Source organism: Gopherus evgoodei, chromosome 4 (assembly GCF_007399415.2).
Source record: "Gopherus evgoodei ecotype Sinaloan lineage chromosome 4, rGopEvg1_v1.p, whole genome shotgun sequence".
Lineage (NCBI taxonomy): Eukaryota > Metazoa > Chordata > Testudines > Testudinidae > Gopherus > Gopherus evgoodei.
Window position 1 is genome coordinate 100,366,456 of NC_044325.1, and position 66,902 is coordinate 100,433,357.

Genomic DNA, 66,902 nt, shown 5'->3' on the forward strand with positions numbered 1-66,902 from the left:
AACTGAAGATTGATGTAATTCTAGATTTTGGGGATGAATTTCTCATCTATGCAAAGCACTGAGCTAAGTAATATGCTATAACTTTTTAAAACTCCTGTGAAGTTATGGGCACCTCCTGGTAGGCTACAGATTTCCCAAAACGCCTCATTCTGTGACTTCACTGAGTAGCATAAAACTTCTGGTATCAGTGATGTCAGAAGGAAAAAAAAACTAGGAAATCCTTGGCAAAGCAGGAAGTGCCAATGGATTTCAAAGGAGAAAAATTAACTTTAAAAATGTTTATTTCTGTGCTGAATGCCTCCCTCGTCCCCCTGCATTCAAAACACAGGCAAGTCTGCATTGAAACCTGGGATTTATTTAATTTTGGTCTTCACTATATATGTAGTTCAACTTCAACAGTAAATACCACTGAGTCCACCTTAAACAAGAGAGACAATTTAAGAAGATGACTCACAAAGATCAGAATTACAAGCATATAACAGATAAAAAGATGCTAGAGGATAGATTCTGAATATACACAAGGATTCTGCTATGCCTCTCCCACTGATTAATGGAAGCAATGCAATTAAATCCCTGTGTATCATGTTAGAAATGTATTCCTATGGGTAATATCTGAAGATATTGTTTATGTCTTACTTTATATTTTGTTCCTATTGTATACCTTAATGATATAATCCTCTGCTCTACCATGCATGGCTTAACCAGCATGTTGTTATTGTAGATCTCATAACTGCCATCCAAAGCACAGAGAGAATTCACCAAACTATGTAAAATATTATTAGACATTAGTATTTCCTGTAAACAGATACATATACAAATAAATATAAATAGATAAATACTGTAGAACAATAGTATTCTTATCTCACCCCCTACAGAGGTACAATATATTGATAATCCATGGATGATAAAATCTGGATTTTATCTTTAAAAATATGTATTATAAGAAATTTCAGTGTAACAAAAACTAAGGTAGATTATAAATTATTTTAACAAAATCCAGTGTGTAGTAGGCTTTTATTAGCCTAAAGCTTTTACAATTACATTTAGAAGAGTTTCCTTTGCCTCTGCTGAACTGTAGGCAGAAACAGCATTTAAGCACCTTTCATTTAGTAATGAGAATAGTAAACCCTTCCAGTCAGAAAATGAGGTAAAACAATATTCAAAAACAGTCCTCCAGTTTCTCCATGTCTCTTATACTGAATTTTCAGACTATCATACATACAACTGGGAGAAACAATCAACTGTAAATTACAAAATCATCTCAGATTTAGAAGACTGCGCACAGTAAATTGAAAACATAGCCTAAAGAAATATTTTGCACAAAATCTGTTATGTCTGTGCGTGTGCGAGAAAAGCTAGAAAGCACTTTTCTATGTTTTTTAAAGTAAAAAATGCATTCAACAGATATAGCTTTGACAGTCTTATTTATGCATTCATCTTAGCAGCAACCAAATATCAGCATAAAAATGCAGAAAATAATTTTGCCACAGTTTTTGTTGTTATTCTGTGCCAAGTCTCTAACTAGTGATAACTTTGAGATATAATACATGCTTTTGTGAAGAATGCATATTGAAAAACCTACCATGTTAATCAATTTTTTAAAATGTTCTTCAAGCATATTTCAGTGATTACTTTGGTCAGCTATAGACAAAAGGTCTTCTGACTCTACAACATTTTGTTAAGAATAGTAATCCCTTTGGTATTAAGTTACAGTTTTACATAATGTAAGGTTTTAATATTGTATTAAGTCCTCATTTAATACATACAGTGCACTCAAGCTTGCAAATACACCTGATAATTAAATTTGCCTGACTTTGCATTTACACTTGTTATTTACAACATGTGCAGTCAGTATTCTAAAGACTCTTCCCATCCACCTTTAGAAATACATTTTAAACACTAACCTGATTTTTACATTGGTGATGCTTATTTTTGACACTTGGATACAGTTCATTGTGGCTCAGCCATGCCAAAATAGAAACAAAAATACACACAGATTCAGACAAACGAATGGAAAATTTTGCTGTTTCAAAAGTACTAGATCATGTAGTTACGTCTCTAGAAACTCTGTTCTCAGAATTAAAATAAAATTACAGGGAAAAGGAAAACAGTAGACGGCTCCTGTGTAATTTTCACACACTGTCCATCACACAGGTGAATTCAGTTCTTTTACATCTCACAGGATGACTAGCCCTTTTTGCTGACAATGAGATTGCGATGTTTCTTCCTGTAATCATCTATGTGGAACTAGAGACACTGTTGTGCAAACAAAGAGCCTGTTTAAAAGTGTTTAATACTAAAATGATATGATTCCTTCAATTTCAGCCAGATCTTTGCCAAAAGACTGTCTCCATGTTGGTTAATGTAGTTGAAGTTCCAGATATTTGCATGTGGCTAAGTCCTGGTGAGTTGATAACCCTTAGATAATATAAAGCTTTCAAGGTGCTGATCTTCTGCCTTTTCCTTCAGTCTCTGCTCTTCTAAGGAAGACACAAGTTTGTCCCTTTCTTCAATCACTTTCATCATCTCAGTAAAAATTTCATGTTCCTCGTTCAATTCTCGTTCATCTTTTAGGCTATCTAAGTGATTGCGAAACAAGCAGTTAAAACACTATTGTAAATTGGGACCATTACTGCAGACCAACACATATAATTAACTTCCCAGTTTATTTACCATCAATGGCCATTTTCTCTCTCAGTTTCTGCTCCAATCTTCTTTGGTGGTCCTCCAGTTCTAGTTCTTGGGCTCTAGATACAAAAATAAGAATGGCAAAGAATCAGCTGACAGATTTCCTAAGGATTTTAGAATTCAGAAGGTAACAATCAACCTTCAGCAGACCTGTTAAAAATATTGCTATACTGGATCCCACGTATCTGGCCTTTTTAATAAGATTATAATTATTTTATGCTCATTTCATTGTCAATACTGCTGTCCTTTTATTATGTTGCTGCTTCTTAGATCTCTGGTGGATAAGCTTAGTGGTACATGTACATTAAGAAGGGCATGCTTTCCCTAAAAATAGTGAGATGCAGCAGGAATATGCGATTATTATTATTATTTTATTATTATTTATTATTATTAACCTAAAATAATAAGAGAAAATGGTAAGATTATTTCCTTTTCTTATTACAATCACCATCACTATAATGGACAAATGTTGCTGTTGTGCCTGTTAAAATAACTGTCAAGAAAATGAAGTAACAATGCTAGTGTTCAGCATACGGAGATATTTATGGTAATGTTATTATAGACATGGACTCTAGCCACTGAGTATACTGTGTATATCCTCCATCTCCAGTATCTTCTCTATACAATCAGTGAGTTTGATCCAAAAAAGTTTTGGCTCTTCCTACATTCTCACATTACAAACTAGATAGCATCATTACACAGAATCGTCATTTCCCTCATTCACTTGGGGTATTTGAGTGTAGTGAAATTATATGCAATTATCCTTTGTTAAGATGACTAAGGGCCTGATCTTAGGAGAAAATTCGGCAAGTTGAGGGCAGCTCCTCACAAGAGAGAGACCCTGAGGAAGGGGAAGTAACACATGAATAAAATCAGATAACATGTTGATGTTTGAATTGATTGATACAGTCCTATATTTGTTTTTTTAAATGCTCTTTTCATACAGCAGGAAGCACTGATACCACAAGAACAATGGGCAAATAAGAAATATATATTTATACAGAGTCTTACATTATAAACCTTGTGATCAGGCTCTAGTGGTTGGAGGTTTCCCCAACAAAATGGTATGTGGCCAGCTGCACAATGTTGGCAGTCCATCATTGATGACAATATTGTTGCAATTCTCATCTGTGGCTACCCATATAACTCTGAAGTCTAAACCCTGATGTACAAAGTCAGCTGCACTAAGAGCATGGGAAGACTATCTATGATGTTTGATGATGCCACTATGCAGCACCTTTCACGTGAGACTTGGAGATTATTTTGTCAGTCCTGCTCAAACCTGTTACATCTTGAATCTGTCGGAGACTGTCAGTAAGTCCTGTTCTGAGCCATTTGCTCAAGTTCTTTGAGACTCATGCCAGCCCACCAGAGACTGCTCCTCAGGTTATCTGTGAAGTGCTTATACTTCTTTCTTCTTCCTTTGTGGCTTGGTTGGAGACACAGACAAAGAACAAGCTGAACAGCACTGGAGCAAATATGCAGCCTTGCTTTGCTCCATTCGAGATTTTAAATGCATCGGAAGAGTCACCACTGAAGAGCACTTGCACTGTCATGTAATCATGGAACAGACAGATGATTTGTATGAACCTTCTTGGGCAGCCCTGTTTATGTAGGATAGCCAACAGACCCTCTCTGTTGACTGTATCAAAAGCTTTGGTCAAATCGATGAAGACTGCATATAGGTCCATGTTCTGCTTGAAACATTTTTCCTGGACTTGCCTTATGACACAAATCATGTCCATAGTACTACAACCTGGTCTGAAACCACACTTCAGCTTATGGCAGATTCTCCTCAGATATGTTTGCAATGAGTCTGTTCAGAAGAACGTAAGCTAGTATTTTCCCTGCTGTTCAAAGGAAGGAAATGCTTCTGTAGTTTTCAGTCAGTCAGATTTGCTGCCTTTGTTTTTGAACAGGGATACAATATCTTTCAAGTCTTGTGACATTTCGTCTTCCTCTCAAATGCTACTCAAGATATCGTGAAACATATTGATAGCCTTTGGGCCTGCTACTTTGTACACTTTGGAATACTATCCTTTCCAGAGCCTTGCCAGAGTTCAATTGTTTGATGGCTTTCATGATCTCTTCAACTGTTGGAAGGAGTTTGAGATCCTCTGATGGATTTCTTGGGTAACTGGTCAAGGATACGCTGATCAACGTGGATGGTCTATTCAGTAGACTGTTGAAGTGTTCAGCCCATCTCTGCATGATTCCCTCCTTGTCTTTGATGAGGGTTGTGCTACCTGCCAACTTCAGGAGAGCTGTGCCAGATTTAGATGGTCCATAGACTTTGAGAGAGTCAAAGAACATCTTTGTATTGTTTGAATCTCCGTAATGCTGACCTTGTTCAGGTTTCCTTTCCCACCATTCATCCTCCATACTCCTCACTTCAAACTGGACCTTACTCTGTAGGTCAGGGGCGGGCAAGCTTTTTGGCTCGAGGGCCACATCGGGTTTCAGAAATTGTATGGAGGGCCACTCCATCCAACACTCCCTCTCCTTCCTGACTGCACCGTGGGACCCCTGCCCCCATTCAACCCACCTGTTCCCTGCCCTCTGACCACCCCGACCCCTATCCACACCCACACCTCCTGATCACCACCCCAAACTCCTCTGCCCTCTATCCACCCCCACGCTCCCCACCTCCTTACCGCATTGCCTGGAGCACCGGTGGCTGGCGGCACTAGAGCTGCGCTGCCCAGAGCACCAGGACAGGCAGCCACGCTGCCCGGCTGGAGCCAGCCACGCCACTGCACAGCACAGAGCACCCAGTCAGGCCGAGCTCTGTAGCTGCGGTGCCCAAGGAACTCACAGCCCCGCCTCCCAGAGTATTGCACTGGCGGTGGGGTGAGCTGAGGCTGCGGGGAAGGAGGAACAACAGGGGAGAGGCCAGGGGCGAGCCTCCTGGGGCAGGAGCTCAGAGACTGGGCAGGAGGGTCCTGTAGGCTGGATGTGGACAGCAGGCCGTAGTTTGCCCACCTCTGCTGTAGGTACTTAAATCTATTTTTCTTTGAGATGGAAGTGAGATCGTTCTGCCATTCAGCAAATGCTTTCTGCTGGTCACTTAGGAGTTTACGAATGTCTTTGTGGTTCTCATTAAACTAGTCCTGGTGTTTGTGGCCAGCTGCACAATATGGAACTGATAAATGCCAACCATCTACCTGCTCCCAGAGCAGAACCTAGGGATTAAGAGATGCCATCTAGACCTACTGTGCACCACCCACCTAGCCCAAGCAGTAGGGGTAGGAAGCAGCTGGGAGTCGCTTGACTCTGGTTTGGCAGGTGTATATGGTACAAACATTTATGGGAGTGAAGGTGCACATTTCTAGGACAATGACAAAAGTATTCATGGATCCAAACTCCATTTTAATCCACCCCAGATTTTTACACCACTCACTCTGCCTCTGTATTCTCTGTATTCTAAGTACAGCAGAATGAACTGATTTTTTAGTCTGGTGGCCAAACCAAAATATCCAAGGGAAAAATTCATTTCGGATCAACCCAAAATATAAATGGTTCAGCTTTTTCAGAATTCTTTTTCCCCAACGGAAACTATTTACCATATCTGGCCAAAATTAAGAAATAGTTTCATTTGACCTGAAACTGCATTTTTTGGTGAGTAAACTATTCATGCAAAACACTTCATTCAGCTCTACTCCCAAATCTTTCCCAAATGAGTTTAATCTTTCCGCTCATTTCCTCGTGTTGCCCAGGAAAAGCTGATATATGGTATGTTAGAAATCTCCCTCCACTCCCCACACATTTGGTGCCTTGACCAATTTGTTTTCCAGGGGATTAAATGCCTGGGAGGTCATTAGGCCCATTAGTGCATCCACAAAGAGTGCCATGTAATAGACCTATAGGATCAAAACCACTGTACCACTGGGGAGTTTAAGCGCAAATCTGTGTTTGGAATAGAATGTAGCTTTGGGTGCATTTATTCTAACACACTTCCAACTCCAGGAAACAGTAAGGTAAAAAGGAGAAGCGTGGACTCTCTCTGTGTGCTAATGGCGATATGCTATGCAAGACACAAAGTGGCAATTTAGCTCAATAATGAGAGCCACACGTATCAAGAGGAAAATCCTGTGCCTAGGACCTAAAATGAGTCCACTTCCCCACCCCCCACATTTTTACTACTGATGGCAAACTGTGTTTTCTTACTTACATGATCAAGAGCTCAGACTCATAACGCACTAATTTATTCTTCTCCAGGACCAGCTCAAACCAGTCATGTAACAGTTGAGTTTCATCCTGTGTGCCTGAATCTGATTGAGATATAAAAAATAAATGTGTTATATTGGATTTCCCTCTCCATGGTCAAACTGCTTTGAAGCCACTTTAAACGATCCTTGTTTGTGTGGTGAGATGTGTACCATGTAGAACCTTTGTGATGTGATATTTCTGTCACTAGTTTTCCAAGGTACCAGATATATAGTTTATTGTAGTTAAGGATAAACTGAATTTTAGGCTGGAATAAATACAAGAAAAGAATCCCACTTCCATCTTGAAAATAAGCAAGCTTTTTTTTGTTTTTAAAATATTTGTCTACTCCTTTTTGAAATGGTTGGTATTAATTGCTCCTTATTCTGGCATAAATAATTAATTTTTTATGTTAACACAGCACCTGATTTATCTATTTTAGATGGATACCTCCATCAGAAAGATCAGACTTAAGGGTGGGCAAGGCTGGCATATGTCAACTGGACCTCCCTCCTGGTAGTACCCTCACTCTTAATCAAAGTCCCTACCAAAAGGGCCCCCAGCTCATTTGCCCTCTGACCTTTGTCTTTAAATCTGCATCTGTGAAATAAATGTTTTGACTGATTAGAAAAGCTGCACTATAGAAAGTCTTTTATTATTATTATTTGTACTGTAGTAGTGTCTCAAGTCGAGGATGCCATTGTACTAGGTGCTGTAGAGTCAGATAAAGAGATGGCCCCCGTCCCAAAGAACTCTCAATCTGGGGCCATGTCTACATCTAAAATTTTGCAGCGCTGGTTGTTACAGCTGTATTAGTACAGCTGTATAGGGCCAGCGCTGCAGAGTGGCCACACTTACAGCAACCAGCGCTGCAAGTGGTGTTAGATGTGGCCACACTGCAGCGCTGTTGGGCGGCTTCAAGGGGGGTTCGGGGAACGCGAGAGCAAACCGGGAAAGGAGACCAGCTTCGCCGCGGTTTGCTCTCGCGTTCCCCGAACCACCCTGCAAACCGCAGGGAAGGAGACCTGCTTGCTCGGGGTTCCGGGAACGAGAGAGCAAACCGGGAAAGGAGACCAGCTTCGCCGCGGTTTGCTCTCGCGTTCCCGAACCACCCTGCAAACCGCAGGGAAGGAGACCTGCTTGCTCGGGGTTCCGGGAACGAGAGAGCAAACCGGGAAAGGAGACCAGCTTCGCCACGGTTTGCTCTCTCGTTCCCGGAACCACCCTGCAAACCGCAGGGAAGGAGACCTGCTTGCTCAGGGTTCCGGGAACGCGAGAGCAAGCCAGGGAAGGAGACCAGCTTGATTACCAGAGGCTTCCTCCTTCCACGGAGGTCAAGAAAAGCGCTGGTAAGTGTCTACATTGGATTACCAGCGCTGGATCACCAGCGCTGGATCCTCTACACCTGAGACAAAACGGGAGTACGGCCAGTGCTGCAAACAGGGAGTTGCAGCGCTGGTGATGCCCTGCAGATGTGTACACCTTCAAAGTTGCAGCGCTGTAACTCCCTCACCAGCGCTGCAACTTTCTGATGTAGACAGGTGTAAGACTATAAACAACTAGTGGATACAATTATTTTGTAAAGAACAGATTCCCTAAGATGAAAGCCCCACAAGAAGAGATGGCAATGGAAAACTGGCCTTTTCAAGCTGTCATTCAGGGTATATTGATGGACCTGTGTTTTAAGACCTGGAATAGCCCATCATCACAGAAACGTAGGGCTCAAAGGGACTCGAGAGGCCATCTAGTCCAGCCCCCAGTGCTGAGTTAGGACCAACTAAACTGAGACCATCCCTGATAGGTGTTTGTGTAACCTGTTCTTAAAAACTTCCAATGGCAGGGATTCCACAACCCCTTTGGACACCTGTTCCAGTGCTTAGCTATCCTTATAGTTAAAAAAGTTTTTCATAATATCTAATCTACATCTCTCTTGCTGCAGATTAAACCAATTACTCCTTGCCCTACTTTCAGTGGACTTGGAGAACTATTGATCATGGTCCTCTTTATTATAATTTTAAATACAGTTGAAGCCTGTTTTCAGATTCCTCCCTCCACCCCACCACCCCAGTTGTCTTTTCTCAAAATTCAACATGCCCAGCTTTTTTAACCTTTCCTCATAGGTCAGATTTTCTAAACCTTATATAATTTTTATTGCTCATCTCTGGACTCCAATTTGTCCATACCTTTCTTAAAGTGTGGCACCCAGAACTAGACACAGTACCTGCTGAAGCCTCACACAGTGCTGAGTAGACTGGGACAATTACCTCTTATGTTTTCCATCAAACACATTTGTTAACATACTCTAGAATGATGTTAGTTTTTTTTCTCAACTGCATGACACTGGTGACTCATTCAATTTGTGATCCACTACGCCCCCCTGATCTTTTTTTAGCAGTACAGCTGCCTAGCCAGTTATTCTCCATTTTGTAGTTGAGCATATGATATTTTCTTCTTAAGTGTAGTAATTTGTACTTGTCCTTATTGCATCTTGTTGATTTCAGACAAATTCTCCAATTTATCAAGATAATTTTGAATTCTGATCCTGTCCTCCAAAGTGTTTGCAACCCCTCCAAGCTTGGTGTCATCTGCAAATTTTTCAAGCACCCTTTCTACTCCATTATTCAAGTAATTAATGAAAATATTGAATAGTACCAGCCCCAGGACAGATCCTTGTAGGAGCCAACTAGATACGTCCTGCCAGTTTGACACTGAGCACTACTCTATTCATAATCATCTATCCTTTCAATGTTCTGTTAGAAGTAGGTACTCCTCACATCAGTAGGATCCCACAGGTCATTAATATATATGGTTCAATTTTCAAAAGAGGATGCAGTGCACTGAGGAAGCCTCCTGCATGGATGAATCTAAAATGGATGCTTGTGTACCATACCCAACTACCCCTTGGTGCAGGTTGTTTGTATCTTTGAAAATTAATACACTCGTCCCTTAAACTGATTCTTTGGTATTTTACCAACCATTTCCCAGCCAGACCTGCCAAAAAAATCTCTAGGCCCAAGAGGCTTTCAAAAGATCTGAGCCCACTTGATCTATACACATCTCTTTCCCCTTTTCTAGCTTTCCCTTCTGCCCAATTTTCCAGTTTCTTCTTTGCTAAATGAAAGAAAGAGTTATCCTGCCTAAGATGACTTTTGAGGGGAGGGGGCACTTTTAGATTTTTAAATATTTAGGGACAGTTAAAATACTCTGTAATATGGCTCCCCTGTACTAACTACAGTAGTACTGAGGAAGCTGGAAACGTGTCTCCATAATATCTGTCACGTCCATATTGCAGTGCACTTCCCTCTCAGCTTGTACAGTGAAAAATAAAATAAATAAGAGTAAGTATAAGAATAGGTAGGATGTAGATGTCTTAATTTACTTCAGGATTGTCCCAACTTTGAGGGACAATTCCAATGTCCAGCATTTCAATAGAATCCCAGGACATCTGATCTCTCTGGCTTGACAACATAGTGATATCCTGTGTTGAAATCCTCCGGAGCAGTGCTTTCATCAGTCATGAAGCAGCAAATCCTCCTCTCCTGCAGTACACTATGCATTTCAGCTCTGTGCATCTTGCCCCTGGATGAAGATCTGAGAGACCCACTCACATCATGCTGAACTGCTCGGAGGCACAAAGAGATGAGCTGTCCACAAGTTCAGCAGCTCCCAGCCCAGAGAATGGTAGTTGGCTCTTCAATCTGCTGCTTCCCTGGCAGGGCAGTACGAGAAGAGTAGAACTGGAAAGAAGTATGGGACAGAAAAAGTGGGGGGGGGGGCAGGTCAGAGAGACAGACAGACAGACAGGGGTAAAGGAATACAGCTGTGACTTCCAAAATTTTTTTTAGGGTAAGCCACTACCTCTTTGTTTGCTAATATAACACATGCAAACACAGGGTGGCTTTTTGTCCTTTTCTAGTGGCTGGACTGCTACTGCCTCTAACTAATGGACTTGAGTCTTTAGTTCAAGCAATTAGGGACAAGTGTTTTTAGAGGTCCCTGGATCAGACCTCAGAGAGGCGACCTGTCAAGGGTGTCATTAAACTAGGTTAGAACAACCTGAGAAAGGAATAAGTATAGACAATCTGGAAGGAGAAAGACAGAGGTAACACACCTATTGGGCCAGGAACAGCAGCACAAGAGATAATAGCATTGTCTCCCACTTTTTCCATTTGAAAATATGATGAAGCAAAATTTGTGTACTTATAGAAATCTGTCATCTTGGTTAGGCATCATCATTCCCGAAAGCCAAAGCTGTCTAACTGGAATAGCAAGGTACAAGTATATGATGTCTAGAACTGTGTGGAGAAAGGTAATTCAATTTCCCAGAGGATTTTGGTATTTTGAAATATGGATTCATTCAATTTGGAATGTAACCAAATAATTAAAAATTCTCCACAAAAGGGAATGGAGTCCTGGTTCTGGGGCAGTCTGCCTGGTAGGCTGTTCTGGTGTCATGGACTCTAGCAGCCCTTGGGGTCCCCCGACTCTGAGGCAGTCTGACAGGCAGGATACTGAGATGATGAGCAGATGAGCTGGCACAAAATGAGGCACAATTCCAGTTCAGCCATTCCTGGGTTCCAGCAGAACTTTGTCAAAGTCAATAGATTTGGATGAATCAGTAAATTCAGACAAAAAAAAATGTTTTGTTGGAATTTTTCCAATCAGCTCTAATGGGGACATGTCTAGTTTAAGTGCCTGTATGTAGTAGCATTTTTACACACACACACACACACACACACACACACACACACACACACACACACACACACACACACACACACACACACACACAACCAGAAACGCAGCCAGAATTTAACCCAGACAACACACTTAGCCCATCCAGTTCTTATAAATGAAATTTGAATAGAGCATTTATTTTATTGCTAGCAAGAGAATCTGTTTTCACAGATGTGCATATGTACCGCACTTGTGTAAACACTCTGTCCTTCCTCCATCTCTTTGCCAATTACACTATATTTTTATTTTGGAAAAATATTACTTTTTAAATATTTCCATGCTTATAGTATGAAATATCAGTTTCTCCCTCTAATAAAAGATTTGAGTTGTATTTCAAATGAAGTAAGCAAACAGCAATGTGGTTTGCCAAAATGCCTCTTATTCTAGCAAAAGCACCTACTGTAGCTGTAATAATGGTAGCTTTTTGTTTTTTTCCCCTCTGTCCTACAGAGTGCCCTCTAGTGTCCTGAAGGCTGCATTGCATTTACTCACTGAACTTCTCTATTGCTTTATCATTAATAATAATGCCAATAGTTACTTAACTTGCACGGTTTATATCTTCCAAGAACAATACAACAGACTAAGTAATCCCCACACTACCCAAATGAGACAGGGAAGTTGTTAGGGTCAACTGGATGCCAGTTCCTGTGTTTGTTTATTGAGCCAGGTTGTCTTTTTGCAAAATGTTTTTTTTTTTTGCAAAAAAGGTGGCTTTTTATTTATCCAAATTCCTTTCATTTGAGGCTCCATTAGAAATTAAGATGTCCTTTTCTTTCTATTACAGTAACAACTTTAAGATGGCCTATTTAAAAACAGCATTTACTAAACATGGCTCTCAAACTTTCAATTCCCTGCCACCTTACCATCTTTCTGCAGATAAAAGGTTGGAGAATAAGTAGGCTCTTCCTTCAACTTCTTCCACTTGTTCTTTTGGGAAAAAATGTGTTCCTGTCCACACATGCTTTCAAAGGGTCTAATATTTCTGACTCTATTTACAGTTTTAAATACTTTCCTTTTCCAAAAAGCAGTGCAAACAAATCCTGAGTACACTATCTATAAAAGCACAAGCCTACAGAAAGCTATTCACTGATGTACTGAAATATGGAGCGACTAATGGTGCTTCCTCAGCACGGATTTTTTTTACTAGCAACCTTCACAGCTTGTTTAATTAACATTTGAGTTATACAAATTTCAATTGAAAATGTGGTTCAAACCCTATATTACTGACTTTTGCTGTAGGCAAAAGATCTCTATAAACCCACACAAATGTTACTAGAAAACAAAGCAGCAGTACATTAATGATTTATTCTTTGGTATTTAGCACAGAAAAAAGTAAATGAAGGGGGAAAACCACCAAAAATTATTCATAGTATTGATTATTTCTTATTTTTCTTTAAATGCATGAATTATTGTCACTACAATTACAAGATCATCAAAGCCTCATTTTGTTCATCAGTCTTCATGGCAGTTTGTTTCACACCCACGCATGTTCTCTTCTAATTCAGTTCAGTAGCTAATGAATAACTCCCACTAACAAAAGAGCCTTTCATTCCATGCTCACATAATTATTAGTGGAGAGTTGCATAAATGTCACTGAAGACTAGTGTTTGCAGGCCTGTCTCTAAATGCGGTTATTCACAACCTTTGCAGCTCAATATTATTGCTTAACTGTGATCATTTTCTAATTACCTTAATAATACCTATTAAATCACTTGAGCTACATAAGCACAGGCCTACTTAAATACAACTTAACCTAATAAGCACTGGTCATTCATTAAACAATAATGCACATTTTTAAAAGGATGAATGGAATATTATCTGTCTGAATCCGGCACTGTCACACAAATGTTATTACAAGCAGCAAAGCATTAACATTTTGATTTCTAGTTTGGAGAATTTCAGCCTGAAATTGTACACGATAAGAGGTATTCAAACAAAACAGTCCTCACCCCTTTTCCTATCTGCCTGCATCTGTAGCTGGCCACCCACATGAAAAAAATCAACAGGGAGAAAAAAATAGCACTCTAATCTTAATGAAAGGAATTAAATTACTAAGGATGAAAAGGGAATGAGGAGCATCAATCTCTCAGCAGATGAGCTTTCTTTAGAAAATGTGATTGTAAAAATAATGGGAACAAAAGGTGGCTCTGGGCCATCCATTCTGGTATTCTGCATGTTTCCCTATAGTTAGAAGAGTTTTGATCTTCCATATTTTCAGAGACCTAGAGAGAAGAGCATAGCTTTTTTTCCCTATAACTAAGGGTATGTCTACATTACAGCTGTTACAACGACACAGCGATTGCACTGTTGCTGTACCACTCTAGTGCCATAGGGTAGACACTTCCTACATTAGCAGGAGGGTTTTTCTCCATTGATGTAGATAATCAACCTCTCCGAGAGGAGGTAGTTGACAGAATTATTCCATCGACTTACCCATGTCTACCCAGGGGTGGGGGAAGGGAGAGGTCTACCCAACTAGGCTGCACAGGGACAAAAATCTTCACAACCCTGCATGATATGGCTAAGTAAGATGATCTACTTTTTAAGTGTAGACCAGGCCTAACACTAAAAACCCTTTGGGGATTCTCCTTTCAACAAGACAGTAAGATGGGTGCCATCTTATAAATCTTTATTTTGTAAGTTAACAGATGAATTGACATTAGCCTTTTAAATAACATTTGAAATAGATTAGTACGATCAGTTGTATGACATTTTTGTTTTATAAACCAGTAGGGTAAATACTGAAGACCTTACAGTTTTTACTTGGGCAAACATCTACTAGAGCCAATTCTTTACTTCAGTGTTTGTGCACTACAGCGATGGAGTTTATTCTCCCCCTCAGAGAGTTTTGCTGCTATTATGGTGATTTTGTAATACAGTACTAAAAAAAGTACAGAGACTTTACCATACTATGCAGCTAAGCATAAAAACAACATTTTCCAAGTGTTGGATGTTGCATCAAAAAAAAAGTGTAATTCCCTAGCACAAACTCACACTAATGATTTAGGAGTTTTGGCTTGTAACAAGGAAGAATATAAAAAGCAGATTTACAATATGACTGTTGGCTTTCAGACAACCTTTTACATCTAAAATAGCTTTCAAACCTCCTCAGAAGGTAGATTGCATCAGGGCAGCCATTTATGTTCATGTTTTATTTTAAAAAAAACAACAACAAACCCTTTAAGGTTAGATTGGTCTTGAAATTTCATCCCTTAGAAAAGGGTGGCGTCGAGCTGTCCTGACCACAGGAGGAGCTATGAGAACAGCTGCATCTCCAAGAGGCACAGTCCCTCTTGTTCTCCTTGCTCTGGGGGGAAGTCGTGTCACCCTTTTCTGAGGCGTATCTTGCTTCCCCCCTTGAACCCGGCCAGTTGTGCAGGGTCTTTACACTTGGGAAGGCAGCATTTTGGCTCTACTAACTCTCAACTCTTCCCTTCCACTGTCCACATTCCCGTTCTCCTCCCTGTCCAATAGTGCATGTGGCAGAAGGGAAAGACATCACGTTAGGCACGGTCAGGGAAATCAGACTAAATGATCTAATGGTTCTTTCTGGTCTTAAAAATCTATGAATCTGCACCTCACCCTTCTGTGGCATGAACTGTAATGTGAATAGTCCTTATGTAGACATGTAGGGGAGAACTTATACCCTCTAACTCCCCTCCACAGCTGGGTCAAGATTAATTAAAACCTAACCTTTCACTGGAGCAGGGAAAAATCCCAATTCTCTCCTGTCCATAAGAAAACAGCATTTCATAGTTCAGATCTGTCTCACTACGCACTGCCCTTTTATATAGCTTGTCTGAGCTATTTCCACAGTTCAGTCACTGACTGTAATCATATTATTGACACTCAGAGAGAAGCTGTTAAGGACCTTGTTACTAAGCATAGGCTGCTGGCTTGGTAACTGAGTTACTGGACCTAGAAACATTACTGATTCTGTAGTGTAGATGAAATAAGGCTCAGGATTTTAAACAATTGGAGGGAAGTATTTCAGCTTCAAGTTCCAGTAGTTACAAATTCACAACTAATAACATCTAAAGTTGCTTGGCAAATAGAACAAAAATAGATGAATTTTCTCTCTCATTTCTTGTTTCAGGGCAAATTTTCCAACCACCTGTACTTTTACAAGAGTTGTAAAACCTGCTCTGCTTTTAAAGAGGCACCAAATAATCACAAATTTCTTGCCCCACTTACCTGATTCTCCTCGCAGTTCCCTCTCCAGTTTAACACCATTTATCTCTAGGGCCCTCTGTCTTTCCTCCACTTCTTCCAGTTGGCGCTGTATAGCCTGCAGAATTATAAAGATGATAAAAGATAAAAATACAGCTTTAAAATACAGAAAGGAAGGACGGTCCAGTGGTTTGGGCACTAACCTAGGACTTGGGAGACCCACGTTCAGGTCCCATTACTGTTAAAGTTTTCCAGTGTGATCTTGGGTAAGTTGCTGAGGGCCAGATTTACCATCGATATATAGGCACCGCTTGGGATTTTTGAAAGCACTTTTGAAAAATCCCGCTAACCATCTATCTGCATCTTTAAGCGCTTACATACATTTAAAAATCTGGCCCTTTGTCTTGCTGTGCCTCAGTTCCCCATCTGTAAAATGGGGATAACAGCAGCTCCCTACTTCACAGGGCTGCTATGAAGGTAAATATATTAAAGATTATGAGGCACTCAGACACTATGGTAATGGGAACTATATTGGTACCTAAAATAACTTAAAGGATTTATCTACTATTCTGAATTGAGTAGCATAGTTCAGCTATTTTTTCTTCTCCTATAACCTTTTGATATGGAAAAGAAAAGGGCATATTGCTCCAGAATTCCCATTAATTGGCACTACACAGGTAACCCTCAGATGAACTGACTTAGACATGTTGAGAAGGTACGGCCATATTGTAGGCCAACTATTTTCAAAAGCATCCATTGCCCAATCTGACACACCTTTAAAGGGCCACGGTAGGTGCCTCATATTTCCTTAAATTCAGGTCCTGTCAAGGTGTCCAAAGTTGGGCACTCAAAATCACTGGGCGCTTTCTGAAAATGTTTATTACTGTACCGCCATAAAATAAGGGAAGACACTTACAATGTGTCCCCACTTCCCAGGGATTTTGTTGACTTGTTTAGTTTCATTTTTACTATTTCATTTTTTACAAAAAATACATTAAGTACATGTGGATTTTCTTCTTTTGTAGTTACTTCTATTTCATCATTGATTTCTCAGTAATGATCAGTCTAATATTTTCTAAAATACAAAGAAAATGTAATAGGTTCTATGTAAAATATTGAGAAAAATGTAACAGGTTCAAGTGCAAAATACCTATTCATTTAAAGTACAATAAATCAGCAGAGGAGACACTTTAAAAATTCCAGAGATTTCAATTTCACTTCTCATTATATAGTGTATATATATATTTATATTATTATAATACTTAGTAGTAATAATAATAATATATATTATCTCCTAGAGCTGGAAGGGATCTTGAAAGGTCATTGAGTCCAGCTTCCTGCCTTCACTAGCAGGACCAAGTACTGATTTTTGCCCCAGATCCCTAAGTGGCCTCTCAAGGATTGAACTCACAACCCTGGGTTTAGCAGGTCAATGCTCAAACCACTGAGCTATCCCTCCCCCTCCAAATGCACATGCTAATTATATATACATATTTACTCTTTGTACTACAGTAACACCTAGAGGCCCCAACTGAAACAGAGACTGTACGAACATATAGTGAGAGACAGTCCCTGCCTCAAAGAGAGGTATGTCTGAACAGGCAAAAGTGGCCTTCGATGCTCCACAAATTTGTAGAGTCAGAATTTAGCACCCAGCAGATCCCATTGAAAAGTTCATTTAGGAGCCAAAATGGGAGCTGAGCACTTTTGAAAAACTAGCCTGTAATACCTGAACAATGCAAATTCAGACAGAGAATGCAACTCATATGCAGATGTGTTAAGGGAGTTAACTATGACCTGTGATTTTGGCACATTAGAATCAGATACCATTTGAAATCAACACATTGAGAAGTGTGCTCACAAAACACTGCATGACAGATACTTGTAATAGGAGGGGTCAAGTGCACAATTGTATAAGTCACCATAGACAGAATCTAGAGTTCCTTCTGCTTTGTCTGGAGAAAGAGCCTTTACAGAGGGCCATGATATTGCACAATTAAAGGAAGAATTAATATTCCCATTGGTAGGGGAACTGAGGCACAGAAAAAAATTGTTTTTCCTAGTCCTCTCTAGTGTATAGTAATAGGGTAGTATCCCTTTTTATCCCTTCTAAATTAGCAGTTCACTTGCAGACCCTTGTTGTTTCAATTTCACTGGTCTTTGCAGTCCCTCTCTAGTCCACTGTATTCCTGAGTTAGGGGTTCATACATCTTTTGCTTTTTATATGACATAAAAATAGTTTGAAGAAGCTACAGCTAGGTTCCAAATACATCATCTTTACTAACTATAGCTAAACATGCAGGACTAGCTGTGTACATCTTGCTGCTCTGACTGCTTTCCGAGAGCTTCTGCAACATAAAACACAGTTAGCATCACTAAAGGGCTCACAAAATTATTTAAAAGGACAAATATCCTCACACTACATACTCCACCCCCATCCCTCATCACCCGCTGTTCTCCCCCACCCACAAAATACCCAAAAGTGTGACATGAGCTCAGTTTTACTTTGTCACCTGGGCTTTATGAAGTCTTTTCAGCTCCTCTTGTTTAACCAGTTGCTTTGTTTCCTTTTCTAGTTTTCTCCTTCTTCTAAGGGTCCTTTTTGCCTACAAGATTAAGGGGAGAAAAGAAGGTAATCAATACCCTGTACTTAGTCATCTTAGATTTTCAGAGACTTTTGCCAGCTACAAATGTTAAGTAGTTTTTGATTCACTCAGCTAGGTTTATTCTCAGCCTATAAGACATTATCAGAAAGACCCTCACTGCATCCCTAGTTAAGCATTAGCTATTTCTGTCAATGAAGGGAAAATTGAATCAATAGAGCTACACAACTACACACCTATGACCACACATCTCACAAGAACTTCTGTGAACATCATGGTTACCAGAGAACAGAAAGTACCAGCTTCCTATGAAAAACATGACCTATTTTTTACTGTATCCAAACAGTCACTAAATACTCAGTTCCTTTCTGTAAATAATCATTTGTTTGTTAAAATTTTATATTATATGTAAAAATATGCTTTCCAAAAACCACTGGGCTTTATCCCCAGTTAGTGTGGCTCCACTGAAGTCCATGGAGCTATGCCAATTTATACCAGAAGAGGATCTCGCCCTCTGTTTAATCAATTCTGATGCAATTCTGAAGTCAATCATATTATACAACAACAGTTCACTTTGGGCAGCTTGTAATGTAACAAGATTGATGTAGTTTGAAGCAGTGCAACAATCATGTTAGCATCTGAAACCAGATAATGTTTGTCTTCTCCAAAAGCAGCTTAATTATTGCCATTAAAGAGCACCCTTTTCTTTTCTGTCCCCTCTCTTCCCGGTGATAACCAACACCCTTCATTTTTCAAGTTACAGGTATGTTGCAATGGGAACGTTTTTATGGACACAAATCACTGACCACTGCAATGCCCTCCAAGAAGTACCACAAAGCAATTGTTAAAGGGTTCATAGAGGGAGTGGCATACACTGTTTAATCTTGTTCCTCACTTATATGATCTGAAAATGTTTCAAGACCAGTCATGATTTCCCACTCAAGGAAAAAGAAAGACAGGAAATAAGAGAATAATAGACAAGAAAACAGAAGTCTAAGAGGCCAGTTATCTCAGAATGCTACATTTCAGTTTCTCTTTGGTTTTGTCAGTGGAGAATGGCAACACCTGTAAGATACTAGGCAAAACTGGTATGTAAACTTGCAATGGGCTCCAACTGAGATGAATTGATACATTGAATAGTGGATGTGACTAAAAATAGGGCAAGAAATGCCAGTCACTGCCACTGGTTTGTGCTATAGTTTGTCATTTACACCATATTCAACCTGACATAGGTTAGTGCTAGTCTTTGCTCATTACCGTATGTCCCTTTGTGCCTGCTGCTGTTTGAATTCTTGAAACTCATTCCTGTTCAATTCATGCCTGTATTTGTTTTCTTTGTTCTTTTTCACCTATATGTTTTCTGTATTTCATTTAATCCACTATTTTTTTCTATTTCATTTTCTTTTTCTGGTTCTTTCTCCTCACACTGTGCTTTTTGGTTTTGTTTATTTAAAGGTCTTTATTCTTTGAAGCTTCTGGTGTTTGAGTTTAACAAGATCTGTCTCTCAACCATCACTTACTCATTTTTCTTTTACAAACACATGATGTCTTCAACACAAAATATCCAGGAAAACTTTGAAACACTGCTATAGCCAATAATTGGTAAAAATAATAATAATAAAAAAATTATATAATATAGCTGGCAGCCTCAAACATCAAAGTGAGGGGGAAGCATTTGCTGCATCTCCATTCCACGTAGGTGAGCCAGTACATGTGGATGGACATGTGGGAGAACCTCTGCCTTCCTGGAAATGTCTCCTCAACTCTCTGAGACATGTTTGTTGGGGAATTGTAGGTAGGAGCAGTGGGAGGAGCAGCAGTTAAAAGACAAATGTAACTTGAGAACTGAAGAAAGGGGCCACCCTTTCTACTTTTCAAGTCCTCCCCTCTAAGCCAAGTTTTTGCAAAGATTAAACTGATATTTCTTGCACATCTTTTGATGAGTTTGGGAGGGAAAGATCGGGGTCAAATGGAACAGATCAGTTTACCCTTCGTTGCATTGGTTTGAAGAGTCCTTCAAAATATTAATCTGCGCCTTTGAAAAATACACTAGTGGGTTTGTTGCCTTGCTTCCTCAATACATCTTTGCCCTTTTTGACACAGACATACCCAGGCAGGTATATTACCTGTGTCTGACCAACTTCTCAATATTCCACTGAAGAGGGACGTGGCTGGTTTCTGCCGAAAGCTAAGAACTAGCTGATTGTCACGGTTATTGTGAGATGTTTGCATGGGAAACAGTTTAAAAGACATGCAAAATGTAGCATATTAAGTTGCAAAACTGTTGAAGTGAGACTTGTCACCTGAGGTGAGGCAGGGTCTCATGGCTAACTCAATCAATGCTGAGCAAAATGGGCATCCATGGAGACAACACTTGGTCTACTGCCTGGACTAGGTGCAGACTTGACACAAAGGGACCCCATGAGTGCTCTCTGAAGAGGGGGCCCCCTGGGCTAAGAGACAATAGCCTGTATCTGCATAAGAGCAGAATAAATGGCAACAAGTTGTTATCCATTACAGAGGAGAAATTCTGCCTGTCGGTGGGTTTCATTAAAGGATTCCAGTTTTCTGAATTAGACAAGTGTTGCAAGGACTAACCATTGGGTGAGAAATACCTTATTGAAAAGTTACTTTTCTGTCTAATAAGTATAGGCTATAGATTGCGTTTTAGGGTTTTCTTTTATTTGTAACCTTGTGTCTCCAAACTCTTATACTTGCTGTTTTTTGGATATGTAGCTCCAGCGCTGTTAAATAAACTTCAATTTGGTTTCACTATAAACAAGTCTAAAGTGCCTTGTGTTAAGGAGAGTGTCAAATTGAGGTGAAACCAGTGTATTGGGTTGCATTGCTTCTACAGAGACAGCAGATAGGAGTACACTGCGGGTGTCCGGAAGATAGGGGACTAGGCACTCCAGTGTAACAAAGTGGGGTGTGGAAACTGCTAGCCTGCAGGAGGAAAAAGTAGGTCTCGTGGAGCCTGAAGCAGAGTGCCTTTGTTGCCAGCAGCTAGTGGCTAAAGAGTGTTCCCCTGGTTGGCAGAGACAGGGCTTCTTCCTGCTGTGGGCTAGTGGCTGGGATACACCCTAGACACCTCAGGTAAGCCCGAAAAGTGTCATGCCCTTGTATTTCAAAATGTTGTGATTCCTGTGGAAACAGGTTATTGGATTTTGGGCCCTTCAGGTTTTGGTCATTCCAAGCCTGATTTAACCTCAGTTCATCCTTCTGGGTTGCAGCATGCTACTGTAACGCCAACAGACCCTGGTCGTCCTCGGACAGGATCAAACCGGGGGCCTCTGCAGCTTAGTGCACAAGCCTCTACAGCATGAGCTAAAAGCCAGCAGGCTCTTAGCTAAGGCTTTAGAGCAGACTCCTTTTCTCTCTCTCTCCCCTCTCCTTCCGCACCGCTAGATGGGACAGAACACCACACCCAGGTGTGTGGGTTACACTACCAATATTAACCTGCCTAATTTAGAGAACAAAACAACTCCTCACAATGCCACCTCCTAATCAAGCAACCTCTCTAGTTAGGCCATCTACTGATGCTACTTACTGATGCCCCTCCACTTTCAGGGAAAGGATAAACAAGTCTCTGATGAGCCATTCAGCCTACAGAATCTCTCTCTCCAAGTAAGAGATGAAGAGCAAAACCTCACTGGTATTTTAGCTCTCTTATTTCCTGTGAGATACAGAAACACAGCTAGACCTATCTGAGCCCAGTATTCAGTAGACATTTTGGGGGTATAATTTCGAGATGGGACTGCATGGCTCATTTAATATTTCTGATTAGAATAAATATAACATTATCCATGCAATCTGCCTGTAGTTCTTTTTAAATGAAGTGGTGTTTCCCCAAGGGAAACCTGCATCTGTTTGTTTTAATGTTTTCAACGGTTTGTTTGTTGGGCTACATATTAAAACCACTTAAGAAATGCAGCTTCAAAGTGGTTTATGTAAAGCATGTCTGTTATTCAAATTAAATCCATCTCTGTCAAAGTTCTTATAACCTGGGGTGGGGGGACAGTTCTGACAGGTACAAGAAATTCTGGTACCTGTCTTCCGGAAAGAGACCTGATGCAGTTCAATCCGTTATATATTACAATACTAGGTTTACATGTCAACACCCCCCAAAACTGTTCTATTTTAAAATCAAAATCACACAAATCTTAAGTATAATTCAACAGTGAAAGCTTCCTTTTGTCTCTAAGTAAAGGTTACCTTAAGTGCTATTGAAGGCTTGTGTTCAAATTCACCATCAGACGAAGAAGAACACCACGCAGTCACTTGTTTTTTGACAGATAAGTGTTCAGAGCCTAAAATGCAGGAACAAAGTGAAGCAGGAAGTACTCTCCCTTGAGACATATGGACATTCACCCTAGCCACTTGCATAGTGCACCTGCCCTGAGCTTTATTAGTTTGCACCTAAAGGCAATTTGGAAATTTGGCTGATCATGTTAATTAAATTTTTGGCCACTGTCCAAAGCCTTTGCTGCTTGTCATTTGGAATTCTTTTTTAAACATACCAGTATTATGTATCAATCAATTAATTCCTTAAACGCCATCTATGTAGCATGATGCTCAAAATGCATTCAGAAATGAAATTTGTTATTAAAAAGCATATCTGAAGTTACCCATATTACTTAAATGATTGTATAAGGCTCACCATGTGGTGTAATTGAATGCAAAAAGTCTGAGCCAGCTCTTAAACAAATTACCCTTGTGGCTTCTAGCATCTGGCACCCATTTTTACTACATGACATCTGCTCAGTGTAAAATAGCTGGCGTCAGAATGTCTGGTCATATAAAAAAATCACAAATGTAATCAGAAGCAAATGGACTAAGAGAACAAGGTTTTATCACATAGTCTCATGCAACATAAATATTTCATTAATTATGTCTAAACAAATGTCATTTTTATTTTTCTGTCTTAAGAATATTATCACATCATTGAACTGTTGATTAAAATGCCATAATAAGTCAGGAAAATCCATACATCAAAACAATATACTCTGAGGGAAATTCAAAAGATATCATTGGGAAAAACATGCATTCAGGGATACAAATTAATGTATATTTAACTACAACAATTTTATTAGGCCTATTTCACCGGAGTCTTGTTCTAGCTGGCTGTTTTGTTCTTCTCAATTTGTCTATTTCATATCTTTATTCTCTTTGTTTAAAAATATAAAACTGCTTCAGGAACATCTGTCTCCACACTTCAACCTGCTGCAGGGTTAATGATTAACATCTGCACTAGACTGCATCTCGGGAGTACACACAATTTAAAGTGATCAATGACTTCTTGCTTAGTGTTTGCCAGGTAACTCTTGATTTGCTCTAATCCAGTATATGAATGCAAGTTTTATTTGGAATATGATCACTTCCCATTACTCCTCACTGTAAGTTTCCCTTCCTTTTCTCATTTGTTTCACTGTGAATCCAAACTCTTCAAAAGCAGAATTAATTTCTGTCTCGAAAAATACTTTAAAATTGGAGTCACTGAAACATGTTCATTCCAGAAAAGTAACTAAATGGTAGAAAGCACAACAACAGAGGGCTAAATTCTGCTCTCAGTAAGGCCATGTCTACATTACCACTTAGGTCAGCAAAAAGTATGTTGCTCAGGGTGTGAAAAAAACACCGCCCCGCAGACCAACGTAAGTTACCCTGGCCTAAGTATCAGAGGGGTAGCTGTGTTAGTCTGGATCTGTAAAAGCAGCAAAGAATCCTGTGGCACCTTATAGACTAACAGACATTTTGGAGCATGAGCTTTCGTGGGTGAATACCCACTTTGTCAGATGCACGTAGTGGAAATTTCCAGGGGCTGGTATATATATGCAGGCAAGCTAGAGATAATGAGGTAGTTCAATCAGGGAGGATGAGGCCCTGTTCTAGCAGTTGAGGTGTGAAAACCAAGGGAGGAGAAACTGGTTTTGTAATTGGCAAGCCATTCACAGTCATTGTTTAATCCTGAGCTGATGATGTCAAATTTTTCAGATGAACTGAAGCTCAGCAGTTTCTCTTTGAAGTCTGGTCCTGAAGTTTTTTTGCTGCAGGATGGCCACCTTAAGGTCTGCTATAGTGTGGCCAGGGAGGTTGAAGTGTTCTCCTACAGGTTTTTGTATATTGCCATTCCTAATATCTGATTTGTGTCTGTTTATCCTTTTCCGTAGCGACTGTCCAGTTTGGCCGATGTACATAGCAGAGGGGCATTGCTGACATATATTACATTGGTGGACGTGCAGGTGAATGAACCGGTGATGGTATGGCTGATCTGGTTAGGTCCTGTGATGGTGTCGCTAGTGTAGTTATGTGGGCAGAGTTGGCATCGAGGTTTGTTGCATGGATTGGTTCCGGAGCTAGAGTTCCTATGGTGTGGTGTGCAGTTACTGGTGAGAATATGTTTCAACAGCTTCCACCCCACCATCAACCTCAGCCTGGACCAATCTACACGGGAGGTCCACTTCCTAGACACCACAGTGCAAATAAGTGATGGTCACATTAACATCATCCTATTCGGAAAACCTACCGACCGTTATGCCTACCTTCATGCCTCCAGCTTCCATCCTGGGCACATCAAACGATCCACTGTCTACAGCCAAGCATTGAGGTATAACCGCATCTGCTCTAACCCCTCAGACAGAGATCAACACCTACAAAATCTCCACCAGGCATTCTCAAAACTACAATACCCGCACGAGAAAATAAGGAAACAAAGCAACAGAGCCAGACACGTACCCAGAAGCCTCCTACTGCAAGACAAACCCAAGAAAGAAACCAACAGGACTCCACTGGCCATCACATACAGTCCCCAGCTAAAACCTCTCCAACGCATCATCAGGGATCTACAACCCATGCTAGACAATGATCCCACACTTTCACAGGCCTTAGGTGGCAGGCCAGTCCTTGCCCACAGACAACCTGCCAACCTGAAACATATTCTCACCAGTAACTGCACACCGCACTATAGGAATTCTAGCTCAGGAACCAATCCATGCAACAAACCTCGATGCCAACTCTGCCCGCATATCTACACCAGCGACACCATCACGGGACCTAACCAGATCAGCCACACCATCACCGATTCATTCACCTGCACGTCCACCAATGTAATATATGCCATCATATGCCAGCAATGCCCCTCTGCTATGTACATCGGCCAAGCTGGACAGTCGCTACGGAAAAGGATAAATGGACACAAATCAGATATTAGGAATGGCAATATACAAAAACCTGTAGGAGAACACTTCAACCTCCCTAGCCACACTATAGCAGACCTTAAGGTGGCCATCCTGCAGCAAAAAAACTTCAGGACCAGACTTCAAAGAGAAACTGCTGAGCTTCAGTTCATCTGAAAATTTGACACCATCAGCTCAGGATTAAACAAAGACTGTGAATGGCTTGCCAATTACAGAACCAGTTTCTCCTCCCTTGGTTTTCACACCTCAACTGCTAGAACAGGGCCTCATCCTCCCTGATTGAACTACCTCATTATCTCTAGCTTGCCTGCATATATATACCTGCCCCTGGAAATTTCCACTACATGCATCTGACGAAGTGGGTATTCACCCATGAAAGCTCATGCTCCAAACCGTCTGTTAGTCTATAAGGTGCCACAGGATTCTTTGCTGCCTGGCCTAAGTGGCAGTGTGCAAAATGCTATGTCGGTGGAAGAGTTGCTCCCACAGCTCATTAGGGGTGGTTTAATTATAGCGATGGGAGAGCTCTCAGCTGTGATGCTGTAAGCTCTCTAGTGTAGACATAGCCTCAGTTACATCAACATTAATCACGAAATAACTCTGTTGACTTCACACCAAACCACTGACCTTAATGAAGTTGCAGGCTTAGACAGGTCTAATTGAGAGCAGAATGGGTCCTCATAAGATTTCTAGGAGCTACACAGGTCAAGAAAAACAGTTACTCATAAAAAGAGCAGCTGTCTAGACTCAAGAAGCCATTTTACAGTCAGCATTCTGAAAGACACAGGGCCAAGTGCACCTGAGCTGTACTCTATGTATGGGAACAATGTGGAGCTATCCATTCCCCACCCCATCTTTAAGCAGAGGACAGGGTACAAGTCAGAGTGGCTCTAACTAGCGCCCACTGGAAGAGCCCTTTGGGGCTGATCAGCCGATCATAATTGCCAGTGTACAGAAAGGTCACAACTACCTCTGCGTGTCCAGAATACTGTAGGGCCAGCAGTGGATGGCGTACAGCCAGTTATGCCAGCTTTATGTTATCCAGCGAAATTCTCTAAGACAGTCTTCATGCTGTCAGAATGGGTAAAAGGGAATGAATTAGGGGCTGGGTTCTGGCTCGCAGTCTTGTTTCTTTTGATGGTTTAACTCATTCAAATATCATCTCTCACTTGATTTTGTTTTTCTCTGTTCTTTACCAAATATCTCCAGTATCTGACTTCTGATCACAGGGTCACTGAAATAAAATTCCACAAAATGCAAATTTTTAAGCTTTACAAAATTTTCTGGTGGGGTTGGCAAGGCAATCAATTACATGCTCCCTTTCTTCAGTGGGAATAAATTATTGGCTTCCTCTGTCCTCCTCTCTGAGTTACATCAATAATTAAAAAGTGTTACAAAGTCTAGAGAATAAATAGCCTTCTGTGATATAAAAGCACCTGTCTTCTTCTCAAGGGACTCCAACTTGGGAGTTGTTTGCCTTTTTGGAACAGAGGCAGAGTCATTCACTTCCCTAAGGGTTTAGGACAAGGGCAATCACAAGAGGATGAAGAAGTCAGTGTTCTTACATAAAATGGATTAATAGTATAGTTCCAACAGTGCCTGTCACCTTATGTATTCTGGAATGTCAGGCATCCATCTCTTATTCTGCTTGGGAAACCAATTTAGATGGCCTGTAAAAAGTCCAGTCTTCCAAGGGACATTGTATAAGCATTGTTAGGAGACACCAGGCAACTAATTGATAACTAGCAATGCCCCTTCATGGAAAAGTTCTTGATCAGGGCTTCTGAAGGCAGAAAGGTATTTAGGCCAAATAAAAATACTCAATCACAATTAGTGGCGATAATGTGTTTAATATGTGATCCTGTGCACAATGAATATCCCCATTTTACAAATGGAGGCACATAGAATGACTTGCTCAAATGTGATGGGATATGTAAAGCCCACACGGAGGAGCAAGGGATTAAGGAACAGCTCTGGGCCCAGGTATCTCTGCCCAGCCATACCTGCAAAGCCTGCTCAAAGTGGAAGCACAAAAGGGGAGCAGAGCAGTTCAGAGGCAGGCAGTGGAAGGGAGCAGGTGGCTGCTTGGAGGGAAAAGTACTGCCCAGGAGCTCATTGTCTAAGACCTGACAACACAGACCTGTGCAAACCCACCAAGTAGAGGGAAGTGACTGAATGTGGGGGTCAGAGCTTTGATTGAAATGATTTACTCTACGAAGCTAAAGGAGACTGCAGTAGGAGGTGGTCTAGGGTATGGGGGGGCAGCAGCTTAGCACCCCATGGTGTTGGATGTAGCTGCCCACCATTGGGCCCCAGAACAGACTCTGGTGGAGACAGCAGACCCAGTATCCCCTACCCACTCAAAGAGGATGTTACGACATTAAGAGTCTTCACTTAGGTGAGAAACCAGCAGGCCCGTGTCCCTTCCCCACCCCCCATTAGCCAGTAGGGGGAAGCGACCTGGACAGTGAGGCATCCCAGAAGGGGAACTGAACTACAGAGTTGTAGCCAGGAAGCTCCAAGAGGGCGAAGACATTGTCTCCAGGGAGGGAGCCCTGGGGTGCTGCTTTATCCTCAGAGAGAGAGCGTGTGTGCAGGCATGCACACTTGGCCAAGGGAGCGCTCACAAGAGGTGAATGCGCTCTGTTATATCCATGAATACCCTTTCCTCCTTAGGGACTTATAAATGAGGCCTATGTGAGGTAAACATGTCTTGTTTCAGTGTAATGGGTGCAGTGGGTAGGAAAGAATCTGACAGAAAGCTTTCTTGCATCAGAGGTCTATTAAGTAACTTGACTTATAATAAGGACTGCCCCTGCTGCAAGGAATGTTCCAATAGTCATCCCAATGGCTAGTTTGAATAGGAAGAATTCTAAGGGTTTACACTAAAGGCTTGATTGTGAGAGGGGCAGACAAACAATTCTCATACTGGTTACCTGATGTGTAAAAGCTACACAAGTTCAAAAGCAATTCACTAGCGTAGCACTGGAGATAAGATTTCCAAAGAATATTCAGTGCATTAAGGCAGGGGATAACGTGGACAAGAACCATAATAAAAAGGGAACTGAGAAAAATTGGGGTTGTTTATATTGCAAGTTTCCCTAAACAGGCACTTCAGATCATGGTCTTGGTGCAACAATGTCAGAACTTTCCCATATCCTTCCCTCATGCTATTATTTCTCCCAGTCAAAATGGTGTCTGCTCAGTCATTTTGCTTCTAACTAAGCACAGTGGGAAGAGGATGGAAACTTAACCAAAACTGACAACTTAAGTGAACGTGCTGCAGTAGCCTGAGAGAAATGCAGCTAACCTAGCTTCCAAAATACTAGCATCATCAAGTTCCCAAGCTGCTCAACTTTCCCTGGCCTTAGTGACAACAGCTTCAAACCTACAACTGAACCTTTGTCTCTTTGAACAGCAGTGAAATGCAATGTCACCATCAAGTTTCTGCATCCTAATGAGACCATTATTACAAGCACAATTAAACAAATCAGTGTTTTATTTAAAAATTAATTGTGCTTCCATTTTTCACACCAATTTCTCTGATCCACGCATGTCAGTTCAGAGTCATTTCTCACAACGGATATGTTTAAATCAGTTATAACAGCATGTTTTAATGATGTAACATTTTAGCATTCACAGATTTGTTCCTACTCAAAGGGTCACAGACATTAAAGCATCAATTGCCTTTCATCTCATTAATCCATGCAAGGATGTACCACTTACTGTTCTCTTAAGCAGTGGGTTATAATGTTTGATAACGTAAGGACTCCGTTCTGCAAGGTGCTGAGTGCTCTCTACTCTACTGTCTTCCACAGGAGCAATGGGTGCTCAGCAACTCATGAGATGAGACCCTAAAGCATTCAAACTTTCACAGACTTCGTTCACGTTAATCTCTCTGCCACCAATATGTATTCCAATTTCCTTGTTATTAGCATTTACTTGGATTGTGAGGATTCCTTGCAGCAGCAGAGTAACTAAGATGCTTCCCAAAAAAGAATGGTTGTTCATAATTAAGGCTAAGATTTTGTCATGGATATGTTTAGTAAAAGTCACAGACAGGTCATGGGCAACAAAGAAAAATGCACAGAAGCCTGTGCCTGACTTTTACTAAAAATATCCATGATAAAATGGGAAGGTGCTACGCACCTGTGTGGTGACTGGGGGCCCAGAGCTCCAGGGTCCCTTTGCCCCATGGCGTGGAGCGGCCAGGATCCCCTTGTCCCATGGCAGGGTGCTGCAGGGATCCCCCATCTGCTGCAATGGCCAGGAGCTGCACGGTATTCCCGCTGCCCATGCTGGCTGAGAGCTTGGGTCGGGGGGTGGGTACCTTACAACTCCCTGTCGCTGCGGGAGGCAGTGGGACCCTGGAGCTCCCAGGGCTGAAGTCACAGAGGTCTTTGTAAGTCATAGATTCAGTGACCTTTATGACAAAACCATAGCCTTATTCATAATCAGTGACTAGGGTAGCAAAATAATGAATGGTGTAAAGATGGTTAATCAGGTGCTAGTGTTTACCTTCTCTCATACCACAAGAATAGAGGGACATTAGTAACATTGAAAAACAAAAACTAACACTAATAAGAGCCAATGCTGTTTACACAACATACAATATACCTATGGAACTCGAGCTTTCATTCTCAGGGCAAAAGACAAATGAGGTTGAGGATTAGAAAAAAGCTTCCCCTATAGGTAGATTACTTCATAATTATGCACTGTAAGGTTTTTATATCTTTTCCTGAAGTGTTTGGTGCCAGCCACTGTCATGGACAAGATACTGGACTAAATAGACCATAAGTCTGGTCCAGTATGGAAATTCCTATGTTCTTAACTGGTTAATATCATTCAATAGCAATATCAGTCAGGCCATGAGTTCGCATAAATAACTGGTATTTTCCCTCTTTCCCACAGTGGGGTCTTCTTCCCTCCTCTCCTAAGCTTTTAACGTTGCCTACTTTCTCTCTCTTCCATCAGAACATTTAACATCATGGCAACCATTACTCCTCAAGTAGCCTCTACAGAATTTTCCATCCCATCTGCCTTTCTATCTCAGTATTTACATTGCGCTTATCACAGTCATGTCTGAACTCAAAGGAGCAGAGAACCAGACTTGAGCCTAGACCGCTGATCCTTGGTTAGCAGTACATTTTTCTCCTGTTAAATGCTTCAATAACCTTCCCAGTTTTAATCAATATTCTTAATTAAAATTAACATTTCTTAAATTTTCCTTAAATAGCATAACTTCAAAATAAACATACCAAAAATAAAAGGCAAAGAAATTGTTTACAATAATTAATGCATATGTATATTAAACTTAAAAAATTGTATTATTTAAAATGAACAATCCTATTTACCTGAGTCCTCATCAGTAGAAGGATTATTTAGCACTTTTTCTGGAGAAAGGTTGTTAATGAAGGACATAGATGACATTAAGGAATCTTTCTTTTCCCTTTCATTGACTTCATTCCTCAAGTTACTAAAGAGTGCACAGATATCATTCATTTGTGCAGGATTTCCAAGGATGTCCTCAGAAGTTTTGTTCTTGAGACTTAGAGATGAAAAAAGAAGGTTCTTCTGGTTACAAATACATAAGTCATCAGTGGAAGCCCTCTGTGGAGTTTCTTTAAGAGTAAAGTTTTCTAGGAGTCTGGGTACATCCTCCGTCTTTGCACCAGACGAATTTTCAGGCTTAACAGCAGCTTTGGAAGGACCTGTGTGCAAACTGTAAACCGGAAACAATACCTTTGTGGAATCACATGAAGATTTCTCTTCATGACTACAGGAAAGACTAGGTGGGTTTGTGACTGAGCTTCTAGTTTCCAGTCTATTAGATTCTTGTGGCTGCACATCATGTTTTCTATTACCATTACTGTTCCTTAAATGTACAGAGCAGCCAGACATATTAGGGGAATTGAAAAAGGTGTGTTCTGAAGTAGAGTTGGCTTTACTGTCTTGGCTCTTTTTTATGCTTTCTGGATGAGACACAAGAGGTTCTAGAATGGATCTCTTTATTGCACTGGCAATTAGTCTCAATGGTGATTTCGGTTGGCTAGACAGATGTTCTTCTACAGAACTGTCCAGACTCTTCGGAATATATTTTGTCTCTGCTGATGAAGTTGGCAAAGCATCATTTGCAAATGGAAGAGGAACAGAAAGACTGGATTGCTTGAATATGTTTTTTCCCATATTACCATCAGCATCCTTCCATTCTGAAATTTCCAGCATTCTTTGGCTTTGATGTTCTGGTTTTGTTCCACCTAGATCTGCATTGTCCAAATCAAGTAATTTGGATTGCTGCTCCGCACCAAGCATTAATTTGTTCCTTATCTGTTTTTTTATCTCATTTATTTCTAGGTCAGGCTGTACTTTCAGCTGTCTTGGATTTCTTTCATCTTTTTTTTCTGTGTATACAGAGGACAAATCTATATTTTTTCTGTTGAAGGCCCTTGTTCTGGTGGTACATTCTTCACTCTCATTCAAGTTACCTACATTATATTCCTCATTGTTACCATTTTCATCTCTATGCTTATATATATTAGCAACTGAAGTAACATTTCCAGAATGCATCAATGGAGATCCAATAGTACTATTCTGAAGTGGGTGATGGGGCATATATCGGCAGATTTCTTCAGGTGTCTCTTTGGCTTTTGCCTTTCTTTGAAACACTGGGATGTAGGGTTTGAAAAGTCCTCTCGCAACTTCTGGTGGTTTGCTGTGAGATGTCAACTGTATAGAGTGTATGAAGTGGTTATTTAAGTGGTAGAAAATATAGCTAATAATTTTTATTTATGCAGAATTTTAAAATAAATCATGCCAAAATATACTGTCCCAAATAAAGCAGAATGTGTACAGGTACATGTGTGCACACGCGCACACACACACACTCATGCACACACAAAAACCCATCTAGTAAGAAGAAATACTGTCTGCTATTTTCCCTTTCCCAAGTGCTATATTTTTGTAATCTAGGATTGAGAATAGCATTGTAAATTGGTACTCTAAATTGGCCTAAAGTTAACCTATACTGAGAGTGGATGCTAGCTTTCCTTTCTTAAGTAGTCCTTCCTTCAATATTTTTCTTGGAAAGAATCTCTCCAGGTTAAAGGACTATAAACAAAAGATGACATACCCTCTTCTTCTGTATATTTCAGATGCACAGTTTAAAGCAAACAGAGAACACTGTGGCACAGCTTATCTGGCTGCTTCAGAAATATTGCACTGTTTTGTGTGTAGTGCAGCCAGGAATTACTGAATTAACTCAACAACAAATGGGAAATGCAAGATGATAGATTTACACACTATTAAATGGACATACAAATTGTGTCAGTTACAGTTCTGGATACTGAAACCTTCACTGTACCTGCAATTTAGTCAGTACCATTGCAAGATTACTACATTGTCCAGACAATGTGCCCAACCCCTAACCTGGAGGTTTCCTTTTAGAAGTGAAGAATGTCATTCTCCATGCTTTGAGGAGGAAAGATGTTCCTTGTGGTTAAGGCACAGGACTGGATAGTCAAGAGATCTGGGTTTCTATTCACACCTAAGTCCCATGTGAGTTTGGGCAAGTCATTAATCTTTCCTGTGCCTCATTTTCCCATCTGTAAAATGGGAGCAATAATTATTATTACTGGACTCACAGTAGCATTTTGATGGCTAAAATAACACTTGTGAGGACCTCAGATATTACAGTGATGAATGCCCTAGAAATGCCAATAAATAAACTTGGCCATTCAATCCACTCTGCTCAGACTTCTAACAAGAATGACAGTTAGTACCAGTTATGGCAGTAGAGGTTTATAATGTGGAGACATTTCTGCTGTTACCTGAAATAGGATCACCAAAAGCATTTTACTGATCAGCCTCCAGGAGGTGCTCAGTTCCTGTCCCTGCTGTCCTGGACTGGGTTTGAACTAGTGCCATAGATATGGAAGGCTCTAAATCTTATGACAAAGCCTTGAAGTGAAGTATTATTTTAAATTATGTTTAACTAATAGTCCAGTGGTTAGGACACTAACCTAGGACTTGGGAGACATGGATTCAAGTCCCTTCTGTACTACAAACTACCTGTATGACCTTGGGCAAGTTGCATATGGCAAATTTTTTATAAGTGACTAATTTAGGCGCCCAAGTCCCATTGAAAGAATCTGACTTAAGTGCCCAAATCACTTAGGTTTTTATCTACACAGCATTTTGGAGTAGCCTCCCAGCCCAGATCAATAGACTCAGACTCTGACCCGAAGCTCCAGCCCAAACTACCAATTCAAATCACTTTCTACACAGCTGTTTTTGGAGCACTTGCTCAAGCCCTGCTAGACTGAGTCTATCAACCCAGGCTGGGAGGCTCAATCCAAAATGCTGTGTAGACATTCCCTCAGGTGCTTTTGCCTCTCTGTGCCTCAGTTCACCACCTGTAAAATGGGTGCTCGCAGGGGTACTCAGAGAAAAAGAGTGTTTAAAAGATTGAGGTGATCAGACAGCACAGTAATGGAAGCCATAGAAGTGTCTTAGAGAGAGAGAGAAAGACATAACTGTTTTGTTACCACTATTTTACTAAGAGTTTTCCTTCATACCTGTGATTGGGATACATCATCATCAAGAGCACTCTGAGATCTGGCAGAGCTCTCCTGTGAATGAAGCCCAACTCTCTTGCTGTACAGTAGAGGGAAATCTGCCAAAGGAAAACAAGATTGTACATTTTGCTCAAACTACTTTGACCTAAATAAAACTTGCAATTAAAGAACTGCAGTAAGATGAAGTCCAAGATTCCCCAAAGACTGCATCTAAATGGCAAAGTTTATATACCCACGCTATGCATGTGTATATATACACATGCATGTAGGAGCAGAGGAGCATACACACTCTCTGTATCTAAATTTTCAAAAAGTTCTTCATTGCTCAACTTAAAACATCTGAAAGGCTCAACATTTCTGAAAAAAATCAGCACTTCGACAACCTTGAAGCACCCTAAAAATTGAGGTACCCAAAATCACTAGTCACTTTTGAACAAGTAGGACAAGAGCTCCGTGAGGTGGAGGAAAATGCATGCCTTAAATGAGGCATGTCCATCATAAGGAGGAAGAATTGAGAAGTATGGTTGGAAGGTAAGGCTAAAAACAACCCCACAGTCCCTATTATCAGCCAATCAATAGTTCAACACACTGAATGGCTATTGTGAATTGTTTAAGATCCTGAATCAGCAAGTGTGGGAAAATTAGACATGGGGAAAGAAATTGTATGCCAGTTGTTTGTGCCTGCATGCAGTCAGTAGCAGGATAGCACTTTAATATTTGCAAGTCTACAAAATGCAGCCTAATAAACCTATTTTTGGCAAAAAAAACAAAACAAAAAAAACCAAAGATATATTACACAGAGAGAGAGAGAGAGAGAGAGCGCTAAGAAATTACATGCCACGTTTTAGCTTGGAAAGTATTTTTATAGTTGGATAAAATAAAAGCATAATGCAAATGCTGGTGCAATCTTAAACATAGCAGCACTGCTGGGAGCCAGTAGAACACCATATAAGGGCAAAGCTTCAAATAAGGGATGTACAATGTGGATCAGGATAATCCATCATTTTTCCATTAAGATCATCACATCAAACATAAGCTATTTGTCTTTACTTTCAAGGCCCCTTCCAACTTATCCTCACCCTATTCTCTCTCATTGGAGGTGGAGTGAATGTCTCGATAGTCAATCAGCCCATAATGCTAGCCTCCATTGCTCACTTTTGAAGTTCTCAAACTAGCACTTTTGTTCTTTCTTCCACAACATACTCCCCGTAATCCTCTGCAAAATATACTATCCTCCATCAGAACAAATAATAAATGATGATAATCTCCCTGGGGCATGGGCTTCCTTTTACTGTTCATAATCATGAGCCTTTGATCTAATTGTGGCCTGTAGGCATTACTTTAATACAAATAATTCCGATTTCCTCGTTTGTTTAAGTTCATCACAGCTGCATACATATTGATCCTGTGTCTGTGATGTTGCTGATAAAGTTTCTGAAACGTTTATATCCAACGCTGTTGCTTTTGTTTATTCTTTGGAAAAAGACTGTTATGATTCTGATACTTTGAAAGTACCCTTCTGGTGGTGTGAGGTTCCTTTGGTACAACTTCACAAACTCATACCTGCCAACAGCAAGGAACAAATTACAGGACAGATGACTGGGGAGAATGTTTTGTTGGGTAGAAGAGAAGATTTAGAATGCCCATTTTCCCTCCGACACTCACGGGACACTTAAAGAACCCATCGCTACACTACTATTTCTCACTGAGCCTCTGGTTCTGCTCAGTCAAATCAAGGGGCAGCTCTTCCCCTCCTTGACTGAGAGGATGAGCACTGCTCCTGGAGGTGCCAATTAATCACAGCAGGAGACGGAAGCAGCAGCTGTCAAAGGGCCTTTTATTTAATGTGTAATGAGGGAAAATGTTTTTGTTCTCTGCAACCCAAGAGATGGTTATTGAAATATGGATTCTCAGATCACAGAAGTCGAACAGCAAAATATGGAATTAGGTTTGCCAACAGACTTATGAATGAAGAAAATATTCATGTCTGTGCAGCTTAGAGTACATGGGGGCATTTATTAACATATGTAAGTATTACAGCTCAGTGCACTGGAGGAAATTCAGTTCTTTCAACAGGGTCTACTGTAATGCAAAGTATAGGTCATAGGCTTAGACCCTAAGGCCCTGGATCCTACATAGCTACACTTGGACTCCCCCAGAATTCAGTGGATTCTGTGTGGATATAACTATGTTCAAGTAGCCTTCAAACTAGGACCCTTTAACTCTTAGGATATAGCCAGATTCTTCAGGTGGTAAAAATGAAATTTGTTGATTTAGACATCACACGTTAAAAGTGTGGAAATCCACAATGCTGAAAGACAGAAGTCTTAAGATTTAGAAGGGCAATTCCCTGCATTGGATCTTTGAGGCCATCTGAAATAGGCTTTTTAGACTATATATTTTAAGTAATTTATGAGCAAAGTATGGTTAGAGAACAAGTGTCAAAAGGGGACTAATATTTTTCTGAGATGAGTGAAATTCTTGTAATCAGTTAGTAAATTCTATAAGGAAATGAAGTCACACACTGTTCCTCCTAGAGAGGGACAAATGCCTTTATTTTGTGCTCAAAATATGCTGACAGTATGTTGCTGCTCATTGCAGCAGCATACTTGAGGTTTTGACAAATTCATAAATCACACTGCTTCCTTTCAAAAGACTTTTAGCTCCCTCTAGAGACTCCTTCCAGAGGTACACAGGAGGGTTTAATAAAGCAAAGCAAAATTAATAGGCAAAAATTTAATTAAGAAGGTAATGCGCTTATTGAGAACAAGCTGAAAATGAGCTGGAATTAAGAAATGCCCCCTGGCCTTCTTTCCTTTTCTTTTTTTAAACCTGGATTAAGCATTTTTCTTTTGTGTGATTTTTAAACCAAAGATCAGCCAAGGCCAGTTTTTGTTTTAAGTCTTTTTAGTCAACTATGGATGCAGAACATGAATAAATCCAAAAAGTTCTTTGTGGATGTTTTTCAAAGTCAGTCCCAAGTCTTAAGGTAGCCAGGACTTATGTGGAAGTGTTAGGAAGGGAGTAGGTCTCGGATAACCTCCATCAGTTTATAAAAATTGCTTTATATATCTGAATTTAAAATTATGGCAACCCTATCTCTGATGTTGCCAGATTTCCTCCGCCCCAGTCCATACTCCCTAAGAAGTTGGACCCAACTTCCTTATCAGCCTAGGACATGGAAGCTTTTTCCTGCCTCAACTACCTGTCACTACTTGGCAGCTGTCACAAGCTTGTGAATCCCTCACAATAATGGGATTTAGTATTTCTAGTTAGTGTAGGTACTAAGGTATCTGTCCAGATGGAAGGCTGGGGTAGGATGTGAAATGAAAGGTCCACTGAAGATCTGATGGTTGCCTTGTTGAATTTCCCCCTGGAGGGGCTGGTGATTCATTTGTCATGAATCTTTCTTTGGAGGACTAGAATATGTTTCAATTTGTTAACCTCCCCTGTTTGGTGGGATTATCCTATCACAACCATGAAATATTCTGAGAGTTTACTCTCCTGGGATTTGCGAGCTATTCCATGGGTGGAGAACCAGATTCCTCTACATTTGGCAGGTTATGAATGAGGGCCAGCTGTTCCCACTTGTTCACATTCCAGTGACTGCCAGATTAATTACTATTTATTGTTCAGGTTTTTTCAACACTCCCATATTTAGATATCTGGAGCTATCTAATTGGAACTATAATCTGATGCTGGGGTACAGGGGAGAGGATAGATCAGAAGTTCGCAAATTTCGGCCCACGGGACCCTCCTGCCTAGCCCCTGAGCTCCTGCCCCAGGAGCAGGGCTGCTGAGAGTGGGTTCGGGCCCTGGTGAAAATTTTTTTTTCAGGCCACCCCAGCAAGGGTGGACCGGCTAAACAGGACCTACGAAGCCAGGCCCAGGGCCCCCTTCCGGACTACCAGGCCCCAGTAATTTGTACTGGCTTCCCACCCCTGGCCTCATCGGCTGCCTGGGAGGCTAACCCCCAGCCCCTCCCCTGCGGTCCTCCCTCTCCCACAGCCTCAGCTCACTCTGCTGCCGGCGCAATGCTCTGGGCGGCGGGGCTGTGAGCTCCTGGGGCACTGCCACTGCAGAGCCTGGCCTGACCCGGTGCTCTGTGCTGCACGGTGGCGTGGCTGGGTCCAGCCGGGTGGTGTGGTGTAGCGCCGCCAGCCACTGGTGCTCCAGGCAGCATGGTAAGGGGATGCCGGGGGGTGGGGAGGAATAGAGGGCAGGGGCATTGGTCGGAGTCGTCAGAGGGCAGGGAACAGAGGGGTTGAATGGGGGAAGGGGTCCCGGAGGGGGGCAGTCAGGAATGAGACGGGGAGTTGGATGGGGCAGCAGGGGGCAGTCAGGGGCACGGGTTCCAGGGGTGATCAGGGGACAGGGAGAAGGGGTGGTTGGCTGGGGCCAGGGTCCCGGGGGGGCAGTCAGGAATGAGAGGAGGGGTTGGATGGATTGGCGGGGGGGGCAGTCAGGGGCAGGGGGGTTGGGGGGCAGTCAGAGGTGAGAAGCAGGAGGGGTCGGATAGGTGGCGGCGTCGGGACTGGGCCACGCCTGGCTGTTTGGGGAGGCACAGCCTCCGCTAACCGGCCCTCCGTACAATTTTGGAAACTCAATGCGGCCTTCAGGCCTAAAAGTTTGCCCACCCCTGGGATAGATCCATCCTTCAGTCTGTCTGGTAGACATGTGAGGTAAGAATCACAAGAATATTTCTAGGAAAGCTTCTTACTAATTTTCAAAAGCATGTTTCTGATCCCAAGCCAAACATTCTGGTTTGCCAGTGGGATACTGGCCCGGATACTAACTTCTAAGGGGAAACAGGGATTGTACTTGGTTTATAACTTGTTTTTATTAATTCTCTGAAGGCAACAGGCGAGTACTAGCGGGAGGGGTAGCACTAACCTCCACATCTAGAAAGGGACTCAGCTAAAAGCAGATAAAGTGCTACCATCATCACACACTGAAGCCAGGCCCTTTCCCATGGCTGGATAAGGCTTTGACACTTAAGCAGAAGTTGGTCTCACTAACAGAAGTCGGTCCAATAAAACATATTACCTCATCTACCTTGTCTCACTAAAATCCAGGTCTAACTGATTTCCTGCCTGTCGCATGAATGTCTCCTTCAGTAGTTTGGGAAGATAGGTGGACTCAAGCTGATTTACAATTATTGCTAAAGCTTGGTCATGATGCCTCTCAAAACAGACCAAAACTCAAGTGCCAATATTATTGATCTAGGCAGGTAACAGAAGACACCTCACACACTGCAGACTAGTTGCAGAAAAGGGGAAGCTCACTAACTGATAGGAGAAGATGAATCATTTGATTCAGAACTGGATCCTAGAAGAATTACTCTATTATTAATCCTCCTGCCACCAGTGCTGCTTGGGATCTAATCCAGGCCTGATCCAACCTCCATTAAAGTCAGTGGATCAGACTCCCTTAAATGAAATTATTTTGGGGGCAGACAAGGTAGTACCCTTCTCCCTTGCTACTCTGCTGGTGCTCTATTCCTTCCTTTGGTTACATTAACTAGCTATCAAAAGGATACGCTGTAAAATATGCAGTGCTTCCCATCTAACTGGGAATGCTACACCTGTGTGCCTGGGGATAATTTCACCAGGTGGTGCTTAAAAGTATAGAACCTACTGGGAGCCTAAACAAGAGCACAGATATAATTAGGTAGCCATGGAGCCGCTGCCATCTAGTTGAGTGCACCAGTGTATTTGCACCCCTAAGTGTAGGGGGATGGAATCTTCTTGTTTGGAGAATTACAAGTTATTGCAAGTACTTGTCGCTGGAAAGCATTACAACAGACAGTTAATAAGTCAAACCACAAAAACCCACAACTAAGTTCCATAAAATACTTATAACAAAGAAACAAAAGCAAGAGATAAAATCTGAATGATGGAGCATACAATAAAACAGAACAATGTACACCATCACTGGATGATTACCTGTTCTGTTCATTCCCTCTGAAGCCAGGGCCGCCCAGAGGATTCAGGGGGCCTGGGGCAAAGCAATTTTGGGGGCCCCTTCTATAAGAAAAGTTGCAATATTATAGAATACTATATTCCCATGGGGGCCCCTGCGGGGCCCAGGGCCTGGGGCAAATTGCCCAACTTGCTCCCCCTTCTGGGCGGCCCTGTCTGAAGCACCTGGCACTGGCCACTGTCAGAAGAGACAATACTGAGCTAGATGGACCTTTGGTGTGATCTAGTATGGCTGTTCTTATCTTATCCCTTAAAATCAGTTATGACAGAACCACTTATCTCTGTTTCACTCACTAAATGTCTTCCAGTTTGAGTGAAATTCTCTCCTGTGCGAAAGGTTAGCACAATGGACATATGTTACTTATGCTTTCAAAATAGTGCTCATGTGAGTCTTGAGTATTGCACAGACCTTGTGCTGGCACTCTGCACAGTGAATTTAATTGGGAGCTGAAGGCTCTTAGCTCTTCCAGGAGATGCTCAGCTCCTGGCAGGATTGAGCTCTAACATTTGTTTCATTTCATTCAATTTGTTACCGATTCACCTGCCATAAAACAACGTGACAAGAGCAAATACATTTACACTTGTGCATATTCCTGATCCAAAACACAATCATCCAGCCTCATCATTTTCTTCCTCCGTATGTCTGCCTTATGGCTACCTCTGGGTTATAGCTAGAACTTACTCTTATCTACCTTCACTCTGTCTATGCTGAAATACTTCTTCAAACCCCTCTTCCATGGTTTTCCTAATCCTCTGATCGAGTGCTGCAGCCACACCATATCACCGCCACCACCACCAATCACCTCCAGTGGTTTCCTATCCATTTCCCAATGCTCTGCTCACATCACACTTCCAAATCCCAGCTGTATCTATGTCAATTCATCATGGCCATCCCTAGTCTGAGGCGATGCTGCGCAGCCTTATCTCACCAAACTGCTTCTGAGCCAGAAGCCTTAAAACCTCTTACACCTTAAAACCTTCTTTTTCTGCTTCATCTGTGTAAATCATGAGAGGCTGTGGACTAAGGAAACCAACACACAAAACATAGCCTGGAACAGTAATTATGTAACTTCAAAGGGGATTGTACAATGATCACTGAGCTTCCCTCATACAAGCATTTAGACTATACATACAGCTAAGTCCAGAGTCCAGACTACATAAATTTAAATGACTGATCCTTTGAGTACTGGAAGTGCAAAAGAATGAGTCATAATACATACTGTACAGCATGACAGAGTACATTGTTCAGTAGAATAATCCACTATCTAGGAAACAATCACTCAAGATGGGAGTCTGTTTTATATTTTCTGGGGTTTTAAAATCTCCATTTCCTCCTTTATTGCTAGGAAAGGCTCAAATACATACAACTTTAATCCAGTTCCTACCATAAAAGGTAACTAAACAGGCCTTTGAGTAAGAGGAACACAACCAAAGGCTACTGAACAAATAGAAAATTCAATTTGATTCTAAGCCTTTACTTACTAGATTGAATTTTTCTTCTCCAATTCTGGTATTTATTCAGTGTAGAGGAGTGGAAACTATTGGCTCTTTGTAGTGCTTCAGAGAAATAGGAAAGAGACATTATTAACAACCTAAGCAAATAGAGAGAGTTATTACAAAACTAGACATTGTATAAAACTAGTTGAAATATGGTAAGAGAGTCATAATGCCAGTACAGAACGTTGTAATTGTTTTATTCTGAAAGAAGCAGACAGAGTACATAGTGCATATTCCTCCTCTTCTCTGGAGCCCTGCTGCTTCTGCCCTCCAAATCACCTCCACCCTGCATCTACCTTCTGCTGTTGTTTTGGTGAGTAAAATCCTACCCTTGGCAGAGACCTCGGTGAAAGTAAACTGAGGGGCAGTTACTGTCTCAGCCCTTCCTCCTTCCCTCCCATGAGTACTGATTTATTCCTACTGGCTCATGTGCTGTGTCAGATGTGCATCCATCAGTGTGTCCTAATGCTGAACCACTGAAAAAATAATTCTCACTATTGTAAAGTAATGGGACTTGTTACATGACATTTTTTGCTCTGTAAAATCATTAGGCCTGATTTTTAACCAGTTGCTCTGAGCAGCTGGTGTGCAAGTAGCTGTGTTTAAAACAAATGCAGACTTTTGCCAATAGAGGGCAACACTCACCAATAAGTGCTAACCACAAAGCCGATCCTTAAAGCTATTTTATTTGCATTCTCCTTCACATGTTATAGTTGACTTTTACCAAATTGTTTACATCACAGAAGCCCATTTGTATTGCATAGTTCATGTCTAGTGTGGTTGCTGTTTCTCTTACTCATGTGCTGGTATAGTAACCGCCAAAGAAAAATCCCAGTGTCCAAATAGTGGCTTATTTTTTAAAAAGTATTTAACCTTTGCATAGGGATACACAAAATGCAGTAAACTTAATTTCGGACAGCTTATCTCAGAAGGAATGTTGGCTTCACCTTGTAGCTACACAGAGAACGAGAGAGCAGGAACGGAACCTCATGCACACTGGGGAAGAAGGCAACAAAGGGAAAGAGAAAATTGGGGTGACAGAGGGCAAGGATGCAGGTGGGGAATGACAGTATGTAGTACCTTGTATGTGAGGGCCATTCATGGTAGAATCGCCTGTTGATCCCTCTGCAGTCGTAGGACAAAAAGAGGGGGTTTGTGGGTTACAGATTGTTCTAATAAATCATAAAAGCAGTGTCTCTATTCAGTCTCTGATTTTTAGTGTCAAGCAGAGTTATGAGTTTAAGCTCCCAGGCTAGTCTTTTAAAAGTGTTGTTTCCACTGAACATGAAGACTGATGGATCAGATATAAACTAGAGAGGAAGATGACTTTAGAACAGGGCCAGCTCCAGGCCCCAGCGTGCCAAGCACATGCTTGGGGCGGCATGCCGCGAGGGGCACTCTGCCGATTGCCGAGAGGGCGGCAGGTGGCTCTGGTGGAGCATCCGCAGGCATGCCTGTGGGAGGTCCACCGGAGCTGCAGGACTGGCGAGCAGCAGAGCGCCCCCCGCAGCATGCCGCCGTGCTTGGGGCGGCGAAATGGCTAGAGCCGGCCCTGCTTTAGAAGCAGTAGTTTGGATAGAATGGAGTGGGAGAGAGGACTGCCCTCATTATATTACATGTGGACATGTTCTGGTGGGCATGTGTTGCACTAAACAAGGAACTCTTTATTAAAAGAGCTAATTAACAAGATATGCAAGATTCTTTGCCTTTTGTATTAAGCATACCTTTTTTTTTTAAAAAACCAAATTACTTCCCTGAGAGTTCACTGCCACTATGTCACATGCTGGCAGAGTCCCCTCACACCAAGGAATAGTGAAAGGAGTAATGCTACATGGTATTCCTCTCAGCAACCTCCCATTAAAGGCAGCAGAAGCTTGGAACACAGTGAAGCAGGAGTGGGGAGTGGGGTTGGGAGGGTGGAGGGGTAGACAGAGGGGAGAAATGAAGAACCCAGCCAATTGCAAACTATAAAGTGCTCCTATTTAAAAGTAAAATCTGTTAAGAATTCCAGGAATACTGTTGTGTTTTTACGTATCCACATATCTTAAATATACAAATTAAGTTGAAACAACATTATGACATCCAGGAGCGTAAGCAGATTTTATCCTCTTCTAACAACCTTTAGAAACTGAACACACAAAGCACAGACTAGGCCTAAAGTAAAAGCAACTTCATAAATCTGGTTACAATACAGTCTGCACAGAGAATAGACTGCATTAAACCCAGGTAAAAATAGCAAAACCAGGCCTTTGCAATGGTAAATATCCAGTCCACATATTAATGGGGCTAGTTCAGTAGTGTCTGGTGGTTATGCCTGGGATCCTTGGTAGAAAGGTGTTCTTGGGGGAGAGACAGGATAGGAGGTTAGAGCTCAGGGGGAAACAGCAAAAGCTTCCTGACATTTTGGCACTCACTCTCTTTCACTCTTGTTTTGCACTCTGGTTTGTTTACTCTAATACCATCCTTCTTTCCTACGTCCTTTAATCTTAAATGATGGTTTTCTTTTATTTTTCCCCTCTAACAATTTATCTACCTATTTAACATTATCTCTGTCTGTTTTTTTTCCCTAGCCCAGCAGAAAAGTTTCACTCATTCCAAATCCATCCTGATTACTATCCAGCCACTGCAGCTAAACAAGTTATTGATGCCCGCCTGCATCATCTAATCTGCAAATGAAAAAGCACCCGCTGAATCATTTTCTTGCTCCATCTTCTCCAGATCCCATATTTATGCTGCAGCCAAGGGTTTTATGTCAATAATTGCAGATATTTCAAGCTGAGACAAGGTGGGTGAGAGAGAGAGACAAGCTTTCAAGATACACAGAGCTTGTTCTTGAGGTCTGACAAAGGTACTCTGAGCATCACAGCAAAATGCAAGGTGGAACAGGTTGTTTAGCATAAATAGTTTATCACATATTGTAAGGGATCATTCAGGGTGGGGTGACCCATTAACCCCTCTGAAGTCATAGGACAAAAAGAGGGGGTTAGTGGGTTACAGATTATAATAAGAAGCCATAAATCCAGTGTCTGTTTCAGTCCATGATTTTAGTGTCTAGCAGAGTAATGAATTTAAGCTCCCAAGCTTGTCTTTTGGAAGTCTGTGCAGGTTTCCTTGGAGGATGAAGCCTGATAGATTGATTGCTCTATATCTAAGCTATGAAAAATGTTCACCCACAGGTGTTTTTGTCTTCTATCATTTTCCTACAGTGTAGTGATTGTCTGATTTCACCTGTTATTGTGGCATTTGGTACACTGGAGGAAGTAATAGGCATGTGTAGGATTCATGGATCTTGACAGGTGTGTTGTAGGGGGTGTTGATATATATGTAGGTTTTGCATCTGTTGTTCTGGCAGGGCCTGGTGCCGTTTTGAGTTGGTGGGTCCTGGTCTGTGGGGAGCTTGCTTCTGATAATGAGCTTGGAGAAGATGAGGGGTTACACATATTTCAGGCTGGCTGCACTTGGCTTCTTTGTGTTAAGAGTAGGAGGATGGGGTTTGAACTTCCCTTTAAAAGCAGGACAGTATTCCTCTTCCAAGATTTCCTGGAGGCTGCTCCAGTTCTTTTCCTATTGCTGGTAGGTGGAAATGGTGCAGGAAGGAGATTTATCTACCTTTGTTCTTGTTCTGCCACAAGTTCTTGAAAAGTGCCCTCCAGATTCTAGCGTTAACCCTTCCAGAACAAAGAACAAAACCCTGGCCAAGTCTCTTTCTTCTGCCATGACCCACAAAGGATTCTTCAAGGCCTCAGATTGTTAATGATTGAACCATACAACATGATATAGCCTCTACTAGTTGGCAATAGCTCTTCATAGACAGTTGAGTTTTTAAAATTATTAAACAAGTTCCATTCTGAATTTCTCCTTTAACTCTGGCTCCAGATAGAACTGCCTATGTATACAGTTCCTGAGTGTCTAATCACCTTTGCTCTGGTTACAACCTTTCCCCCATTATAATTTTCAATGGAGAAAAACTCCTAATCCGTCACAGATCTAGAGATAAATTAAATTGAGTACCCTCAGTGCTTCCCGTAAGGACTCTGACTCAGCCCTGCTATGCCTAGGCTACACAGCATGTATTGTGTGGGCCTCTATCAACATTGTTTCACAAGGAAAGGATTCATCTCATGAGTTAAACATGGGGACAGAACTGCTTTAGGTACCCTGATACCAAGGCATTGTCGTCTGTTTCTGTAGAGCCCTCTAGGGTAGATAAGATCACTCCTATTGTTAATGTTGCAACAGTCTAGGATTGTCCTGGAGTTTCTAGGTATTAAAGATAAACCTTTAATTAAAGATGTCACGTGATGAAACCTCCAGAAATATGTCCAACCAAAACTGGCAATCCTAATTGTTGTGCAAACTCTCACAACACTATTTAGAATCAAGATCAGAATTAAGAATTGTGCAGTGCCCTGGACCGAACAGTTCCTTCATTATGTGAGCCTATGTTCACACTGCTGGTTCATAGGGGTTTAGTTATTTGATTGAAACAATATGCAAAGAGGGAAAAGAGGATTTTGCTGGATCCTGTTACAGTATCTGGAGAGGCAGTGAACCGTCACAAGAAGTCTTCCAAAGAATTAAGATAGTATTTATAGGTTATAAACTTACTGCATCACTGATAATACCAACAAGATCCTATATCTGCTTTGACAACACCTTCAGAAACAGCAAACAGGTGAAGTAGCTGGAGCATGACTAGTTTGGGTTAGTTTATTTACAGTGGATTTCACTTACCATCGGCAGCTTTGGACTTTTCACGGCACTCCTCTTCCATCACAGAAGTGGTGGTCAGCAATGTATACTCTCTTATGGGGTTTGTATAGGACACAGGCTCAGGCAATGAGATCTGTCCTTCACTAATTTCAGAGTTCGATGAGTCACCATAAAAATCAGATTCCAGCTCTGAACTAAAAATATAAAAAAGTGAGAAAGTCAAACATTTTAGAAAACACATGCTATGAACTTAATTACTAGTATGACCTTTAATGCAATAAATCTTGACAGCAAAGTGTGTGATATAATGTGACTTTTTACATCCCCACATGTATTTTTTGCCCTGGGAATGTAATTTGCTGACAATATAATGTGCTGAAAACTGCAATAGTCCCAATAGTTTTATAACTCTTATTAAGACCATGATAGCCATGGACAATTGTATTCAAAGCCTGAAATCATGCTGCTGAGAGTCAGAGTCCCCTTCTGAATTACAGTGGGTCTTCTTTGTCCTGAACAAGTTAAGTGCGTCTTCCTACAAGTCTGCTGTTAAACGAAGAGGGGGAAATACCTGAATGTCTAATGCCCTTCATGCTAGCAACAAGATATAATGGTAACATGAATATAATTTCTGGCTTTTTTCCTTAATAACAACAATAGTTTATTATTATTTTTACTTTGTGATTTTAATGGTACATGCTAAATACAGCACAATGATAAAACACAATTAGACATTAGGCCAGTGTTTCATATTTGGGTCGAGCATGAATACACCCAGAACTGGGGTTTTAACCTGACCTTTTCAGGATACTAATAGTTGGTTCAATTTCTATTTGGTTCAGAAAATGGTTTAGCATAAACAAAGCTGAAGTTGAGTAGAAAGGCAGGATTTCACCATGTCTGCCTGTCCAAACAGATGAATGAAGGCAGAGTAATGACACTAAAAATCTTTCCCAAGTGGGGCTAACCCAGGGGCCACCACCACCCAAACTCCTCCTTAGATTCCCTGAGGCTGTGCCAGGGAACCCCCCTCCCTCTTTCATGACAAGAACCACTGCTGCATGAACCCTGGCAAATCCAGCCAGAGAGTCAGGCCCACCCAGGAAGTTTATTCCAATTCCCCAGGCAGTCACAGAGCAGGCTTTAGATATGATTGAAGTTGGTGGTTATTGAAGTCTGTCTCATGACCGCCTGGGAACTGGCATTAACACCCTATTCGTGCAGCTAACAGCAGTGGGCTGACATGAGCTTGGTGCATTGTTATTTGTTAGGAGTAGACAGGGTGCTCAGTGAGCCCTTGTCCTGAGGAATGGATTGTTCATGGTTGTAGCACAGATAGTGTGGGAAGAAGATGAGAAGGGGAAGGTGAGGTAGAGAAATTTTGGAGGAGCAGAAGGCTACAATCCCACCTCACTACTCTTAAAGCAGAGGTGGGCAAACTACGCCCCCTGGGGCCACATCCGGCCTGCAGGACCCTCCTGTCCGGTCCCTGAGCTCCCGGCCAGGGAGGCTAGCTCCCAACCCCGCCCCCACTGTTCCCCCCCCACAGCCCCAGCCCCCCCCACAGCCTGGCGCAATGCTCTGGGCAGCGGGGCTGCAAGCTCCTGGGGCAGTGCCGCTGCAGAGCCCGGCCTGACCTGGTGCTCTGTGCTGTGTGGTGTGTGGCTGTAGTGCCGCCAGCCACTGGTGCTCCAGGCAGCGTGGTAAGGGGGCAGGGAGTAGGGGAGGCTGGAGAGGGCTGGGGAGATTGGGGGGGTGGTCAGGGGGCAGGGGTGTGGATGGGGTCAGAGCTGTCAGAGGGTGGGGAGCAGAGGGGTTGAATGGCGGCAGGGGCTCCAGGGGGGCAGTCAGAAAGGGTGGTTAGATGGGGCGGAGGCAGTCAGGGGCAGGGGTTCCAGGGGTGATCAGGGGACAGGGAGCATGGATCCCGGGGGGCCATCAGGGAACGGGGGGGTTGGATGGGACAGGAGTCCTAGGGATGGGCTGTCAGGGGGGAAGAAGCCGGGGGGGGGAGATAGGGGTAGGGGTGGGGCTGGGCCATGCTCGCCTCCCCTAACTGGCCCTCCATACAATTGCCAAAACCCAATGCGGCCCTCAGGCCAAAAAAGTTTGCCCGCCCCTGCAATAGCTGATGGATTCCCCTTAGAGCATCAGATTTGATTTCTAGTAAATGAACAAAACCTGAAAACTATTTTTATTCAAACCCTGTTTAAGTCTTTGATAGTCAAGATAATTAATGGAGATTGATAGACCACTGTGATTGGGCACTGTGCCATAAGAAAAGAAAATGGAAATGCCACTAGTTTTGATAGATATATTTTTGTTTAAAAGGACAATCTCCCCCACTGAAGTATTTATTTTTCTTGGCTGGCAAAAGTATAAATACCACAATATGAGGTTTGTCCTCTGATCTTCACTCATTAGGTGATCATTATTCATAAGTATCTCAAGCTAGTACTAAGAAGCAATGGCCTTTGTGATGCAAGTAATATTTTACCTAGCTTTTCATTTGCACCTTCCCACTGAGAATCCCATGGGCAGAATGCACCGTTAAATCATGGAATGTCATTCGTCACTTGCCATTTCATTTTGCCTCCCTTTTTAGGCAAGTGAAGTACCTACTGACTGAAGTACCCTCTCTAGTATGTCAGGCAAATAATTACAGCTTTAGTGTAATACCAGGAAAACGATATCAGCAGAGTTGGCGCAAGCCATTCTGATGACAGATGCAACACCATCCTGGGCTGGGTTTCCTGCTGGGACTAAATCAAAGACCTTTGGATCTGGAAGTATAAGTCTCTATTGCCTGAGCAAAAGGACTGGATACATCAGGTCAGAGTCTGTAGCGGATTCAAACATCTGTATGTGGCCCAGCCACCGGAGAGGACAAACAGCCACACTGTATTATTGTATGTTGTCGTAGCCATGCCCATCCTAGAAGATTAGAGAGCTTACACAGCTGTAGAAAAGCTTGTCTCTCTCACTAACAGAAGTTAGTCCAATACAAAAATATTACCTCACCCACCTTGTCCCTCACACTGTATTATTGTCGGTTCCAAACATATAATGCACGGTAAGCCTCCATACTACAAAATGTTTTATCAAACAGGTAGGAAACTCTGAATCTCTTCCTCCCCTGAGTTATGTTTACCCTTGTGGCAGTAACAGATGAATCCTGGAATGGATTTTTTCCCCCTTTGTCTGAAATGCACATTAAATGATATAGCCAGATATGTGACACAGTGCAGAGTTATGCAAGACATTTGTAGGAGATAAGTTATTTTCTAAGACCACATTATCCAGTTTTAGCAAACGCTAAAAGAATGTTAACGGATATTTTAAAGGATTTCTGTAATTTTAGTAATGCTCCTTATTAACCAAAGGTTTTTGCATTTGCAACAGATTTTTTATTTTAAGTCGGCAGAATTGCTCTCACTGAAAAATGCAGATCTAGCCTTTATTGTAGAGGTTCAAGTTGACTTCTGCAGGATTCTGTCAAGAGTTGAGCACAGAAGTCTAAGATGTTCTCTCCATTTTTATATAAGACTTGGGCTTCTTATAAAAGTCTCAAAGGATGATGAGATTTCTAATTCCATAAGGATGGAAAGGCCCATCATATGATCAGAAGAACTGAGGCAGGGAAGCCTCTCTCTAAGAGGTAGGAGGCATGTCATGTGACTCACTTTTGCCATGAATGTACTCCCACTGTTCTAATTGATATACTGTCACTTCTGGAAAATAAATAGCTGAACTTGGTTAGATCAGGGATCATGTGATTCAGGTCCTTGGGTGGGATGTGAAATTCCCTGCTAAGCGGGTCATATGTCTAGAGGAGGCCAACAGCTGCAGGAAGGACTACATTGATTTCTCTGTTGGGTTTTTTTTCGTGCTGTATTCAGTTGTTTTATGAGCACAGTCTGAAGACACCCAGGCACTGCATTTTGTGGTTAACTTGTTCCTGGAAGAAACAGACCCAGCTTTGTGGTGGTTTTTTTGTTATAGGTTATATACCTGCTCCCATCACTGGTTACCATTACTCGAATGGCCAGAAGGTTGTGCTCTGTCATTTCTTCCTCTGGGATGATTCTCACAGAAGACCAATCAGAGGAAAGGGCTGAACACCTGCTCTCAAAGTCATAGTGCTCAGGGGCATTCTTAGGCTTCTTAGGAGAGGTAGGTTCATCTGCTATATTGAGGTAGTAGTCTAAAAAAAGCAAAGGACATGAAAACATATTTCATGAAATCATAGGCAATGAAAAGCAATGGATTCAGTGGAGGAGATTCAGATCCAAAATACTTGTGATCATTTATTCATTGGCTTCTAAAAAATAATTAACATTACATTGCTTAAAATACGGTAACAATCTATTCAGGTACCAGATTGACACTGCCATAGAATGATGTTCTGTATTTAACCACACAACACATACATAACAGCATGAGCAGCAGCAGCACAAGCTTTCCCATATAGTCTCACCACTCTGCACCAACCCAGACCTGAGGGGAGCAAGTCTAAATTGCCACTCCAAACTCAGTTCACATAGGCCATCACACAGTCATTTTCACTCCATCTTATCAGTCCCCTGGGCCATCCAATGGCTCATAAATCACTCCCCAAACCGGGAGTTGGGTTGGGAGGGGACAGACAAGTGAGCGTGAGTGGCATCTAGTCGTGGGCTAGAGAATCAGGGGTGCCAGAGCTGGAGTGTGGAAATGTGGAGGAGCATAAAGATGGCTGCTGCTGATGTTTGGAGAGGTACGTATGAAAAAGGCAATAAAAAGGATCAAACATTGGGAAGGGAGCCAGGTGGCGGGGGGAATTTGTGTTCTCTCTTCCCACAGCTTGTGTGGTCTCTTTAACGTAGCTTGAAGAAAAAGGATGGATCAGGCCAAGACCTCCTTTTTGCCTGCTGGACGCATTCCCCTCAGCGGACGAGCAGCAGGTAGGTAATGTGGTTTGAAGGCCCCGCACACACACAAACTATGCATCTGAGTAATTAAATGTGAAGAAGAAGTATCTAGGGGAACCCAAGCCCTTTATTGGCAAGTATTTTGCATAGTTTTTGGTGAACCAGGACTGCTGGGCAGAGGAAAATGGGTCCGGTCTTTTTAGAACATGATTTTTTCTTGTAGAGCTAAGTATGAATACTGAGGCTGAGGAAGAGAAATCTCTATTGGCAATCAACTGACATGATCCATAGCTTTCCAATGCATGCAGAATAAAGGAAGACTCAAAATTAGTGCTCTTTCCTTTACAGAAGAGATTTTTCAGAAGTGCCTAAAGAAGATAAGTGCCCGTCACCCTCTGAAATGCCCAACTCTCTTAGGAGATGCATCATACAGCTATAACACCTTGCAAAAGTACAATGAAAATTTACTAGCAACCTCTAGTTATCCACCTATTATCACAAGGACTAGAGATAATGAACAAACACACACAAACAAAACAATTTTTGGCTTACCTGGTAAAAACCCCAGGGCTCTCCCTTGCAACATTCTACAAGCCCACTTTGCGAGAGACTGACCCATATACTAGTCTGACTCTCCTCTCACTTATACCAGCTTTACTCCATTTAACTTAAACTTGCCCCTGGTTTACTCCAGTTTCAATTAAAGGAGAATCAGACCAAATGTCTAGATCAAAGACTGTTCTCTCACATATGAAATAAATCCATCTTAAGTTGCATCAGCACAGGTTTTCTATACATGACATGAGTTCATTCATCACTTCTGCATATTATAACTAATAGTTATAACTCAAACACTAAGTACTTGTGCAGTTTAAACATGGAAAACAACCAGCTGAGGGCCTAAGTGTTACAACCAAAAGACTGCCACAGAAATATTATAATACAGCTTAAGTGTTTGCCTGTAGGACAGTTTTGAGCAGCTGTTCCTTGCCTATAATTATCATTAATTTTCCTTTTGCATTCTCAATCTGCAATCTTACATATCTTCTAGACTGTTCACAAAAGGCACACTCAGAAAATCTCCAGCTGTGGCTGGGAATGTATACTGCTCTATCATAAATGCATATTCTAACCAGTATCGAGGTCTAGCCTGGAAATCTGAATATTGTTTTTCCTTCCATCCTTCTCCCCTCCCCCATCCATTATACTGAACCACAGAATACAATAACAAACAGGCTGTGGTACAACTTCCATGTCCTTATTTTCCGTGACCTCAAGCAGCTTCCTTGTTATACTACAGAACCTTACAGTAGCTCACTGAAAATGAGAACTGATTCTTTTGGCTTGAGCATTTGTATTTTGCCCCTTTAGCTAAATCCAGCTGAACTCTGAAAGAAATAGTAATAAAACCCAGTCCCTAATGGTAGGAGTGATTGCGGTACAATTGTACCCTTTTGTTCCAATCTGATTAAGTGTCATTACTCAGTCTATTGCAGACTCTGAGCAATAGGATATGTGATTTTGTAGTCATTTTATGGACTACCTGGGCTCCAAAGAATCTGGGAGCACAGCATCTAACACTTCTCAAAAGGATATAGTCAAGCTCTTTAAATCTAATTTTGCACATACTTTAAAATCAATACACTTTCACAGACAGAGGGCTCTGCAGCTTTCATTACTATAGTCCTATTGCTCCCATTCTTTACAACAGATGAAAGAAAAAAATATCACTAAATATAGCTTCTATTCATAGAATAAGATCTTCTCTTTGGCTCTTCCAATGAAGATAGAAGTGGCCATCTTCAGAGTCCTTCAATATATCAGCCTCCATCACAGCCAGAGGGGATCATTTCAGACTCATCCAAGGTATGTGGTCCAGGGCCGGAGCACGCAGAACAATGAGAGCTCCGTACAACTTAATAGCAACTACTAGTGCCGAGAGCTAAATTTAGATCTCCATTGCCTCCAACTTATAAAACCATGGTAAACAAACAAAATCAAACACAGCATCTATCTTCAGACAGTGAGAACTGACAAACATCTGGCACACCCCAGCAACAGAAGCTACAGCTCATCTAAAAAAATCTGAAGTGTGCTGTGATCGCCAATAACTGATCACATGACCTGCTCCTGAGAAGGGTATTATATCTGTAGGATCCTTCTTTGGACTATACTATAGTCACAGTGAGAAACACCCACATGCTTAAAAGACAATGGAAGGAGTAGAGATAGGAAAGGACAATGAGTGTGTGGCAGAGGGTATGGGGCTGAAGAGAACATATTTTGGTTACTTCTGTCTTATCGGCCTACTGTGGACTTCCCAACATGATCTATTGTGCTTAGCTAAGAAAATAAAAAAGAGCGACCCCAAATACCTGAGAGGCAAAGAACTCAAACTACGAAGGACTTAATGGCTGTGCATCTTGGGTCCAGAGCTCCGACCTCAACTGCCTGGTTGCAGCCCACAAGCCTCACCCTGGCTTTGCCCAACCTGGTTACTCCTCCCAAGCTGACATTAGTACCCTTCCAGCTCTGAATTCACCCCTAAATCGTTCTTCAGGGACCAGTCTCTCTGTGAGGGTGCAATGAGAGGAAGTGTTTGGTTCACGGCCTTTACAGAGTACAAGACTCCAACCTGTCTGCTTTCTAGAAGCACACACTTTACTGAACTTACACAGCACTGAAGATTATGAAAGTAAAACAAGTTTATTAATCCCAAGTAAAAGAGCTAAAGGTAGAGATGGTTACAAGTACATAGAAGTGAAAGCATGCATCTAAAAGTCTAAAACTTAATATAGAAATACAGTCTTTGTTCTCTCACTCACAGTCTCCTTTCCAGCCTTTTACTGCCCAGGATCCATCATAGGGTTCAAATCACTTGATTTCTTTGTCCCCTAAGGTGAAGGGTGAAGGATGAAGATGGAGTTGCGCTCTGTTCTTTATATCCCTAAGGCATGTCAAGAAGGCTGCATTGGGGATTCAATTTCCCGTGTCTCCCTGGGATGCAGAAGCCATGTTAATTCTCTCTCTCTCTCAAGTTCAGGATAACCCATGCTGGGTTAGCTTGACGGCTTTGTTTATTGCTAATATGTAAATTGAGGTAAACCCACATTCCTCTGTCTAGGACTGACCTGTTTATCACCTGTACCTAGGCTAGACTGTCTTGTCTTCAACGTGTTCTAGTAACATCATACATAGGGAATCCATAACGTCACATATAAGATTAACACATACATTTTACAATTATATTAATAACCAGCATGTGTTAGATTTCATGTGGAACCTCACAAGACATGTTTTGTACAAATATTATTGCAGTAGTGTGTAGGTTGTGAATACAGGGGTGCCTAGGGCCATGCTAACTCAGCTGTGCTTTGCACAGGGCCCAGGGGCTTTCAAAGGAGGCTACGTATGCACCTTACCAATCTTGGGGCCAGCTAGAGGAACTAGATTGGCCCCCAGTGGAAATGAGAGCAGCCACTAATCTGCTCCAATTTATTCCTGGCTTTAACGGCCCCAGGAGGCTGTCCTAAGAGCTGGGAATCCCTAGAGGACAGAGCTGCTACAATTCTCCCAAACATCTCCTTTTCCTAGCCAAAACGTCAACACTACGCTGACTCTACACCATCTGTGGTTCTCATATTCCAGAGGAATAACATTTAAGCTGGCTATCTGCCTCTTACATTGCTTAAGTGGCACACACAGCAGTTGGAACAAAGACCAGGATCTAGCCCACTGTCTTCACTCAGATGTTGACTGCAACATTAAAAATCCACTTTGAGTACACACTCGCCAGTTTTCAAGTTAAGAACTCTACACTCATACTGGTCTGTTTCAATTTGAGAGAGAGAGAACTCCGGTGAATCTAGCCCCTGATGTTTATGTGGTTGCTAGCATCCATATATAGTCATGCGCTCCATGACTGCAGAGATTTCATTTAAACTTGTAAGGAAATTCACACCTCTCAATTTTTGTGCCTCTTTTCTGTGTTGGGAGCCAGCTCATCTTATTTCAAAGTTGCTCCTCCATCCAGGTAACAGGTCCCCTTGCATTCAGGTTGCTAGTACAATTACTTTATAAGCTGAATGGAACCCAACATAGGTCCAGCCATGGTGACTCACAACAGAGGTTCCTGTTTAATGGGAAAAGCAGAACTTGGACAGGAGAGACTGGGCAAATTGTATCTGTACGGGAATGAACCTCTTTTGCCTGCACACACAGCCTAGAGTTAAAACAGAGCCTGGCATACCATTAGACTGATCCAAATGAAAAATCAATTGTTAAAGCCTATTTTGATAAAACATGCTTTGTTTAGCTTTACAAACTTTTAAAGGGACACTTCATTAAAAAATACACACACCACATTCTGCCTGAAAACTGTCTCTACCATTGTAATGGCTACCACCTGAAATTACTACAACTGAGAGATGAGAGAGAAGCATTTTTTTGGTATGTTATTTTGGTGTGTTTAGTTTGGCATTTGACTGCACTTTGTGTAGTCAGTTTTTCTGTTTCTTCTGTATACTCAGTCAGTGCATTTTTTTCACATAGCAACAAGGAAAACTTTTTAAAAAAAACATGGAAAATGTTAAATCACAAAAATGGACCTGGATATTCAGGGACAGATATAGTTTTTGAAACTCTTACTAACTCCTTTTTTGAAACTGACTTGATTTCAAGTTGATGAGTTCCTTTAAAATAGCTGTAATGCACACTATTTAAGTACCTGGAGATTATGCTTTACAGACAACAGTGCCCTTTAAATACATGTTGGGCTGGCTCTCTCTTCTAAACAATCATGTGAAAATTTATTTAAATTCCTATTCTTTTATGTAGTTGGCCCAACTTTGTAATGGGTAAATTACCAATACTAATTTTACAGATCAGGCTTGAGAGTAGTACCTAATTTTCCTTGCACTTCAAAGAGCATAATCATTGCCCAACAGGATCAGGGGAAAGCCCATTACTAATAAGACATCTCTTGGCCACAATCTGTCACAAACTTCTTTGAACAGCAATCTTTTCAAGTTTCTATGTAACAATTGCATCTTATTCCCACCTCATCCCGAAGTAGAAAGAAAGTAGTCTCAGTATCTGTGCTATATTTAGGTGCATATTGTAACCAAATATTTGGTTACAAATGTTACAAGACACTTTAAAATATTAATTTGTAATGACTGCTGTTTCTCATAAGAACGGTTAGGAATTTCTCTAATGCCCTCAACCATGCAACGACTTACACACCCGTTGAACTTTCTGCACTGTGAACACTCCCAATGAAGTCAAGGGGACCCTGAGCGTGAGTTTTACAAAGACAAAACTGGCAAAACTCCTCTTAAATTCATTTCTCCCATAATGTAGAAGTTAAAACACATGTAAGGTTTTGAGGGATGAGAGCCTAAATATACTATGCAATTTGAATGTTCTCTGCTTAAACCTGGTTCTCACTCCCACTCAGCAGTACTTTACATAACAGCACCTTGATTGCAGTGACATTTGTCAGAATAAGGTACAGCTCACTGGGATTAAAGGTAGTGGAATCAGGTCCGTTATGCACTTACCCAAGGAACATTTCAATCCCTCTGAAAAAAGAAACGGTATGAACCTAGCGCAATGAGCAGTGACAAGCTGTTGGTAGGCTCATGTAAATACCACAGACGAAGAGCTTTGCCAGTTCAAACAAAAGACTGGATGCTATACAGATTTGCAATCCTTTTGTTAATTATTACCTACACTTTCATAGCAATGAAAACAAATCGAATCAGCTGTCAACTGGACAATGGCTGCATTCTCCTTAGAAGCCACATGGAAGAGGAGACAAGTGTTGAAAAGAAAAGACAGGAAAATGCTCTGATTTAAAGAAAGAATTGTAAATATACTAGAAGTGACAAGACCTTCTTCTGCAAAACAAAATTTAAAAAGAGGGATGCCTGAAGTAAGCTCCCTGATCCAGCACAGCACTGAAGCCTGTGTATAAATTTAAAAGTGCATGTTAAGTGTCATGCTTGATCTGTGCCCATGTGAGGAGTCATTCTCCTATTTGAGGAGTTGAGGGTGCTCTGCACCTCCGTTTTCTATGTATTTATAGTACTTCTATGGTTCCATGACCATAGTATCTGAAAGCCTCACAATCTTTAATCCTTTTATCCTCACAACACCCCTGTGAGACAGTGAAGAACCATTATTCCCATTTTACCGAGGGGGAACTGAGGCAGGCAGGCAGACTAAGCGACTTGCCAAAAGTCACACAAGAAGTCTGTGAAAGCAGCAAAGAGTCCTGTGGCACCTTATAGACTAACAGACGTTTTGGAGCATGAGCTTTCGTGGGTGAATACCCACTTCATCAGATGCATGTCATCTGACGAAGTGGGTATTCACCCATGAAAGCTCATGCTCCAAAACATCTGTAAGTCTATAAGGTGCCACAGGACTCTTTGCTGCTTTCACAGATCCAGACTAACACTGCTACCCCTCTGATAAAGAAGTCTGTGATGCAGGGAACGGGGCCTCTCAAACACCAGGCTAGTCCCATAACCACAGGCTTATCCTTCCTCTCTAGGACTGGGCCCTCATTTTGTAAGGTTTTCCTATTATAAACTCACAGACTGAATATGACTATTTGAACCTTAAATGATCAATATACACAATGACATAAAAGTCACTGAAATGTCCACTCTCTGGAATGGATAGATACAGAGCCAAATTTTCTGCTGGTGTCAGTTGATCTCTCTCCACTAAACTCGATCAAGCAGCACCAGATTCTACCAGCAGAGGACATAGCCCATAGGAAATAGCCATCTGAATTTACCTATTGTATGCACTTAAGAACTTTCTTCATTTCCACTACAGGCTAATACTGAATTTCCTTGTGTCTTCTGTTTGAGCATGTTAATGATCTCTACTGTAAGCATACATTTTCTGGAGCTACAGTTTGGACTGAAGTTCATATTAATCTCGTGCCAAAATGTTTAAATAAATCTATCCTTGAGGGTATAGACATGCTGTGCAGCTGCAAGGTGTTAATCCTAATGGTAGCACTTAGCCAAATCTGAAGTTTCAACGCAGCCAGTGGGTAGACAGCACACTCCAAGTATCTACTGACAGACTATGAGCCAATTAAAATGGAAATGTCCTAATGACAATCTACAACTTTTGTCAGTATATACTAAACGTACAACAGCATCTCTTGTTTCAGAAAATTCTAAACTAGTCAGCAACATTCCAATACAGTATGAAAGATTCAAGGAGCTTACATGTTAGGTCAAAACCTTTCTAATCCTCTGACGCTTTACTGTATACAGAACCAGGAAAAAGAATAAGTTAGTGAGCAAATGTGATGTTGTTGGCTGTACAAATAATGGCCAGCAGAGACCCTGGTAAAAATCTCTCTATAACATCAACAATGAGCGCTTACTTTGTCTACCGTACATTGGCTACACTTACACAAAGATAATATGCTGTTATTGTAAACTGATGAGCCTAAGAGACTTATAAAGACTGTAGCCTTACCACAAATCAGTATTTGCCTCATGCTGATTCCATTGTTGTCTATATACTGTGATAGACCCAGGCCAGTTGGTAACAGCAGAGTAGTACAAGGGAGATATACTGGCCACTGGATAAGCAGTTTTCTGTTCCCTGAGTGACCAGAGCAGGGGCTGCTCCAGGCTAATGAGAACACCTGACCCCAATTAACCTGCTAATGACCTGCTGTGAGGCAGTTAAGCACCTGACTTTAATTAAGGCCCCTCTGATGCTATAAAAGGGCTCATTCCAGTCAGGCCAAAAGGAGCCAGAGGAGAGGAAGTGCATTCAAGGAACTGGGAGCAAGAGGCGTGCAAGAAGCTGAGAGTGAGTAGGCATTCTGCTAGAGGACTGAGAAGTACAAGTGTTACCAGACAGACATCAGGAGGAAGGTCTGATGGTGAGGACAAAGAAGGTGTTGGGAGGTGGTCATGGGTAAGTAGGCCAGGGAGTTGTAGCTGTAGCACAACTGTACCAGGAGGCACTCTAGACAGCTGCAGTCAACAGGGCCCTGGGCTGGAACCCGGAGTAAAAGGCGGGCCTGGGTTCCCCCCAAACCTCCCAACTCCTGATCAAACATAGGAGGAATTGACCTGGACTGTGGCTTCTACCAGAGCGGAAGGTCTCTGGGCTCTTTCCCGACCCACAGGGTGAATCTGTGAGGCAAACAAATCCTCCATTAAGCACAGGACCCACCAAGGTAGAGGAGGAACTTTGTCACAATATGACTTATAAATGCTCAGGGTATGTCTTATTACACTGAAACACAAAACACTGTGAAATTTTTCCTAGCTCATCTTTTTTCTGGCAAACAATGTGGTGATATTGTCGGTCACGAATGAAGAAATGAGTAACATCACTATGGCCTGGTCTACACTACGCGTTTAAACCGATTTTAGTGGCATTAAACTGATTTAACGCTGCACCTGTCCACACAACAAAGCCCTTTATATCGATATAAAGGGCTCTTTAAACCAGTTTCTGTACTCCTCCCCGACGAGAGGAGTAGCGCTGAAATCGGTATTACCATATCGGATTAGGGTTAGTGTGGCCGCAAATCGACGGTATTAGCCTCTGGGCGGTATCCCACAGTGCACCATTGTGACCACTCTGGACAGCAATCTGAACTCAGATGCAGTGGCCAGGTAGACAGGAAAAGCCCTGCGAACTTTTGAATTTTATTTCCTGTTTGCCCAGCGTGGAGCTCTGAGCAGCACAGGTGGCCATGCAGTCCCAAATCCAAAAAGAGCTCCAGCATGGACCGTGCGGGAGGTACTGGATCTGAGCACTGTATGGGGAGACAAATCTGTTCTATCAGAGCTCCATTACAGAAGACAAAATGCCAAAGCATTTGAAAAAAATCTCCAGGCTATGATACAGAGTCCACAGCACAGTGCTGCGTGACAAGCATAACAAAAAGCCAAAGACTCAAATGGATGCTCATGGAGGAAGGGAGGGGGTACTGAGGACTCCAGCTATTCCACAGTCCCCTGCAGTCTCCGAAAAGTATTTGCATTCTTGGCTGAGCTTCCAATGCCTGTAGGATCACATTGTCCAGGGTGGTTCAGGGTATAGCTCGTCAATTTACCCCCTCCCCACCCCGTGAAAGAAAAGGGAAAAAAATCGTTTGACTTTTTTCATTGTCACCCTATGTCTACTGCATGCTGCTGGTAGACGCGATGCTGCAGCAGTGAACAGGAGTATCCTCTCCCCTCCCCTCCCCTCCCCTCCCCAGTGGCAGATGGTACAATATGACTGCTATCCGTCGTCATGATCAGCCCGTGAGTGCTCCTGGCTGACCTCAAGTGAGGTCGGCCAGGGGCGCCTGGGTAAAAATAGGAATGACTCCCGGTCATTCCCAGTAGATGGTACAGAATGGCTGGTAACCGTCTTCATCATCGCAACTGGGGGCTGAGCTCCTTCAGCTCCCTCCCTTTCACATGTAGAGAAAAGATTCTGTACTGCCTGGACTATCATAGCAGCAGGATGCTGGGCTCCTCTCCCCCGCACCGTTTAATGTCTTGCCTGGACTATCATAGCAGCTGGAGGCTGCCTCCCCCTCATTTTATCTCACTAACGAGTCAGTGTTTCTTATTCCTGCATTCTTTATTACTTCATCACACAAATCGGGGGGACACTGCAACAGTAGCCCAGGAGTGTTGGGGGGGCAGGGAAGCAATAGCTGGGGTTGTTGCAGGGACACCCCCTAGAATGGCATGTAGCTCATCATTTCTGTGCGATCTGACACGGAGCGGCTGTGCTCTCTGGTTCTCTGATACACTGGTTCTCTAGTACACTTGCCCCATATTCTATGCAGGACTGACTATTTTTAGATACCATAAAGGAGGTATTGACTCGGGGAGTCAATCCCATTTTTGTCTTTGCGCCCCCGGCCGACCTCAGCCAGGGGCACCCATGACAGCAGCAGACGGTACAGAACGATAACCGTCATCTCATCGCCAACTTACAATGGCATGGCAGACGGTACAGAACAACTGATAACCGTCTCTGCTATCTTGCAAAGGCAAATGCATGCTGCTGTGTAGCGCTGCAGTACCGCGTCTGTTAGCAACATCCAGTAGACGTACGGTGACAGTAAAAAAAAGCTGAACAGGCTCCATGGTTGCCATGCTATGGCATCTGCCAGGGCAATCCAGGGAAAAAGGGCGCAAAATGATTGTCTGCCATTGCTTTCATGGAGGAAGGAATGAGTGACAACATTTACCCAGAATCACCTGCGACACTGTTTTTGCACCATCATGCATTGGGGTCTCAGCCCAGAATTCCAATGGGCAGGGGAGACTGCGGGAAGTATGGGATAGCTACGGGATAGCTACCTACAGTGCAACGCTCCAGAAATCGACGCTAGCCTCGGACCATGGACGCACATCACCGAATTAATGTGCTTAGTGTGGCCACGTGCACTCGACTTTATACAATCTGTTTTACAAAAGCGGTTTATGTAAAATCGGAATAATCCCGTAGTGTAGACATACCCTATGTTACTGAGACGTAGTACTTGGAACATATGTGGTTGTGGGATTATTACTGTGTAACTAAAAGAAAGTATGGTGAATACCACAAGTTGGCACTTTTACTGTTGAGTTTATGATGACTGTTTTTGAAGGCATGCGCCTACAGCCCATGCTGAAGCCACTGACAGCACCCACTAAAGAACCTGAGCAGAGTTCTACAGGACAAAAGGGACAATGGATGGTCTGTTAACTCAGGTGATCTGGTTCATAGGGGCGGCTTCAGGCACCAGCACGCCAAGCACGTGCTTGGGGCGGCAAGCCGCGGGGGGCGCTCTGCCGGTCACTGCGAGGCAGGTAGGTTGCCTTCGGCGGCATGCCTGTGGAGGGTCCGCTGGTCCTGCGGCTTTGGCGGACCTCCCTCAGGTGTGCCGCCAAATCTGCGGGACTAGGGACCTCCTACAGGCAAGCCGCCGAAGGCAGCCTGCCTGCCGTGCTCGGGGCGGAAAAATACCTAGACACGCCCCTGCTGGTTCAATTTCCTCTGTTACAGACTTTCTGTATGCTCTTGAGTGAGTCACTTCAGGTGGGATTTTCTAAGCAACCTAAGACATTTGGGCACCAATTCCCACTAAAATTAAGAAAAATCCTAATTTTAACCACTGTCTTATTTTCCCCATTTACAAAATGCAGATGGTATTTCCCCCACCTTGCAGGGGTACGGAGGACAAATTTATTGGCAAAGCACCGAAATACAATGGTGTGAGGAGTGCTTAAAAGACCCTGCACAGAAATAAAGATGTATTTTATCAAAAATTATAAAAACATTGTGAAATACCCTACATTTCAGGTTACCCCAAATTAGGGATATATTAAATGGATTAGTGCGGTATTTTATAAGTTTGAAATGTTTATCCTACAATTACTACTGACAAGCTTCTGATCATATCAACTGCCAAGCTGGTTCTAAAGGTTTCATTTACTGGAATTGATTCTGTGTTATTCAACCTAAATTTTCGGATTAGTTTCTTCATTACTCTAGCATTTCCTACTGCAGTCCCAAACTGACAATATTCATCTTTTTACAGGAAGACTACATATGAAATCTTTTCCTCTCTTCTTTGGTAGGTGACAGATAATCTGTTTTCAATTAAATTTAAAATTGGCACCATCTTCAATGATCTAAATGAGGCCATTCTGTATTCATCCCAGCCGCCACCTCAAATGTAGATGAAATCTTGGATAAACAATTCTTTTGTCTATACTTTTAACTAACTACTTCCAGACAGACACTCTGGGAGAGAAATAACTGTTTTCCTTGGAATCAAAGGATTTAGCTAAATGTGCAGTGATGTGTGGAAAAGCAACCTTAAAAATTAAAAGAATGGCCTGACTTGTACACCTCACATCCATATCAGAACTCAACCAAAGTTTAAATTAACCCATTAGAAGTAAAGTGCCAAGCCACAAAAGTCCAGCAATGGACCATGCTTATCACCAAGTCTAGATTTGGGATCAGGTCTATCTCTAATAGAAATAGTACCTTTATGTTTCACATTTATTCTCAACAACTACTATGTTAAATTTCCTAGGTTCATTATTTTTCTAACAATTGGCCATGCTAATTCATCTTTGTATCTGAAATTCAGTCTGGGACAACCTTGTACCATCACCACCAGCAACAGATTCTAGAATGAATTGGCAATGTGGCCAATGATGAGTGAAGCAGAGAGAATACACTTTGCTCTTCAGAAGTTACATTGGCTCTGCAGTGCTAGCACAGTAATAAGCACTTGTTTGTTTGGTTACTAAATTGTTGAGTTATGACTGGGGAACAGAAAACCCCAGCAGGATCAGTTTCACAGAATCAATTTTCTGAGCACAAAACTCAAAACCAACATTTGAAAATGAGCAATGATGTTTCAACAAGATTTTCCTTTGGGAAAAAAACCAAACAAGGGGAAAGAAATGAATAGCAGAATCTATTTATAACTATGACTAAAGTGTTCAGACCTGGATGCCTGAAGTTCCCGAGTCCGTATTCAGTGGCCCAGTGATAAAAAGCACCCAGCAGCTCCTACTGAAGAAAGCTATTGATTTGTAACCAATACAGGTGAACACAGAAGAATATGGCAAGACAGTGCATTTCACTGTTAGAAATAATTGTTACAAGGAGGGACACAAATGGGATCCTTTCATAGCTACAGAGTACATTCATGTGCTTTCAAAAATAGATATGTTTAATTGACTTACAGTCAGATAATTACCACTTAACCCCCACATTTGAGACTAAATCCTATATTGTCAGGGGATTGACTTAATATACCTCTCTAATGTATATGAAGAATGAGATGGGGCTCACTTACAGATCATGCTTTGATATTTTTGGTCCTACCCTTAGCCCTCGTCCAGACTAACCCGCGGCATCGGCGGGTTAAAATCGATTGCGCGGCGATCGATATATCGCGTCTAGTCTGGACGCGGTGTATCGATCCCCGAGCGCGCTTACATCGATTCCGGAACTCCATCAATCCGAACGGAGTTCCGGAATCGACACGGAGAGCCGCGGACATCGATGGAGCGCCGTCCAGACTGGTGAGTACCTCGATTTTAGAAATTCGACTTCAGCTACGTTATTCTCGTAGCTGAAGTTGCGTATCTAAAATCGATTTTAATTCCTAGTCTGGACGTGGCCTTAGACAATTAGGCAGCCAGGCATTTCAGTTCTTCCCCATTTCTAAGTCTTATTTATGTACGTGGATGAATTGTAGTTAGTATACTACCTGACAGAAGAGCAACTCAATAAAAGATACTACCTCATCCACCCCGTGTCTCTAATATCCTGGGACCAACATGGATACAAAGAACAATTCAAGTTCAGTCATTTGTCGCTAAGGCTTGATCTACACTGCAGAGTTTGGTAGACGTTAGGCAGCTTATGTCGACCTATGTCAGTGTCTACACTTCAGTCTTGTTCCCACTGATATAAGTGCCCTACTACACTAAGATAATAACTCCACCTCCACAAGAGGCATAGAGGGCTTATGTCAGTGTAGTTAGGGCAATGCAGTGTGCCTGTAGACACTGCCTTACTTACATCAGCTTCTGGCTAAAATTCTGATCAATTTCAGGGCTCCCCGCCAGAGCCCGGCTCCCCTCCCCCAGACTTCTGGCTACCCACTCCCAGCAGGCTGCTGCTTGGGCTCCCCTCTCCCCGTGGAGAGCCCTGCTAATCCCCAGGCTACTGGCTCCCAGGTAGGCTGCTTGCCTGGGCTCCCTGCTCTGCACTGGGAGCCCTGCTTTCCCCTGGCTCCCAGTTTCCCGCTAGGTTGCTCACCAGGCTTCCCACTCAATTTCAATTTTCTCAATGTCAACGTCACTGCTGGTAGGCTCGGTTGTGAAATTGAGCCAGCGCGGGGCTCACAGTGGGGGCTGTCACCCCACAATGTCCCTCTTCAGTTTGTGCAAGCGCTCCTGGTAAGACATGCTCCACCAGCAGGAGGGTAGTGCGGACACCAACAGCTGACTGAATTACTGAAGTGGCTTAGGTGGACTTAAATTAAAGTTGACCTAATTTTGCAGTGTAGACAAGCCTTAAGATCCCAGTTTGTGCCACTTCAGTGACTCCAGTGTAGAAGAAGCTATTACATAGCTTTCCTCTCCTTTCTCCGGAGGCCTTGTTTTTGGCTTGATCCCTTTTAAGCCCTGCAAAAAGTATACAGACTAAAAATAGCTTATATTAACAAAAAAGCCCACACAAATTAAATTGTTTTTCTGCTCATTGAAATTATGTCAGTAATTATGCTCCTGCTGATAAGTTTAAGAATGTCGAGAAACTTACAAAAGATTCTCCTATCCAGCAAGGCTGGAGCCATAACCTCAAAATGACTTTTTTTTTTTGGCAACACCACATGCGGAATGTTTACAAGGCCTTTCAGCTCTCTAGAGCAAGCACTATCCCATATGGCAGAAGTCCTTGTGGAGACAGGAGAGAATTAAGGAAAGAGGGAGGGCAATAGAACACAATGAAACATCCATGCATGCGCCTGCCCCTGTCTATTTTGGGTGCAACCCTGAAGAAGGCAGAGCAGTCTGTGGGCATGACTAAAAGGACCGTTGGAAGCTGCAGCTGAGAAATGAGGGTGTAGCATTGGAGCAGAGAACCTCAGAACAAACATTTGCAGATGCTCTCATTGGCCCTCTACACATCGTACATTAAGACAATGGTGACAGCCATGTTTAGGAGCCCTCTGCACATGTCCATATATGAGAAACTTGATGTGGCAGTACTGTGCACAAGTGCTTAAAGCAGCAACTGCTTGCAGTTGTTAAGAATATAAGAAGGGGCGTACTGGGTGAGACCAATGGTCTATCTAGCCCAGTATCTTGTCTTCAGACAATGGCCACTCCAGATACTTGTTTTCTTTAGTAATTAAGTCTGCAGCTTTTAAGGGCTGCATACATAAAAAGGGTGTAGTCATGACTCCATATTTGGCCTCTTGATTTGCATCCTCGAGACAGCACATTACTTAGGCAGCATTCCCCTGCACATTGAAGTTTTGCCTATTCTTATAGTAAGTTACTGCAGACTGCTCCCCTCTGCAACGTGGAGCGGAAGAGAACTTATAGGCTTTGGAATGTCTGAATCAGGTCGATAAGAGAGATCAAGCTCAGATTTTAAAAGGTCAGATTTATTTGTGAGCTGTTTACTAATCCTTCATGACTAATAAAAACAAATCAAAGGTCAAGCAGCAACTTATCTGATTGAACATGGGAGATAAAAGGCCCAATACATGGCACGCCTTTCTACTAATTGTCACTAAACCTTGGCCTAATACAGTGAGAACAGCCTACTCCAACCTCCTCTTCCTTTCCAGGAATTTTTTTCAGACATCTGTTTTATTTGTATTTCATTAGTAATGCTGAGTTACATAATGGTGACAACAGATATGGTGCATATTTGTCACTAAATGATGAGGTGTTGAAATACTGGACATGATAAAATAGGAATTCTGATATTGCTTGGTTTTATTCCAGGCTAATGCCACATTTATAACTGTATCTATCAAAGACAACACACTGTACAAATAGTAAACATGGACCAGCCCATTCTCTACCATGGGACCATGGAC

General features: G+C 42.0%; 1 protein-coding gene across 1 annotated transcript; it reads right to left on the reverse strand.

Annotated features, from left to right (window-relative positions):
- Positions 1 to 1,002: 1,002 nt before the first annotated feature.
- On the reverse strand, positions 1,003 to 31,899 carry MICALCL (MICAL C-terminal like). Its single transcript, XM_030562130.1, has 7 exons — positions 30,955 to 31,899; positions 22,620 to 22,714; positions 18,315 to 18,407; positions 15,826 to 15,919; positions 6,860 to 6,959; positions 2,674 to 2,747; positions 1,003 to 2,579 (listed from the first exon to the last, which is right to left on the reverse strand). The coding sequence occupies exons 1-7, from the start codon at positions 31,823 to 31,825 to the stop codon at positions 2,395 to 2,397; spliced, it is 1,512 nt and encodes a 503-aa protein (XP_030417990.1). The 5' UTR covers positions 31,826 to 31,899; the 3' UTR covers positions 1,003 to 2,394.
- Between the last annotated feature and the right edge of the window lie 35,003 nt (positions 31,900 to 66,902).

Bases quoted from the DNA above. Each gene is read 5' to 3' on its own strand.
- MICALCL (XM_030562130.1), bottom strand. From the start codon at position 31,825: ATGCTGGAAATTTCAGAATGGAAGGATGCTGATGGTAATATGGGAAAA. The intron at 6,960-15,825 runs GTAAGTGGGGCA...TATCTCAATCAG, and splicing joins GGAACTGCGAGGAGAATCAG to ATTCAGGCACACAGGATGAA. The intron at 2,748-6,859 runs GTAAGTAAGAAA...TTTTGTATCTAG, and splicing joins GAGTCTGAGCTCTTGATCAT to AGCCCAAGAACTAGAACTGG.